At 44.3% G+C, this 71,893-nt stretch overlaps 3 protein-coding genes across 5 annotated transcripts in view; 1 reads left to right on the plus strand and 2 right to left on the minus strand.

The window, feature by feature from the left end:
* The first annotated feature begins 3,692 nt into the window (after window positions 1-3,692).
* Window positions 3,693-43,538, plus strand: ABL2 (ABL proto-oncogene 2, non-receptor tyrosine kinase). Of its 3 annotated transcripts, none has more exons than XM_073643331.1 (11): window positions 3,693-4,193; window positions 32,996-33,166; window positions 34,229-34,524; window positions 34,646-34,918; window positions 35,533-35,617; window positions 35,705-35,882; window positions 35,963-36,147; window positions 36,813-36,965; window positions 37,320-37,409; window positions 38,925-39,092; window positions 39,239-43,538. In XM_073643331.1, the coding sequence occupies exons 1-11, from the start codon at window positions 4,001-4,003 to the stop codon at window positions 40,756-40,758; spliced, it is 3,312 nt and encodes a 1,103-aa protein (XP_073499432.1). In that variant the 5' UTR covers window positions 3,693-4,000; the 3' UTR covers window positions 40,759-43,538. The 3 variants fall into 3 exon arrangements, with proteins under 3 accessions (XP_073499432.1, XP_073499433.1, XP_073499434.1); XM_073643332.1 differs by having other exon boundaries at window positions 32,999-33,166; XM_073643333.1 differs by lacking the exon at window positions 3,693-4,193 and adding an exon at window positions 28,827-29,002.
* A 4,385-nt stretch (window positions 43,539-47,923) lies between these two features.
* On the minus strand, window positions 47,924-54,247 carry TOR3A (torsin family 3 member A). The gene is made up of 6 exons (XM_073642614.1): window positions 53,440-54,247; window positions 52,927-53,025; window positions 52,556-52,821; window positions 52,032-52,195; window positions 49,783-49,907; window positions 47,924-48,691 (listed from the first exon to the last, which is right to left on the minus strand). The coding sequence occupies exons 1-6, from the start codon at window positions 53,678-53,680 to the stop codon at window positions 48,417-48,419; spliced, it is 1,170 nt and encodes a 389-aa protein (XP_073498715.1). The 5' UTR covers window positions 53,681-54,247; the 3' UTR covers window positions 47,924-48,416.
* Window positions 54,248-58,226: 3,979 nt separating this feature from the next.
* The window catches only part of FAM20B (FAM20B glycosaminoglycan xylosylkinase), a 14,317-nt gene continuing 650 nt past the window's right edge, over window positions 58,227-71,893 (minus strand). Inside the window, exons 2-8 of the mRNA XM_073643334.1 lie at window positions 67,290-67,749; window positions 66,144-66,230; window positions 65,884-65,993; window positions 65,596-65,767; window positions 65,327-65,518; window positions 61,506-61,565; window positions 58,227-61,101 (exon numbers count right to left, since the gene is read on the minus strand). Coding sequence (XP_073499435.1) covers window positions 60,870-61,101; window positions 61,506-61,565; window positions 65,327-65,518; window positions 65,596-65,767; window positions 65,884-65,993; window positions 66,144-66,230; window positions 67,290-67,666 — 1,230 coding nt within the window. The 5' untranslated portion in view covers window positions 67,667-67,749 and the 3' untranslated portion in view covers window positions 58,227-60,869. The remainder of the gene's footprint in view (window positions 61,102-61,505; window positions 61,566-65,326; window positions 65,519-65,595; window positions 65,768-65,883; window positions 65,994-66,143; window positions 66,231-67,289; window positions 67,750-71,893) is intronic.

A 71,893-nucleotide genomic window follows, 5' to 3' on the forward strand; every position in this document is an offset into this window, starting at 1 on the left:
CTCCATTTTGGTATGCATGGCACCCCTCATCCTTATCCTGGTATGCATGGCACCCCTCATCCTTATCCTGGTATGCATGGCACCCCTCATTCCTGTCCTGGTATGCATGGCACCCCTCATCCCTATCCTGGTATGAATGGCACCCCTCATCCCTATCCTGGTATGCATGGCACAGCAATCCCCATCCTGGTATGCATGGCACAGCAATCCCTGTCCTGGTATGCATGGCACAGCAATCCCCATCCAGGTATGCATGGCACCCCTCATCCCTGTCCTGGTATGCATGGCACCCCTCATCCCTGTTCTGGTATGCATGGCACCCCTAATCCCCATCCTGGTATGCATGGCACCCCTAATCCCTATCCTGGTATGCATGGCACCCCTCATCTTTATCCTGGTATGTATGGCCCCTCATCCTAATCCTGGTATGTATGGCTCCCTCATCTTTATCCTGTTATGTATGCCCCCCTCAGCGTTATCCTGTTATGTATGGCCCCCTCATCTTTATTCTGTTATGTATGCCCCCCTCAGCGTTATCCTGGTATGTATGGCCCCCTCATCTTTATCTTGTTATGTATGGCCCCCTCATCTTTATCCTGTTATATATGCCCCCCTCAGCGTTACCCTGGTATGTATGGCCCCCTCATCCTTTCCCTGGTATGTATGGCCCCCTCATCCTTATCCTAGTATGCATGGTCCCCCTAATCTCCATCATGCTGCACTTAAAAGAAAAATAAACACTCCTACTCACCTTTCTTCACTCTTCCAGCGCTGCGTCTGTCTGCCCGCACTGATCTCTCCATGTGAGCCGCGCATGATGTCACTGCCATGCGCGGCTCACAAGGAGAGATCAGCTGCTGTGTGCGCAGGGAGCAGTGACTTCATGCTCCTTCATAGCCGGCACACAGCGTAGCCGCGCTGCGGCTCCTGCTGCTGCCGGGTGTTCACGTGTGCCCGCTTATTAAAGGGCATGAATATTCAACCCTCCCCTCGCCCATGGGCGTGGAGAGAGGTTGAATATTCATGCCCTTTAACAGCGGGCACAGGCGATTCCGGCAGCAGGAGACGCGCTGTGGCTACACTGTGTGCTGCTATTAAGGAGCATGAATATTCAGTGCTCCCCATGCCCCATGGGCGTGGGGAGCAGTGAATATTCATTTTCTTTAGCAGCGGGGACAGTGTAGGCTGCAGCGGGCGGCTAAAGCCTCCTGTGCCCCGCTCCTCCACCACTAGCGCTCCCCCCACACCCCACATATATGTACACCCCCCCCCCCCAACATTTGGACTATAAGACGCACCCCCCATTTTCCTCCAAAATTTTGGAGGAAAAAAGTGCGTCTTATAGTCCGAAAAATACAGTATACAAAAAAAAATCTATCCCTCCTTAAAAATAAAAATAATAATAATAATAATAAAATAACCATATCTGATATAGGCACATCCATAAAAGCCCAAAATATTAAAAATATAATATTAACACGTATAGTCAACACTAGAATTGCAATTTTTCAGGCACCATACTTCTCTAAAAAAATACAATAAGAAGCGATCAAAACAATGTATCTACCCCCAAATAGTATCAATAAAACCATCAGCTCAGGGCGCAAAAGATAAGCCCTCACACAGCCCCATTGACAGAAAAATTAAACCGTAACGGGTCTCGCAATGTGATGATAGAATTTTTTTTTTTACAAACTTCTACATTTTTTTCACCATTTAAATAAAAATAACACAGGCAGGGGTCTGCTGAAGACCCCTGTTCCTGTCATTACGATACTCCTGTGAAAGCCAGCGCTTATCTGGCGTTCATAGGAGATCATGACTTTCACTACACTGAAGAATTTCTATGTAGAGAACAAGTGATCAGACGATCGCAGCTTTAAGTCCCCTAAGGGGACTCTTAAATCCAGTAAAAAATGACAAAAAAAAAGTTTTTAAAAATACATAAAAACTACAAAAGTTCAAATCACCCCCCCTTTTGCCCAATTAAAAATAAAACAATAAAAAGTGCACATTTGCTATCACCACATTTAGAAACGTCTGACCCATCAAAATATAAAATGATTCCGATAGGTAAATGGCGTAACGAGAAAAATAATCATAACGGCAGAATTATGTTTTTTTTGACTGCCACAACATTGCAATAAGAGGCGATCAAAACATTGTATCTACCCCAAAATTATATCAGTAAAAACCATTATAGCTTGTGGAAGAAGGGGAGAAAAAAAATGAAGGCGCAAAAAATGTAAAATTACCTGAGCATTAAGGAGTGTAAAGTGTTGTCTTTGTGGCTACAATTGATTTTGAAAATATTTTGCCACTTTTCGAAAAATCACAAATGATGAATTACAGCTAAACATCTGGATGACCAAAACCAAACGCCGGACCCAAAAAATCCCCGAAACCAAAAATCCCCAAAACAAGGCCCTGATCCATTCCTGCGATTGTGTACTCCCAGTATTGATATATATAAATAAAAAAGTGGCGTGCGCCACTGCAAGAAATGTTGCGCCAATTGATTGCTTGGCCACGCCCTCCTGATGAAATGAAGCTCCACCCATTTTTTTAAAAAATGTTGGCGTAGCTAACCGTGACTGGCTGGAAAAAAATGTCAAATTGGCGCAAAATAAAAATGTTGCCAGTATTTTTCTTTTGGTGTGAAGGGGGGGGGGGGGGTTGGCAGATGACAATTCAAAGTTTTACACCTATTTTTGATGTAAAAGAGCATTCTCGACATTTGTGCTGCCTTTAGGGGGTATAAAATCCTCTGTATGAATCTGTTCTGTGCAGTACGGGGGAGGGGGCCCACCAGGAGCTACCGCCACACTTAGGCTATGTTCACACTAGGCGTCTTTTCAGTGTTTTTTTTCTGCAGCAAAACCTGATCTTTTGGGCAGGAAAGATGCAGCGTCATAAATGCAGGTTTTGGTACGTTTTTCAGGATCCCAAAGTTCAGCTTTGCTTCCACCACAGAAGCATGAACACAGGTCACCAATGCAAGACATATGTGACACCATATTAACCAGAATTACAAATGTAACAGTGGGGGGAGGTGAATTGTTCAGGAATAGTTTTTCTAAGACATTGGCAGTGCATTGAGTTTGTAGGACACTATTTACTTTCACACTACGGTCTGTGAGTGACCTGCTCAGTTATTGTTCAATTTCACACCTACATGGGCCACAGGTATTGTTCAATCTCACACCTAGCTCAGCCAATGTTTGCACTTTACACATCACTAATTTAATTAAACTCCCCTAATCCAAACTGCCATCTCAGTGACCAAGACAAGATGGTGAAATCACAAAAGTAAATGAGTTCCTCATACTGCTGTACTTGCTGTTTTTTATTTTTTACTAAAAACACAGAAAAAACTAATAGCTATGTTCACACTAGGCGTTTTTTCACCACCCATTACTTGCTATGAGTGAAAACTGCTGAAAAAAAAAAAAACGCTAAAAGAAGTGACATGCTCTAGTGTGCAAAAAACATGCAAAGCACAAAATACTGAGCTGAGCCCATAGCTACGCCTCTGGTTCTGTGGAAATAGTTGCAGTCTGTCACCCCACATCGGCCGACAGTCATCCTTATGACACAGCTGCGGTCGGTAGGTGAGCAGGAGGACCGCACTGCGGGAGAAGTCAGCGCAGAGCGGCTTCCTCCACAGGGGGGCGCTGTGCGTCGTGCTTGTCAGTGTGCGGGGTCGCTCTGGCGCACAGCTGTCGCTTCTCGCTGGTTAATATGGCGGCGGCCTGGGCTGCGGCGGAGGCGCGGAGCCAGAGCCCGTGAATTCGGGGTTCTACAAGCCGCAGCCTGGCCTGTACCGTGAGAGGGGCTGCGGGCTACGGCGGAGACGCTCCACCGAGGGAGGGCGCTGTCTGGGAGGACTGCACATTGTTAAAGCCACTGGCTGCGGAAGGGATGTGACCGGCTTACCTCGGGCCATCCCTGCGGCTGCAGCAGCGGCGACGGCGGACGAGCAGCTAACGAGAGGCCGGGGATGGGCCAGCAAGTAGGCCGTGTCGGAGGTGAGGCACCGAGTGGACCGCCGCCGCACAGAGGAAGCAGGAGCGCCGGGACCAGGCTGGGGAGCCACCCCGGGGCCGCCGGGACCGCAGCCGGGGGGCGGAGAAGGGAGACCACCGGGAGGAACAACCCCGAGGGCGCCGGATTCAACATCTTCGCCCAGCACGGTAATGGCTAACCCCATAATGTGTACGGGGTGTATGTGTACGCATAGGAGGTCCCCTATATCACTGTATGGGGGTGTGTGTGTGTGTGTGTATGTATATATATATATATATATATATATATATATATATATATATATAATGTGTGAGAGCTGTAAATAGTGACTGTGAGATGTGTATGTATAATATATAAATATATAATGTATGTGCTTTTATACATTACTTACACACACACCTATACAGTGATATAGGTGACCGCCTATACACTATATTTACACATATAATGTATAGTAGGTCACCTATTTCACTGTATAGGTGTGTGTGTAAGTAATGTATAAAAGCACATACGTGCTACCGAGAATGTTGATCTTCTGTACAAGCACACCTCTGTGTGTGTGTATTGTCGTCAATGCTGTCTCTATTATTAGATAAGCTGCGTCCTGTACATTGCAGTGGGGCCTCCTGATATGATGGCGTCTGTACATGTCAGATACGTGGCCTGGGCCAATCTATTTTTTTCTGGGTTTGGATTCTAACTGCTCTCAGATTTGGGAAGGGATCTAAATCAGACAGGCTCATTTATGCCTTAGGCCACGTTCAGTATTTTACATCAGTATTTGTAAGGCAAATCCAGGAGTGGGTGATAAATACAGAAGTGGTGACGTGTTTCTATTATACTTTTCCTCTGATTGTTCCACTCCTGGTTTTGCCTTCAAATACTGACAAAATATTGAACATGGTCTTAAACTCAGTTTATGCCAACATATGGATTAAACGACCGCCAATCATTAAATTTTTGCTGATCGGTGGTTGTTTATTAGCCTGTTTACACAGGCAGACCAACACCAGGAATATCTGTAATCGTTCATTACACATAGGCTGCTGCTGTTCTCGGCAGTACGAGTCCTATTTACACAGTACAATGCACTGGCCAGAACGATGATCTTCTGTGCAGCATAAAAGATCATTTCACCTGATGATCCAGCCGGTTTCGTTGTTGTTCAGGTGATCGGCAACCTGTTTAGCTTCAGGATCATCATAAAACAAGAGTTCGTAGTAAAGCTCGTTCATGATAATCTTGCAGTGTAAATTGACTCCCAGTTTGATGTCAGTGATTGATCAGATTTTCATCAGTGTTATTAGTTTTTAATAATATGCAAAAAAAAAAATAAAACCCTGATGGATGTTTTCTCCTATCAAACAATCAGTGAAAGAAGATGGCATATGAATTCTATCTCTGAGCAGTCCAAGTTTTTTATGGACCCATAGACTTAAATCAGACATGTCTGCAAAATAAAATACAGGCATGTGAACAGCCCCATGGACTACAATGGGTATACGTTCATGATACAATGCTAGGATTTGTGGATATGATTCAGTTAAAGGGGTTTGTCTAAATCTAATCTATAAGTAACTGCTTCAGTGATCAGCTGGAACATGGGAGTTTTAGGAAAAGGGACAACTACATGAGGTCCAACCTGACCTAGTTGGTGTGAATCAATTCAAAGAAACCCGTCCATTAGCCAGTTAGGCAATCTGTGGCTGCTGGACACGAAATGTGAGTGCCCACCTACCTAACAGCATCCACACTACTTATTGCTTAGCCAGCTCGGTGCAAAGTCATTTGTGTGTTGGGCCGGCTAATCAAAAGAACTGCAAATGCAAGTAGGTGAGACGCTGTTCTTACTGATGTGGCCAATGGACCTGGTCATGCCCATCGATTTGCACTTAGGCTGTGTTCCCACGATGTGTTTTTTAAGCGTTTCCGCAGCAGCAAAAACACTTAAAAAACGATGGTAGAAGGCCTGCCATGTTCCCCAATGATAATCCGCATGTGCTGTGCACATGCTGCGGAAATTCCGCTGCGGATTATCATTGCGGAAAAAAACTCAGCACTACCAATTATTTTGCGGAAGTGCTGTGTTTTCGCCGCCATTGACTTGCATTACAACGCATATATTCCGCTTCACTAGATAAGCACATGCGGAATACATGCGTTCAATGTGCGGATGGTACCCGGGTCTAGAGGAGTGGAGACTCTCCTCCGAACCCGGGTACCATAGAAAACTGTAAAAAAAAAAAAAAAAAAAAAAAGAATAAAATAAAAAATATACATTATCCTTCTGATGGCCCCCCGGTGTGCTCGTCCTCCCTTGCCGGCAGATCGCGATGGACTGGAGGACCTGCGCTGACGTCATAGTCATGTGACGGCAGGTCCTTCAGTGTACTGCGATCTACCGGCAGCCAGGACCGAGCAAAGCAAGACTTCGGGGGCCATCAGAAGGTAAGTATAGATTTATTTTTTACCATTCTTTCGGTCACAGTATATAAATCCATGCCGTTTGCATGGATTTATATAGTGTGACCAAGTTGTCAAGCACTTTCCAAGTGATGCTAAAATCGCTTGGAAAGCGCTTGTCAACCCACATGCGAATATGAAGCTTTCTTCACATGCATTTCCGCATGTCCCTGGCAGGAAAAACTTATGTACAATCCGCATGCATTTTTTTCTGCCAGGGAGATGCAGAAACGCTCAGGAAAAATCCGGAGCATTTCTGCATCGTGGGCACATAGCCTAACACTAATGGCCAGTCCACCAAAGTGGGCACTCATGCCAGTTTCACACAAGCGTGAAGCCTGATTCTTTTTTTTTTTAATCTGATTTTCAGTTTTCCAGTTTTTACTATCCATGTGCCTTCCATTTTCTTCATATGCAAAAAAAAAGTTACAAACTTCTACCCTATAAACAGTAAAAAATAGACAGCACTTGATGACGCGCAAATCGTACCCCTGTGCTCTTTGTTTTTTTGTTTTTCACGGACCCATTGATTTGAATGGGCAAGTTTAATTCATAACTCAGCCCAAAATTTGAGATTTGATCAGCTCCACAGACTGTATTAAGTTTATGTTCTATCCATGAAAAACACACAACACGTGCTTGAAAATCAGACATCTAAATGAACCCTAAAAAAAAGGATAATGGAGCAATTTGACAGCGTAGATTTATTATCATGTTGCCAGTTCTGGTCATTGATCTTATAGTCTGGTCAGAACGAACAACGTTTTGGTTTGGTTTTTTCAGGTGGGCAAAAATGAAGAGTTTTTCATGTAGATACCACTTCAGGAAATGCTTGTGTTTTTGTTTTTTTTGTTCTGAAGCAGTTTTATCTCTTTCTGAAGTGTTGTTAGCATTTTTTTGTTGCTGTGAATGGTCTTTCAAGTGTTTTCTAAGTGTTTTTTCAGGTGCTTTTCTGCCCATAAAAAACAAAAACAACGTTATGTGAACATACTTTAAGCCGTAATACAAACTTAAAAATGACTCGCGTGTCATAAAACTTTTCTCACTAAATGAAGCAATAAGCATGCATGCCCTACCAGTCACAGCATACATGTCTAACTTGGCGGCCAGCTTATGAATATGGCCGGCAGCGCTTGTCTTGCTCATGCCTGGGCTACAGGACCGCAGGCAGTTGTGTATATGATTGCCAGGATGACGGATATTGGGGTAGTCGGGAGGATCTCGTATACATTAGGATACGTTTCTAATGCTACTGTGAAAAGGGTGCTATCCGAGCGAGGGTCATTTATCGCTGCAGAATCTCTCCACAGCATGTAGATGAGATTTTTGGGACCTGGTGTGTACAAACCAGAAAATCGAGAAATGGAAGGACGTTCACCATCATCTGCAGCACAGAATATAATGCACATATATTACGGCCTTGTAGAAACCCTCATAGGAGCTGTTTACTTCTCATTCATCAGTGCTGTGTTTGGCTCCTGTGTACAGGAAGGAATCGGCACATCTGGTTTCAATAGAGACAGGTCATAAAATAACACAAGTCCGGAGGATTGGAGGGCGAGAGGCTACACTACATGTACGGGAGCTTTCTCATGTCCTCGGGGCAGGGGAGCCACTTCCTGTCTTAACCTCCCAACCTCTTTACAAGGGTGGATATCTGCTCCTATTGTGTTATGGTGGATTTATGGCCCCACTGCAGCACAGTTATAATAGGATATGGATGTATAGACCGCTATATCTATGATAAATAGTAATTTAAAAACATAACCCCAAATTTCATTGGCTTTCTTTCACTTGTTAATCTGTTGTGTGCCATAAGTGATATCACACTGTCCTTTTTTCCCAGTCCTCTGCCTGGAGCCATTCATCCCGACTTGCCCCACACACATGTACGATTGGTTCAGCTGATCATGTATGTGCTCCTCTGGAAGTGGCTTTTCTACCTAAAAAAGCAAAGGATCAGACCTATAAATTCAGCTTTCCCGATACTTTTCTGATGGTGAGTCAGGATATCCCCGTCCAAAAGCAGTCAGTTCCAATCACTTTGCTCTAATGTGTGTGATGTGATGGGAGATACTATAACAGTGTGGAATGGATGCCATTTAGATACAGTGACGTTCCTGAGCGGTGATTGCTCGGCGTACCTTTATGTTCTTTTCTCCTGGGCTATTCAGGAACCAGAAGGTAAAAATCCACCGTGTGATACTTATTTCATCCAGCATCCAATGTGTTTCTGAGGGGTGTCCCAACTTTCACCCCCCGACAGCAGATATTGGGAAAGGAAAGGGTCAGGCATGTAGAATTTCAGCATGCCTTATTCTTTGTTCTCAAGGCAGATGAGCATACAGGTGTATGTGGTCAGGAGGTCGGGGGGGTTTGAGGTGCCTAAATCTGCCGTGCAGTGTATAGTTTGCCTTTTTTTTTTGTCTGGACTAATTAGGTAGACAGAGGGAAATGGATTGCGATTCGTTCAAACGGAAAGTGGAGCAGCTAACGTTGGCATCCTGTCATAACCTTCATCTTGGGACTCATGCACACGACCCATTTATCTTGGACACGTACTGTTTGTGGTTTTCAGGGATAGCACTTGTGTCCAGCCCCATAGAATATCATGGGCACATGTCCTATTTTTTTTTCTTTTTTTTTTTTTTTTTTCTTTTCTTTCTTTGGTTTGAAGAAAACAGAGACAAGTCTGATTTTGATCCAATTAAAATCGGCAATGCAAATCTATAGGTCCGTGCAAAACATCGGGCTGCACTTGGATGACGTCTTAGTTCAGTCCGATTTTTCACAGACTGTCAGAATGGAGAAGATGGAGAAATTTTTTTTTCTCGCCACGTCTGAGAAAAACTGATGCCACCTAGATCAGAATAATCAGACTGTTGTATTTTTTTCTTTGGAGAAAATGGTGTTTTTTTTTTTTTTTTTAAATATACCCTTATAAAAATGAAAGTTGCAGCTACCACTTTCCTTCTGCACCAGTCTTGATTTATCTTCCCAAATGCTTGTAGAAACTATCTACTGGCAAGTCAGACCGGCACCTTTACTCTTGTGATGACTTGTCGTCAGGTGGTAGAGTTGTGTGATCTGTCCTTCACCAGCGGGCTCCTCTCTGGGCCGTTTCTTCTAATACCGCCATACATTGCACCGTAGGTTTGCGATGCAGGATAACAGGCCGCAGATCGTCTGCAGCTCTCAGCATGGGGTTTTCACGTTAAGTATTTGATTATACAGCGTCCATTATACTAATGAAGCCAGAGATGTTTGTGGAGGAGCCGTTACAGTATTGGTTTCCTGATGATGAAAGCTGAGTATATAACCTGTCACTGGGGACTTGGGAATCCTTTATATATAGTAAGCTGTCCGCACACCTCTGGGATCAAGCTGAGCAATCAGATCATTCATTCAACAGAAATGATCCTCCAAATTCTGGTGATCTTTTCACACCATGAGGCCTTAAAGTGAGCAGTTTTGTATATAGGGATTTTTTTTTCCGGGTGCTTGGAGTTTACAGCCGCACATTGTATATGTCAGAAAGCAGCACGGTTACAGAGTGGAATTGTTTTTGGATGACTTTTTATCTATGTATCTGATGCACTTCCTATCACATTGTTTTACCGTCCCCAGGAAATCTCAACAATTAGCAGTGAAGTAGCAGAAAGTCTTCTGCAGGCAAATGGCCACACAGTGCTTACATGTAATGTGTTAACAGGATGCCACCTCCGAGGATTAGCCACCTCCAGTCATAGGGACTGTGACCAATTAGATCTGCAGAGTGTAATGGATGTGTAGGAAAGCGGCTGTACAGACCAGGTGTGTGCTTCACCATTCACGCTCTCACCTTTTGGCATGACTATATGACACCATAGACGTTCAGTCTGGGGTGATCTACCAGAAGCTCCGCAGTCACTGAACCCAGTCATCTTATCACCTGCTGATGTGTGTTCCTACCTTATAAAATTATGAGACAACGTGTACACGTGGCCTCAAGCGTATCTGTCATCAAGTTTTCGCTACACTGTCTGAGAGTAGCATTTAGTTGGGGAAGAGATCCTGATTCACTTATTGGGTTTCTTGCTGCGCTTTTAATAAAATCACTGTTTTATCTGCTGCAGATCTAGCAGTTCTCTGAATGCTGAGCTCTGTATAACCCCGCCCACAGCACTGATTGGTGGCTTTGTTTGTACACTGCATAGGCAGAAAGCTGACCGTGTTGGGGGCGGGGTTACACACAACTCATTAATGTGGGGGACAACATGGCATCAGGTTTACTAGTCCCCTAGTGATAATCTCCTGATGATAAACCAGTGATTTTATCAAAACTACAACAAGCAGCCCAGTAACTGACTCATCACTGGAATCAGGGTCTCTGTCTCTATATTGTGCTTCTCGCAGATTATATGCCAAAAACTTGGTGACAGATTCACTATGTAATATTTAAAAGGGTCTTTCCAGTTTCCCCTTTTGCCCCCGTCTGCAGTTTGCTTTAAGGAAAAAACAAACCATAGCATTACTCTCCCTCCTCCGTACCAGCGCTGAGTCAACGCTGCTGCTCCCGGTGTCCGTCATTGTCTGCAGCGCTGATGTCATATCAATGGCACTGCAGCCAATAATTGAGTTTAGCGGCCCTGCCTGAGGTGATGACTCAAGCCTCTGTGTGCTCAGTGATTGGCTGCAGTGCTGTCAATGTGACATCTGTACAGCAAACAATAGCAGACACTGGGAATGGCTGCAGAGACTCGCTGCTGGACCAGGGAAGAATGAGCAATGCACAGATTTTTTTCTTTTTAAACAAACTGCAGCCATGGGAAAAGGGGATTTCTGAAACTGGAACACCCCCTTTAAGTGGAGTGAATGAGATGGTGGTGTGTTTTTATGAGAAGCTTCTGTATGTCTATTTGGCATTCACCCTTCACAATTTCAGTTTTGCCTTAAGGAGGTTCTTCATGTTGGCGATGCTCCACATGGCGCTCCTGCGGTGCCATGACAATGTTGCACACACATAGGTGTATAGCGGTAACGTTCTTGTGGCACTGCCATTCTTATATTTGGAGGAGACTCGGGCTGAATCATCAGGGCAGGGTTAGTCCTAATAGCTTCTTGTGGTGCAAAGGCCCCGGTGTACACAAAAGAATGGCTCCTCTTACAACCCGGCGGGGGGGAGATGTGATCCTGGAACGCAATCTGAAAAATGATCATAAATCGCTTACGGGACTTTAGTTTGAAAAATATTTGAGAGATCAGATGATTCATTCCTGGTAACCTTAGATGCCTACCTCACCGGACTGCACTGACTATAAGGTAGGCTAAGTATATCTACAGCACATCTCTCATTAAGCTCCCTGAAGGCCGCACATACTTGGCTCCTCCATAGGTGAAAAGCAACAAAATACTAACGCTGATCTGTAAGATTTATAGAACAGCAGCACGCCTGGTCTCCGGTGTATGTTCCTCTTGGGTGTCGGTGCACCTAGAAATCTGCTGCTTGCACCTATCTCTGGGGCTAAGCTGCAATACCAGACACAGACATGGACAGGAGTGGCGCTGTTAATAAGAAAGGAGACTGATCACTGACTGTTTTAGTAGCTTATTGCTCGTAGTTTAGAAGTTCCTCATGTGAGGTGACAATCAGGTCTTGTACTGCTTGGAAGGAGTCTAGCCCGTCGCTGTGAATTTCTCTCCGCTGACCTAATTTTTTATTCATCTCCTGCCTCCTTACATAACATGGTGCGGGAATCCTCTGCTCCAACGCTCATTATGACGCCTGCCAGGGACCTATCGTTTCTCTGCCTGTTCTGCGGCACTCATCAGGAGTAAAGCTTAGCACGGCCATGTCTGGCTGGTGCCTGCAATGCAGGGATGTTTTTTAGGAAATGCTTCATTTGCATTTCAGTCCTTCTGAATATTTAGGATTTTCCTGCTGTCAGGGAGACAATTTCCTCTAATTCTCTAACTGGTTTTCTATGACCGGAATAACAATTCCTTATGTGCTGGCTGCCAACCACAGCAAATATAGGATATAAATATTACCCTATACCAACTCCCCATACACTGTATTGTATAATTTCTGCATCTTTGTTTTCCTTTTTTGAAAATCTTGACATCCAGTGTAAAATATAAGATTCATGCTTAGACGGGGGTTTTGGTGTTTGTGTGTTTGTGTGTGTGTGTGTGTGTGTGTTTTTTTTAAACTTTGCAAAGTGGATGGATGGTGTAAATATTAAAGTAGTATTGTATTTTTATTTATTATTTTAATTCCCTGCAGGGTGCAGGGTCCCTGCCCCTCTGCAGGTGATGATCAGCATGTGATCACTGGACATATATATGTCCATAATCATATTTTATTTAACCTTGCATTGCTTTACAATTTCCAGAAAAAAACCTTTAATTTTTTCATCTTTTTTAAATAAGGAAACATTTTCAAAATGCTTGTAAAAACAATTTAAGGCTAGACTCACACGACTAATTTCTCTCATCCAAGAAAAGCAGTCCAATTATGCTAATCTTATTATAGAGTGATCCAATTTTTTTTTTTTCCCCATGAAAAGGTGGGGGGAATCAGACTGCACTCAGATGTCATCTGGGCTAGGAGTGCAGTGCTTTCAAGCTCTTTGATTCAGAGGTTATAAGCGCTGCTCTGAAGCTGGTTGGATCTGTCAATGACCAGGAGTACACAGCTCCCCGGCAGCCAGGAAGCTAGTAGGCATGAGGAGCAGTGAGCTCCTGAAGACAGGACATGGTACAACTACCTTTAGCGGGCATCATGTCTAGGTGGCTCTGCAGTATTGAGGCGGTCTTGCGCTGGGCCGTATTGAGGCGGTCTTGCGCTGGGCCGTATTGAGGCGGTCTTGCGCTGGGCCGTATTGAGGCGGTCTTGCGCTGGGCCGAGAGTTATAGTTTCTCATCAGCTGGACTTTGGAGATTACTACTCCTAATAAACGTTGCTTTTTTTTTTTATATGCAACTTGATTCCCGATTCATCACCTCATAGACGTTTATATATGACTCAACTTCCTCAGAGGTGGCTAAGAAATGACAGTCATGGAACTAGAAAAAGTTGTCACTCGCCATGCGGCAGGGTTCTCGGCTCGCGTCCTCAGCGCTCTTGCTGCGGCAGGGTTCTCGGCTCGCATCCTCAGCGCTCTTGCTGTGGCAGGGTTCTCGGCTTGCGTCCTCAGTGCTCTTGCTGCGGCGGGGTTCTCAGCTTGCGTTCTCAGCTCGCGCTCTTGCTGCGGCGGGGTTCTCGGCTTGCTCTCTTGCTGCGGCGGGGTTCTCGGCTCGCGTCCTCAGCGCTCTTGCTGCGGCGGGGTTCTCGGCTCGCGTCCTCGGCGCTCTTGCTTTGCATGTTCAGTGGCCTTTTCTGAGAGAGATTGATTTCTTGTAGCAAGCAGCATGTAATCTATTTCTTGCCAGGGGCTCTTATCTATTTCCTGCAAAGCATCAAAAGAAGATTCATTGTGGAGTTAATGAGTAAATGTGAGGCCGTTTTGCATTATTTTTTTTTGCTAATTACAGGGCATATAAGTCCCCAGATGTGAACATTTTGAAGTTTGGTTTTGGCTTTACATGTGGGTTAAGCAAATAGTTACTTGACACAAAACTTTGCTGTGTGTGGGATTGTCGGGATGGGGGAGAAATAACTGTCATGTGGAGAAATCTGCCTGTACAGAAGGCTTTTATCGTGTATGATGTTACATGCTGATCCTCTATATCTGCTGCCTTCAGCGTGTGATGCATATAATGCTGCGTTCACATTTACACGTGTAAAATGTGTAAATTTTGCTGTGGATTTGCATCACCATCGGTGCTGTTGTGGACTTACCCATTATCCTTTCCCTTTGACTTATATATTCTTCATGAAGAGCAAGTGCGGGTGTATAGAGTGAGCACAGCTCCACACAGGCTAGGTGCCTGCTGTTTTATACAGCCAGCACCTGCTGCTAACAGTAGTGATTAGAGCTAGTGCGATCACTGTATATCATCTTTATAAAACCAGAGCTGTCAATCAAAATAGAGGGGAAGATGCACTGAACCATTTGGCATGCAATGATGCACCGAGCACCTGGGCTTGGCTTGACTTTAGTAAAGATCACAGGTTCGAATCCTCTATGGAAGCAGAAAAACAAAGTGAAAAGTAAAATATATATATAAAAATAAAAACGTTCGCTAGCCACACAAAAAGGAAGTGCTCACACAGCTCCATCGACGGAAAAACAAAAAAAAGTCAGCACAAACCAATTTTTTTTCTTCAATATTTTTTGTTGCTAAAATAATAATAAAAACAGCCATCCAATGTTTGGTATCTCTGTAATCGTACTGACCTGATGAATCACGCTGCCAGGTCATTTTTTAACACAGTGAATGACGTAAAAAAAACTAAGCCCAAAAAAATAAATGGTGTAATTGTGGGTTTTGTTTCACTATTTCACCGCACTTGGAAAGTTGTTCACATTTTAAAGTACATTATGATACAATGAATGGTGTCATTCAAAACTACAAGTCGTCCCACAAAAACAACAACGAGCATTTGTAGTGGTAAGTTGACGGGAAAATAGACAAGTTATGGCTTTTGGGGGAAAAAAATGGATGTAAAAAATAAAGTCAGAAAAATGAACTTTGCCTGTTTAAGCACCTGGGTGCAATATTAGAAAAACCCGGCACTCAAGGAATTTAGAAAAATGGGTATAAAGTTTTTAATGAAGTAGGTACAATCAAATAGACAAACGTTTCGGTCCCTCGGGACCTTCATCAGTGTACAAGGTACGGGTCATGAAGGTGGAAAAAGGAATCCACTAAGATTGCTGAGCAGAGAACTGGAACATATACCAAGGAGTATAGGCCAGGAATGGTACGTCAGTAGAGAAAGCTGGAGGCAGAAGTCCAGAGTGAAGTAAAGATGCGGTATCCACCGCTTGTCAAAGGTGATGCCATCTTTGACAAGCGGTGGATACCGCATCTTTACTTCACTCTGGACTTCTGCCTCCAGCTTTCTCTACTGACGTACCATTCCTGGCCTATACTCCTTGGTATATGTTCCAGTTCTCTGCTCAGCAATCTTAGTGGATTCCTTTTTCCACCTTCATGACCCGTACCTTGTACACTGATGAAGGTCCCGAGGGACCGAAACGTTTGTCTATTTGATTGTACCTACTTCATTAAAAACTTTATACCCATTTTTCTAAATTCCTTGAGTGACGGGTTTTTCTAATATTGTACTTTGGGCTTGGTACCTTACCTGTGCACCAAGAACAAATCAGGAGTGCGGTAGTTTTTGTATCTTTTTAAGCACCTGGGTGATCATGGAACCTGAAGAAAATGTACGTTTTGTGTTACTGTATATAACAATGTAGCTCTTTCCCAAAAAAGAGACTTTCTTGTACTTGTTACATGATGAGATATATTACCTGGTGGCAGTGATTTATGTGGTCATATTAGTGCATTATGTAATGCCGCGATTACAGGGTCACTTTTTTTCCCCTCTCCTCTTGCACAACGTTTGTCTTTGGTTGTTGCCATGGTTACCAGTAAGCTGTCTGGCCGCTCTCCAGTCCCTGGGTGCTGCTCTCACATTCCACGCGGTGCTGCAGCCCGAGTCATTGTGTGCGTCTCACAACGCAATAACTGCTGGGAGAAAGTGGGCACACCCCGGGGCAGGCACAGATGACATTACTTCACATTGTTATTGCATTGTTCATACGAAGTGCGAGATTCTAAAGAAAGAATCCGGGGGAATGCCGTTACTAAATTTACTATACTACTGGCTATATACATTGTGCGGGGGGGGGGGGGGGCGTGCACGCTCCAGTAATTCATCTGATCTGATTGATAAGGGTATGTGAACACGATGACTTTTCAGGCGGAATCGGTCTGAAAAAGCACTAAAAAACATACAAAACAATGAACATGAGCACAGAAATGTCAAAACTACTTGCTGTGCATATCTGGTGTCTTTTGCACGTAAAAAGCAATCGTCCATTCTTCTGTTCTTCTGGCTGACAATGTTGTATATGGAATAATAATAAAAAGAAAAAACGTTGCAAAAGTCGTCTACAAAGACTGTTCAGGGGAAACACCACCGGCGTTTTCTTGAAGCATGTTTTGCATTAAATATGATGCCTGATCACCAGGGCAGTACTTGTGACTGGGGTCTGGCAGAACGCTGTTCTCGTGCTGCGGGGCTGATGTCCTTTGTGTATAGTAGAATGGTGTCCACATTCGGGGGTCGCTGCTGCCTCCCAACCTTTTGAATTTACTCCTAGAACTAGATATTTTTTTGTTTCTGATTTAAAGAACATATGGGGTTTTCTGGTCAAATCCCACACCCTCAACCAGTAACCATCAGGTGCCCTCTGCAGAGTATACACTACATTATCTTCTGTGCCCATTGTCCCCATCAGCAAATGTGACAGCTTGCAAGCAATGAGTATCCCCGAGATCTCACCCATCCCAATGCCCCCTACTATATAAGATCTTCCTGTCATTGTCTGCAAGTGACATATGATAAATACATTGCTGGAGCCAGTGCTTAAGGATTCCACTTATTGGCGTCAGTACAGGAGCAATTCTGTCACTTTTTGCCCGTTTTGTCACCTTTTTGCAATATCCTTCCTTTTGGGAGTGCATGATGGATATGGACAGTTGCAGCTTCTTCTTTCCTAGCATTATGTAATTGTGCGATGCCTAAAAAAAAAAAGAATCCTTACAGAGCGTGCTGTGACAGTGCGCTGGTTGTGCCATAGCAGATTGTTGTGGGCGCCTCGGGCTCATAATGTATATTCAGATTTCTGCCTGTCGTGAACTGCAGGATGAGAGGTTGGTATCGCATACGTCACTGCTCCATTTATGACAATATATTCTTATACCTCATCCAAACTAAATGTCGGTGAATAAATGGTACACCAGTAAATGGCTATTTTCGGTTTTAATTCATCACGACACAATATCCTGGTAAGGCCCTGTTTTTATTTGACTCGTCCGTCAAGGATTTGGGCAGGAAGGACAGTATTACATGCCAGCTTTAAAAAGTCATAGTTTGGTTGTACAGCGCCACAACAGGAAAAATGAAGCATTGCACAGTTTTAATTGAAATCTGTCTATTTTATACACACAGGCTTTTGACTTAAAGGGGTTTTTGTCCTCTTGGCAAAGGGTTTAAAATTGCTAAGTGCTTGTCAATGCAAGTTACTTCTTTTTTTTTTTTTTTTTTTTTTTTAAACAATACAATTTTTTATTGAAGTTTTTAAATATAACATGAGAGGGGTATCGGGTACATCACATGTGATATAAAGTACAATAAAGTATCTAAAAGAAAATAACAAGAAACTTCTAGTGACATGAACCTGGGGGAAGAGAGAGGAAAGGCAGCAAAATATACGCCAACCTCTCAGTAAAGGAGGAGGAAAAGGGGGAAACCAGGAAAAAAGGGTGTATTCTCCAAAATGACTACCTCTAAGATTTTTTGGCTATGAAAAAGTGCTTTAATTTCCGGCCATGCACACCAGCGTTGTTGGGTCTTATCTTTTTTCGATCCGTCCCATGAGAGAATCATTTCATAAGAGATATATGATTCCATTCTCCACCAGATGTCGTCCATTGATGGAGCAGATTGGGATTTCCACTTAGAGGCCAGGGCTTGTCTGGCCGCGGTTAATATAAAGGAACAGAGCCAACTGTTCTTGTATGGGAGATGGGTAATGCCTATGTTCAATAGGGCCAATGCTGGATTCATTGGGACGTCCTTTCCCGCAATGCAAGTTACTTCTCAAGAACAGAGGCCCTCTAGATGTTATTGTTACTTGTGCAATGAGCAGTAAACGACCACCGCTGCCAGTGATTTGGAATAGACCTTTGGCTGGTCGAAACGTCGCATCTAAGGCAGAATAAATGGAGTTTTGAAGTTTTTTTTTCCACCTGAACGTTGCCACGGTCCTTCATTACAATGCACAGACTGTCTGCGGGTCGGGAGACCAGAACTCGTGCATTCTGGTCTGAGCTCAGATCAAGTTTTCAAAGACATTTGCATGAGACCTTGGCGTTTTGGAGGTTATGAATGAAGGACTTTGTATCTCAGAATTTCCTAATAGTCATTAATAGGTTTCCTACACCAGATCATTCTCTTGAGCCACGTTCACACCTTCAGTATTTGTAAGCCAAAATCAGGAGTGGAACAATCAGAGGAAAAGTATAATAGAAACACGTCACCATTTCTTCATTTTTCACCCACTCCTGGTTTTGGCTTATAAATACTGATGTAAAATACTGACCAAATACTGAACATGGCCTTAATCATGTGCTCACGTTTGCCATTTCTTTTCTGTGCACAGTGTTTGACTGTATAGAGCTGCAGTTTGAGCTCTGTACATACTTTATCCCATGAATCATTTCCTACTAAAAATCCCAGTATTATGTTAATAGCTGTATGGCAGTAAGTCCCAGGGTTTTTTTCTAGCATAATATCCTTTTTTTTCATTTGCTATTATTATATTGTGCTGATGTTACTAGTTTGTACTGTGGAGGACGGGCACCAGACCATATTGGTTTCCTTCCCCTTCTGGCAGCTGACCATATAGTAGTTCTTGCATTTTCTTCAGAGCAATCTTCTTGGCTATTCTCCCATGTTACTGCACAGGCTCTGCGCCTTTCCTGACAAGCAGGCAGAAAGCGATTTCTATTGGTTTCTGTGCAGTGATCAGATCAGTATGCAGAGACCTGGGAGTAACTGGGCATGTGTGAGCAGTAGAACGTGCACAGTGCTATACAATCTGAACACCAGGGGGCAATCTACTGTGGATGTACAGTACAGACCAAAAGTTTGGACACACCTTCTTATTTAAAGATTTTTCTGTATTTTCATGACTATGAAAATTGTACATTCACACTGAAGGCATCAAAACTATGAATTAACACATGTGGAATTATATACTTAACAAAAAAGTGTGAAACAACTGAAAATATGTCTTATATTCTAGGTTCTTCAAAGTAGCCACCTTTTGCTTTGATGACTGCTTTGCACACTCTTGGCATTCTCTTCATGAGCTTCAAGAGGTAGTCACCGGAAATGGTTTTCACTTCACAGGTGTGTCCTGTCAGGTTTCATAAGTGGGATTTCTTGCCTTATAAATGGGGTTGGGACCATCAGTTGTGTTGTGCTGAAGTCTGGTGGATACACGCTGATAGTCCTACTGAATAGACTGTTAGCTGCTTTTTTCTTGCCATAATACAAATTCTAAGTGCAGAAAAACGAGTGGCCATCATTACTTTAAGAAATGAAGGTCAGTCATTGCGAAAAATTGGGAAAACGTTGAAAGTGTCCCCAAATGCAGTTGCAAAAACCATCAAGCGCTACAAAGAAACTGGCTCACATGAGGACCACCCCAGGAAAGGAAGACCAAGAGTCACCTCTGCTTCTGAGGATAAGTTTATCCGAGTCACCAACCTCCGAAATCGCAGGTTAACAGCAGCTCAGATTAGAGACCACACAATGCCACACAGAGTTCTAGCAGCAGACACATCTCTACAACAACTGTTAAGAGGAGTCTTTGTGCAGCAGGCCTTCATGGTAAAATAGCTGCTAGGAAACCACTGCTAAGGACAGGCAACAAGCCAAAGAGACTTGTTTGGGCTAAAGAACACAAGGAATGGACATTAGACCAGTGGAAATCTGTGCTTTGGTCTGAGGAGTCCAAATTTGAGATCTTTGGTTCCAGCCACCGTGTCTTTGTGCGACGCAGAAAAGGTGAACGGATGGACTCTACATGCCTGGTTCCCACTGTGAAGCGTGGAGGAGGAGGTGTAATGGTGTGGGGGTGCTTTGCTGGTGACACTGTTGGGGATTTATTCAAAATTGAAGGCATACTGAACCAGCATGGCTACCACAGCATCTTGCAGCGGCATGCTATTCCATCCGGTTTGCGTTTAGTTGGACCATCATTTATTTTTCAACAGGACAATGACACCAAACACACCTCCAGGCTGTGTAAGGGCTATTTGACCAAGAAGGAGAGTGATGGGGTGCTACGCCAGATGACCTGGCCTCCACAGTCACCAGACCTGAACCCAATCGAGATGGTTTGGGGCGAGCTGGACCGCAGAGTGAAGGCAAAAGGGCCAACAAGTGCTAAGCATCTCTGGGAACTCCTTCAAGATTGTTGGAAGACCATTTCCGGTGACTACCTCTTGAAGCTCATCAAGAGAATGCCAAGAGTGTGCAAAGCAGTCATCAAAGCAAAAGGTGGCTACTTTGAAGAACCTAGAATATAAGACATATTTTCAGTTGTTTCACACTTTTTTGTTAAGTATATCATTCCACATGTGTTAATTCATAGTTTTGATGCCTTCAGTGTGAATGTACAATTTTCAAAGTCATGAAAATACAGAAAAATCTTTAAATGAGAAGGTGTGTCCAAACTTTTGGTCTGTACTGTAAATGTCAACTCTTTACTGGATCAGTTTTTAACAGCAAATGCATTATCAATATTGTGTAATTTTATGTTCTATACAGTAAATAATGGCGGGAAACCCCTTTCACGTATGGACATCGAGTTGACGCTGTTGTCAGCAATTTTGAAAGATTGAATATAATACTGAGCTCGGACACACTGCCCCTCAGATCTGCAGTTATTTACACTGCAATGCATGTGGATAGGGATCAAGTATCTCCGCTACATGAGTAATATCCCCGCAATGCAGATTTTATTTTTTTTAAGGGCGGTGTCATGTTTATTTTCTGGAAAAACTGCATATTTTACTGTATAGAGTAAAATCCATGGTAAGTCTGCATCAAAATCCACATTGAACATCTGTTCTTTGCTTGCATTGAGATCCGTTGTGTAATTTTCCTTCCATTAAGGATTTTCTTTCTAAGGCTATGATTGCAGAGAGTTTCTGTATATGCATCTCAGTAAAAAACAGGGCGTCGAAGTCGGTGTCCATCTTGGTGGAGTCGGAATCTGTCGGTATAAAATGGACCAACTCCGACTCCTAAAATATATAATAAATTGGGTACAGTAGTTCAATGCAGTTTGTGGGGAATATTTTTTCATAAGAGTTTGGGAACTGATATGACCCTGATCTAAGGGTCTAGACTTTTAGCTGAGATGAATCTGTGCTACAGTAAATTTATCTCTTAAACATGAGCCATGTATGAAGGAGTCGGAGTCATGGAAATTGAGGAGTTGGAGGTTTAGCTTACTGACTCCACAGCCCTGGAATTTGGAATGGATTCTGCTTCAAATTCTGTTTCCTACTCATTTGAATGTGATAACATGCATGTGGCGTACACAGTGCTGTTTTTCTATTGCTCCACACGCACATTATTATTATTATTGAACGGCCTTCAGCTCGATCTTGAGCCATGACAACTTGATGGATGAACGCTCTTGTAGGAAGATTGATCTTGCGCAAGCCTAGATAGGTCCACCAGGGTCTTCTCACCAGGGTCTTGTTTCTTTATCGTCCCAAGTTTCACTTCTGTATGTTACCACAGAAAAGACTAGACTATGTACGAGCCGTGTCTTTGTCACCAGTGAAATGTTCCTCGATTTTTGAAGACCTTGTCCAGTGACTTCATTGTAATTTCCTATTGACTTCCAGTGTCGTTGCAGCATCTTGAGTGATCATTGATCCTAGTAGGTTGAAGTCCTTTACAACTTCCAGTTCGTTACCGTCCTTCTCAAATGTGTCCCTGTCGTACTTGGCAGTAGTCAATATCTTTGTCTTCCTTGTGTTGAGTAGCAGTCCCATGTTCGAGCTTTCCATCTTGACACTCCGTAATAAGTCCTTCATTCCATTTACTCTTATTGCTTTCAATTATGTATCGTTGCTGATTCGTATAGCAATTTTGATTCCTTCTTTTTGGGGGAAGTCCAGCCTTCTTTAAAATAGCTTCTGCATATAAATTGAAAGAGAAATGGTGACAGGATGCAGCCTTGTCTGACACCTCGTTCTACTTTGAACCATGCTGTGTCGCCGTGGTCCGATCGGACTCTTGCCTCTTGGTCCATGTAAAGGTTCCTAATGATGCTGACCAGATGGTTCTGCACACCCATACCCTTCATCGCTTTCCAAAGTTACTGGTGATCAACACAGTCGAAGGTTTTTCTGTAGTCGATGAAGCAAAAATAGATCTCCTTGTTGTATTCTTTGGCCTTTTCCATTATCCATCTAATGTTAGCAATCACATCTCCTGTTCCTCTAACAGATCTTTGTCAAAGTAAGGTTGTAGCCATCTTTGTAGGCTCTTCAGTAGTATTTTGCTGGCACAAGATATGAGCGCAATAGTCCGATTAGTTTCCACAGTCGTTTATTCCTATTCCGAAGAAGGAAGACGCTAACACCGATCTTGTCCAGTCTTTGGGCCGTTTACCAGTTGTCCATATCTGCTGACCCAGGTGTGTGATGACATCAACTGCTGCTTCAGAAGACTTCATTAGCGCTATTGGAATATTGTTACATCTAGTCGCTTTGTTTGTCAGAAGCTTTATCTCAGCAATGACTTCGTCTTTCAGGATGTTCGACTCTATCATATCCAGTATCCGTTTCTTCCCGTATCACCGAGTCGTTCTTCTAGAGGTGCTCCGTGTACTCTTTCCAGTTTTCCTTGATCTGTTCTGGCTCCGTTATATTGTTCCCAATGAACCATATGAAAAACGTAACATAAAATAAAACCATACACAAAATCATAACCTAAAATAAAACCATACAGAAAAACAATTACAAATTTTTTTTTTATTTTTTAAAAACCCTCAAGGTGAACATACCCTCTCATGCATTTAATGTTTCAAGGTCCGATTTCATTGGAAAGGTGGCATCATTTTCCATTGAGAAATATCTGTAAGAGGACAGGTAGACATACTAGCACGTTTATTTCAGATTTGCGATGGAAAATTCACCACCATTTCCAAGAACCTGACAGAATTTTATGGTGGATAATCTTGAAATAAAAAGAACAAAATCGAGTATAAATAGGATTATGCAGATCGAAGTAGTGATTTCTCAGTTAACAAGAGATTGGGAAGCCTGGAGACACAGGGCTGCAAACTAATTCCACCTCCGTGTAATTCAGGATATCAGGTAGGAAATTTTTCTTGAAATTTAGGCCACAACATGCCCCATAGCAATTATGTGTAAATTCAGGGAAAATAGTGTGTAAGATTGTTTTAATGTAAATGGTTTTGGCTCAGAGAAGCCTTTCCGGATGTGCACTTGACATGTTCTTCTCTAATTTCCTCTATAGGATGCCTTGGAGCATTTCTGTGTCATTTCCATGGAAAGACGGAGCTGTTTGTGTAGGTGTATTTTAAGACTTTCAAAAATAAGGCAATCATCCCGATCTTTTACAAGTGGCCAGCATGGGACCACTGCAGTCAGTCAGTGCCGCTCACATGCTGTAGTGCTGACAGCATGACTCTAATGAGCTGTGGTCCCAGGGAAGCTTGGCATCCAGCCTCTGCAGTCACTGATTGTCTGCAGCAGTCACTCACTTGACCCCATGTTGGATAACCCCTTTCGGAGGGTTTTCACATAAGCATTGTTTTTGGAAAAATTCTGCTTTTTGCAACTTTTTTTGTAGCATGAAACAAGAGACTCATTTAAAAAAAAAAAAAAAAAAAAAAGTGTGAATGGGGCTTTGGAGTATGTTCACATGTAGTTTTTTTTTGCAAGCTATGGCAAAAAAAAAACCCATTGTAAATGATGCGCATTTTGATGCGTTTGAGATGTGTTTGGTGCTAAGCCATTTTCATCTAGATGGGGGAAAACTACAGTAAGGACTTGTGCACACACTGCATTTTTTCAGTGGAAAAAGCACAGCATTTTACAGTAGCAGCAAAGTGAATGAGATGTCTGAAATCTCATTCACATCTTTTTTTTTTTTCGTTTCCTGGCAGATTTGAATCATCAAAGCATTTTTGCAAATCTGCAGCATTTCCATGCTTTCAGCGTCTTTCACCCTTTCAAATGAATGAGGAAAAAAATGCAAGTAAAAACGCGCACAAAAAAACCCTACATCAGAAACTCACGTATTTTAAACAGCGTTTTTCCTGCCAACACTCTTGAGTTTTGATGCAAATTTATATCCCTGAGAAAGCAATGGTAGGATGGCGTAACACGTAGGGTTAAAAATCTTTCGGTCTTTTCCCTCCTTGTGGACACCTGTGGTCTGTATAATACAGTATGTTTCCCTTTATTCTCTTCAGGGATTGTCCGGCTTGAAACTACATTATTTTTTAGGTTATGTTGTGAATACGGCTAAGGGACTTCCCTGGGAAATTACGATTATATGTATTCATTTGGTTATATTTAATATTTATTTATTATTCTGTTTAGATCACATTGTGATAATTCAGACCTACTGGGTCTATCTGTATGTGCCCACCCATATTTATGATGATATACACATTGTAGTTATTATGATATATACATGTGTTTTTTTCTAGGGGATCCTTGTCTTTTTAAATCATGTTTTTACCTATGGTGTCTGTTTGGTGAATCTAATAAAATGTATACCTTTTTCTTGCATATTGGTATTTGATATATATTTTTCACATTTAAGATGTTTGGTGCCTTTCTTGTACCCCTTGTCCTCTTTTTGCTCTCCACTTTAGTTTTTTGGGGACTTTGGCACAACATCTTATGATTTATACCTGGTGTCTGATCAATCTCTTGCATAACAGAAATGGTGACAAGACGCCGCCTTGTCTGACACCTCGTTCTACTTTGAACCATGCCATGTCGCCGTGGTCCGTTCACACTGTTGCTTCTTGGTCGATGTAAAGGTTCCTAATGAGGCTGATAGTTCGGCACACCCATATCCTTCATGGCTTTCCAAAGTTACTGGTGATCAACACAGGCGAAGGTTTTTGTGTAGTCATTGAAGCAAATCTAGATCTCCTTGTTGTATTCTTTGGCTTTTTCCATTATCCGTCTAATGTTAGCAATCACACCTCTTGTTTCTCTGCCTTTTAATGAATCCTGCTTGTTTTTCTGGCAGCTCTTTGTCAAAGTAAGGCAGTAGCCTTCTTTGTAGGATCTTCAGTAGTATTTTGCTGGCATGAGGTGCGAATGCAATAATCAGATAGTTTCCACAGTCGGTAGCATCTTCCTTCTTCAGAATAGGAATTAACACCGATCTTGTCCAGTCTTTGGGCCATTTACCAGTTGTCCATATCTGCTGACCCAGGCGTCTGATGACCACAACTGCTGCTTCAGTAGACTTCATTAGCTATATTGGAATATTGTTACATCCAGTCTTTGTTTGTCAGAAGCTTTATCTCAGCAATGACTTTGTCTTTCAGGATGTTCGACTCTATCATATCCAGTGTCAGTATCTTCCCGTATCACCGAGTCGTTCTTCTAGAGGTGCTCCTTGTACTCTTTCCAGTTTTCCTTGATGTGTTCTGGCTCCGTTATATTGTTCCCGATGAAACCATATGAAAAATATAGCATAAAATAAAACCATACACAAAAACAATTAAAAACATATATTTTTTTAGAAACCCTCAAGGTGAACATACCCTCTGATGCATTTAATAATGTTTCAAGGTCCTATTTCATTGGAAAGCTGGCATCATTTTCCATTGAGAAGTATGGAGAAATATCTGTAAGAGGACAGGTAGACCTACTAGCACGTTTATTTCAGATTTGCGATGGAAAATTCACCACCATTTCCAAGAACCTGACAGAATTTTATGGTGGATAATCTTGAAATAAAAATAATAAAATCGAGTATAAATGGGATTATGCAGATCGAAGTAGTGATTTCTCAGCTAGCAAGAGATTGGAAAGCCTGGAGACACAGGGCTACAAACTAATTCCACCTCCGTGTAATTCAGGATATGAGGTAGGAAATTTTTCTTGAATTTTTGGCCACGACATGCCCCATAGCAATTCTGTGTAAATTCAGGGAAAATAGTGTGTAAGATTGTTTTAATGTAAATGGTTTTGGCTCAGAGAAGCCTTTCCGGATGTGCACTTGACATGTCGTCTCTAATTTCCTCTATAGGATGCCTTGGAGCATTTCTGTGTCATTTCCCTGGAAAGACGGAGCTGTTTGTGTGTAGGTGTATTTTAAGACTTCCAAAATCAGGCAATCATCCCGATCTTTTAGAAGCTTCCAACATGGGACCACTGCAGTCAGTCAGTGCCGCTCACATCCTGTAGTGCTGACAGCATGACTCTGCTGAGCTGTGGTCCCAGGGAAGCTTGGCATCCAGCCTCTGCAGCCACTGATTGTCTGCAGCAGTCACACACTGACCCCATGTTGGGTTTTCACATACAGCATTGTTTTGGAAAAATTCTGCTTTTTGCAACATTTTTTTTTTGTAGCATGAAACCAGAGGCTGATTAAAAAAAAATAAAATAAAAAAATAAAATGTGTGAATAGGGTTTTAAATTATGTTCACATGTAGTGTTTTTTTTTGTTAGCTATGGCAAAAAAAATCCATTGTGAATTAGGCACATTTTGATGTTGTTTTTGATGCTTTTGAGACTTGTTTGGTGCTAAGCCATTTTCATCTCAAGGGGGAAAACTACAGTAAGGACTTGTGCCCACGCTGCTTTTTTTCAGTGGAAAAAGCACAGCATTTTACAGTAGCATTAAAGTGAATGAGATGTCTGAAACCCTATACCCACAACTGTTCTATATCTGAAAAACAAAGTTCCAGGAAAAAGTATCATAATTCACCTAGGTTATGATTTTTGGAGCCTGTAGATCACCTTGCAGACAAACAAGTACATGTTTGTTTGTTTTTTTCTCTCTTTCCTGCTTTGTAAGTTCAGTGCTCCTTTAATTGCTGGTGGTGTTTGGCCAGTCATGGTGGCTTTGTCTGAGCCAGCTGCTGCATGCCTGTAGCATGGGTGTATCAGAGCAACAGCTGCGGTAGAGAAGCCGTGCACCAGAGAGACATCGGGCCGACACACATGCAGCTTCCCTATCCCCTGTGCCCACCCAGCTGCCGTCTGCTCCTCTCGGAAGTGTGCGCCTCTTCTGCCTTATTGGAAAATGTATTAGTCCTGCCGTGCACATGACATTTACTGAGTGGTCTGGAAGTCACGACTGCACTTTATAAAAGACGATCCTCTCACTGATGAGGCTTTTTACTCACAAGAGGTGCTAAATTCTAAAAGTTTGGGGGCTGCAACCCAGAATAAGTAAAAAGATGAATTTGGCGGTCCAAAGATTGATGCAACAAATAATCTTTGGAGTGCCAAATTCATCCTTTTACTTATTTTGGAGTGGAATCCTATTTGTGCACCCGCATCAGGAGTGCCCGCAGCCCTTATTTCTGCAACCCAGAATAATACAGGTGCAAAGTTTCAGATCTGCCATATATATATATATATATATATATATATATATATATATATATATATATATATATATATATATATATATATATATATATATATATATATATATATATTCACATGGCAGATCCTTAGTTCTCCCCAACATCTGGAAATATCAGGGTGTTCTAATATTTATAGTGGCTGATTCATCAAGATTTTTTAACAGAAATCTACCATAGGAAAGTTTTAATTTTTATTTTCATTGCTCACTACTTTTGTGACTCTTGGCGTGTTTTTTTTTTTTATGCCAGCTCCATCCACTTTTTTGGGTGATGCTTAGCAGATGGTGGAAGGGTCTAGTTCAACCCGACAAAATCACTTTCTAATTTATGCAACAAAAGTGGCCTAAATTATAATAGGGATTACTGGACTGCTTTTTTGACTTTGGCACACGGCCGCTGAAAGATGTGAACCCCGGATCTATTCTTTTCCCCTCCGTTACACCCATAGATTGTCATGGTAATCCATACATATGTGTTTAAATGCTTGTAGGACATGGGATGGGATGATGGACTCCAGACCTGATAATTTGCCTTTTTATCAATTATTCTTCAATTATTTGATTAGGAAATGTAGACATTTCTGAGAATTGCAGGAAGAGCTGATCTCGAGCAGGTGTTACATGTTTTGGACAGTTTTCCATGAACCTAGTATTAGGCAGGAGTGTGGTCCTGTGTCCTAGATTTTACCGTGTATGTATCTTTGTATATAGTACCTAGTAGAGGGTCCGGCTTTAAGTGAACCTTGTGTTAACTGCTGTAAATGATAGTTTATGTGTATACCCCCCTTGCCCTCTGTTGGTTTCCCATCCATCCCTTGTAGTTATAAGAAATACTTAGGACATTTTTTCCGTCACATTTCCCATCCACACTCCCAATAAATGGAGCAACTGGTGCAGCAAGCCAGAGCTTGTAACCGGACCCCGTCCTCCTCCATCTGTCTCCACCCGTCCCTCCCAGCTCTTCACATTCCTCTGCCGCCGTGCCAGTGTGCTCACACTTGCAAAGTGGGTACAGACAGCATCTATGTCACGCTGCTAGCCGCCTCTCCAGTCTGTCGGTCATGATACTTGTCCCGGTCTCTCCTGGTGTCTTGGATGGAAAAGGACACATGATTAGCGCAGCATTTTGGGAAAAGGCCGTCCGGCAAAATAAGCTCCATCCACAGGGTAAGATTTCATGTCTTCATCATAATCACTATTTTCTAGTAGACTTGGGCTAGGATGGGTTAGTTACACTTTATTACGTTGCTGTTGTTTTCCCAGCCCGCAGTGTGATGATATACAGTGTTAGTGTTTCCCTATAGGCTGCCATTGTGTTTTCTTATCTGATGCATCCTGGTTCTACATAGGATGATGTTGCATCGTATTATATATATTTATTTTTTCATTTTGTAATTTGATTTTCTTCCTTCCATGACATATATGTTAATTGCTACACTTTATAATGTTATTTTAGTCCTTGTTTTCCATATTGCAGTTTTAGTAGTGGATTTTTCAATCTGTATATTAGAAATCTGACCAGGTGTGGTGCAGACGGGGCCGAACATTCAGAGGATATTGTTCAGTGTTCACTATACAGACACTGTCCAATACTTCAACTGTAGTTTATAAGGATTAGTAGTAGTTACTAGATAATTTAGGCTATCATTTACGGTATTTGTTTTTCTTCAGGGGTTATTTATATTTTATTTTACTCGCTTATATAGCACCATTAATTTCCACAACGCTTTACGGACATCATCATTATCACTGTCCCCATTGGGGATCACAATCTAGATTCCCTATCTGTATGTCTTTGGAGTGTGGGAGGAAACTGGAAAACCCGGAGGAAACCCACACAAAAACAGGGAGAACATACAAACTCCTTGCAGATGTTGGCCTTGGTGGGATTTGACTCCTGGACCCAAGCGATGCAAAGCAACAGTGCTAACCACTGAGCCACCATACTGCCCTAGTTTTGGTATATGATGGTAAAAATAGCGTAATCTGCTATTAAAGGTCTTGTAAACCTGAACAATCTCTTAGATGTCAATGGGATCTGTCAGGCATCTTTTAACAAATGGATCTGTCTTAGATGTGAGATGTAAGTGATGACACTAGAGTGAATCAAGCCCCTTTTTATGGCCATATATTTATTGATCATATAGTCAATTAATTGCTGGAATGTATAATGCACCTTGAGGAAACGAGTGCACTGTGTGGCTGATGGTCTGGAATATATAATGCACCTTGAGGAAACGAGTGCACTGTGTGGCTAATAGGCTGGAATATATAGTGCACCTTGAGAAAACAAGTGCACTGTATGGCTGATGTAACACAAACTTGAGATTTTTGACTCTGTATGAGACTTACCAGCTGCTGCGATCATTGTGAGCCGTTTGAGCTGTAATATCGTGTGACTTGCCTGATACGATTGTAATGCTCATCACTTGTTGCCCAGTTCTCTCTAGATACAAAGGTTTTCATAACAACCCATCCTTGATGGATGATCGGAAACTAGAATCGTGACTTTTATGGTAATGACCTGCTCGGGAACAGTCGTTTGATGATCATTTGAGAGCAGCTACAACAAAATATATAAAATATATTGTGTTTATCATGTGCCACTACTGTTAGGTACATTATATATAGTTTGAGCTGACAGTCTACTTGCTTGCATTGTTATGATTTTCTTTTATGGGACAGACGGCTATTTTTAACCCGTTCTTGCTGATCTATTGCTCCCAGAGCTAAGTATTGCCTTTTGGTATGCGCTTTTTATGTTGTCTGCTCAGTCAGTTATAATGAATCCAGAAAATGAATCCTCTAATTCTTCTGTGCCCAGGGAAATGTGTGTACACTGCCTGATGTATGACACACGAGAGCTGAGACCACGCTGGGTTTATGCTCACCATACACATTAGATATCTGTCGTTCAGCCGACGGCTAACTCTCCCATACTCAGGAACAATCAGCTCAGCGTCCCTGTGTTCTCTATGACAGAGCCACTGCCAGACTCCTCCCCGCGGCATCTTATCTCCACACCAAATAAAAGGTTTGGGCGATTGAATTCCAACCACCCGATCCTAACATAATCTGTTTGGGGACCCCACACACATTGGATGGTCAGCTTATCCTATAAAAATCCTGGGCTTCAGCCAGCTTTTACCTTATGTATAGACGCCCTTAGATACAGCTCTTTTATCTTGCATGGGATCTTCTCATAATGTTTATTACCTGACCACAGGATGGAGTCCGCCGGGGGACCCTGATCTGTGACCCCACATCCATCACTGTTAGTCTCATAGATTTTGTATGAAGTGCCCTAACTGCTCATGCTAAACCACCTCTCCACTTGGGGGCTTAGGGCTTCCATTCTAAAAATTTGGAGTTCCCAGCAATTTGATATTTATTAATGTTCATTGTGGGAAAGCAGTAGAGCAAGAAAAAATTTGTGGCTGAGTAATTGTTACGGTTAGGAACTGTCACTAGGACGCTGCAGCTGGTCCGGTCCGCGGCTGGGGGTGCTTGCGCCGTCCTCTCCCGCGGCTGGGGGTGCTTGCGCCGTCCTCTCCCGCGGCTGGGGGTGCTTGCGCCGTCCTCTCCCGCGGCTGGGGGTGCTTGCGCCGTCCTCTCCCGCGGCTGGGGGTGCTTGCGCCGTCCTCTCCCGCGGCTGGGGGTGCTTGCGCCGTCCTCTCCCGCGGCTGGGGGTGCTTGCGCCGTCCTCTCCCGCGGCTGGGGGTGCTTGCGCCGTCCTCTCCCGCGGCTGGGGGTGCTTGCGCCGTCCTCTCCCGCGGCTGGGGGTGCTTGCGCCGTCCTCTCCCGCGGCTGGGGGTGCTTGCGCCGTCCTCTCCCGCGGCTGGGGGTGCTTGCGCCGTCCTCTCCCGCGGCTGGCCTTACTGTAAATACGCGGTGATTCTGTCATCCGTCTACTTTGATTTTGCAATGTGGGAATGTACATTTAGGGTCTGGATTTCCACAGTAAAGCGTCTCCAGTGTCTTGTTTGTGTGCAGGCAGCGTTATATGAAGTGTTGCGCTCCTGTAATAGATCTTGTAAATCCCGTATTTTGAGTTTGTGTAAACTATTTTCATCATGCAGAATGCACATAAACGATTCCTGTAGTCGGGGAATGGTCTGGCTGGGTGAAATGGTGCAGGTCCTGGTTATTTTGGGAGATGACACACGTCCAGCCTATAACTGGCGCACGATGCGGGTGATGTCATGGTAGAAATAAACGCTGTCTAGTGGTCGGCGGAGGAGCCTGGAAACCTGCCCTCTTGTTTTTCGTCTTTCTGTGTCATTTATTTTTATCATGGTGTCTGTGTCCCGGATTCTCCGGTGTCTGGCTCTTCTCACAAAACATTGCTGCCCTTCTTTTAGCACGGAGACTGCTGGACTTGGGGGTTTACATTGGGGAATTCCCTAAATGACAGCGCTATAAAGTCACTAGGAATGGAGACCTCGCATGGCCATGACCCGGCTCTGGTGGTGAGGACTTTATCTGACCTAACATTCGGTCAGAGATGAAAGTGACCCGTGCTCAGAAGAAGCTTTTCGGTCTCTCTGGCTTCCATATATCAAACACTGAGGTGTAAATGACCTTGACAAAGTTCCGCAGCCTTTTATCTTTCTCAAGTGTTGTGTAATTAGAGATGGTTTTTGTTCTTTTTTTATACCCCGTGGGTAAGGGAGGGTTAAAATATGCCTAAAAATGCAGAAAAGTACTAAAGTATTAACGCTGTCCCCAAAGGCAGTGTGTGGGTTACTGGTGATAAATATATGGGGGGTCAATGTTCATGAAAATGGTCCTAAAGTGGTGGAAAGAGAATAAAAAAAAAAATTGGTCTTATTTATTTTTCTATATATGAAAATGACTTGTGTATAAGAGGACGGGACCTAAGTTGAAGAAAACTTTTTTTTTTCTTGTACAACAGTTAAGTCTTGTTAGAAATGGGAGTTCATTTTCTTGTGATGCATAATCTGTTCCCTCTCGTTGATAGGACATTTGCGTTCTTATTACTCATTTTATACATTTTTAACACTTGCGGTGCGTTTAGTTATCGCTTAGGAATGTTGTGCTGACTCAGTACATAATGTGTATTACTGAACCACAAAGAGCAATAACTGAGATAATAACGGTGAATCGCCAGGTGTCTTATCTTTCCACTCTTCTTCCTAGAAGCATTGCACCGTCCTTATGGCAGTGACTCCGAACCACAATCGCTCAACGACGCCATCCGCTGGAGCTCCAAGGAGAACTTGCTGGGAGCAGCAGAGAGCGACCCCAACCTCTTCCTTGCACTCTATGATTTTGTAGCCAGCGGAGACAACACCCTGAGCATCACCAAAGGTTCGATCTTCTGTGTCCTTTGTGTTATTTTCCCAGTCTACTAGTTCTCCCAAGATAGCGGTAAACTTAATCTCACCAGTAAAGTCTGCAGTCCCCTAATATTTTTTTTATTTTATTTTTCTCCAATTTAAAAATTTAAATTAGGAGAATTTTTATTCCTGACTCTCACCGTGCTGAAGGGGTTGTCCAGGTTTGGCACAAAAGACTGCGAACAGTGCGTGCAGTCACGATTCTCCTGTGCTGGCAGCGAGAGCAGGCGATCTTGTGACTGCAAGTATGTGATATGCATACTCCCGGCCACATTCAGACTAGATGTGTAGAAGTTCATTGAGAAAGGTCACGCACGTCTGATTGGATTGTGGCCGGGAGTATGCATATCACATACTTGAAGTCACATGACCGCCCAGTCTCGGCTCCAGAGAATCATGACAGTGCGCACTATTCGCAATGTGAGGATTCACACTTCTGCAGTCACATAAAGAGACTGCAGACTTTCGTGATAAACCTGGACAACCGCTTTAAAATAACTTTCCAGGCAAAACCGACTTATCGTGTTATGCAGAGAATCTGAAGGGGTGATGAATGACATTTAAAGGGGAAGGTGTCATCAGAAAATGATCTAATGTTTAGATCATTTTTTTTTTAATTTATTAATATTGTTTTTAATTTTTCTATCTATATATAAAATAAAAAACCGAAATCGTGCAGCTTCCCAACTGACCACTAAGACTGTGTAGACCACTTTTTAGCAGCCACATGGGCATAACGCAGAAATTTGCCTCTTATAACTCTCTGGCCCGGATCTGGAGGCGGAGGAGGTGAGCTGTGACATCACCTATTATGAATGCTGGATCTTTGGTTATCTTCTGTATATAGCGGTGTTGCCTGTTATTGTAATTCTGTCTGTTATGATAGTGAGACTGCTGAAAAGTCTTCTGCACAGACCACTGTAGAAGTACGAGTCTAGTATTGGATTTATCGTTCAGTGCATAAAAGATTTGACGTTTTTTATTTTTATTTTTTTTAACTCTAAAATATTAATATGCTTTTATTTTATTGCAGGAGAAAAGCTGCGCGTGCTGTGCTATAACCAGAATGGAGAATGGTGCGAGGTGCTGTCTAAGAACGGCCAGGGCTGGGTGCCCAGTAATTACATCACTCCTGTCAACAGCCTTGAGAAACACTCCTGGTACCACGGCCCGGTGTCTCGGAGTGCGGCGGAGTATCTGCTCAGTAGTCTTATTAATGGCAGCTTCCTGGTGCGAGAGAGCGAGAGCAGCCCGGGTCAGCTCTCCATTTCTCTACGTTACGAGGGTCGCGTCTACCACTACCGCATAAACACTGCCTCTGATGGCAAGGTGAGACTGACATGGGAACATAGGGACAGGGTGTAACGGATGTTATTTCAGCACATAGTTATCTTTATAGAGACCCGTACACACAGAGCACATGTCATGCGGAGAGTTGTCTGTCTTCTAGGTCTACGTCACTGCAGAGAGCCGTTTCAACACACTGGCTGAACTGGTCCACCATCACTCCACCGTGGCCGATGGCCTGGTCACTATCCTACACTACCCTGCACCTAAGTGCAACAAGCCCACCGTTTATGGAGTGTCCCCCATTCACGATAAGTGGGAGATGGAACGCACAGACATCACCATGAAGCACAAGCTGGGAGGGGGGCAATATGGAGAAGTTTATGTTGGGGTCTGGAAGAAATATAGCCTCACCGTAGCTGTAAAAACGCTCAAGGTAAGAATAGCAGCGGCTTCGAGCGTGCTCGCCGCTTGGGTACGCATAGAGTATCGCTGGTGCAACTTGTCTCCCCCTCTAAATTCTGTCTTTTTGCTTAAGACCCTGGTTTCGCTAAATGTCCTGCCATGTGGCAAGACTTGTAAAGGGTCAGACATTGACTTATAGGTTATCTACCTCCCAATATATGACACTGAAGACCCTGCTATAACACTGCTGGGACTAAGTCTGGATTCACACATCCGTGTTTCACTGTCAGAGAACAGACCCGGCCGCCGGTCTCCTGACCCGAACCCCAAAGCTCATATATGCTTAGGCTATGGCGTTTCAGTCAGGAGAACCCGCAGCTGGTCCATGGCTCAGACCGCGAGACATGGATGTGTGAATCCCGTCCTGGTCCCAGCAGTTTATATCTGAAGTGTGACTTGAATACCAGCAATAACTTATCCATTCATGGTAATATAGATTATTTGTCCGTGCACTGAAAGCTAATGGTGTTCTCCTTCTAGGTGGTTGCAGAACTGGCAGACATTTTTTTATAGATCATTTTTATTTAGTTCTATTTCTACTAAAACTGGTTATTGCTCCTCATTACCTGTGACGTTCATCCATAGGAAGACACTATGGAGGTAGAAGAGTTTCTGAAGGAGGCTGCTGTCATGAAAGAGATCAAACATCCCAACCTGGTGCAACTCTTAGGTCAGTACAGAAAGGGAGTGGATTTGAAGGGATGTCTAATCTATTGGGTATGAAATGTTCCCCTCCTCACGTCTCCTGTCCCGTTAGGTGTCTGCACACTGGAGCCCCCGTTTTATATAGTCACAGAATACATGCACTTTGGGAACCTGCTAGACTATCTCCGGGAATGTAACCGGGAGGAAGTGACTGCTGTCGTTCTGCTTTATATGGCCACACAGATCTCTTCCGCCATGGAATATCTGGAGAGGAAAAACTTCATCCACCGGTGAGCGGCATACACCACCTCATTGAATTGATCATATTGCAATTTTTTTTCCTGACTAATATACTATTCCTTCTTTGTAGGGATCTTGCTGCAAGGAATTGCTTGGTTGGGGAAAATCATGTGGTGAAAGTGGCTGACTTTGGTCTGTCTCGTCTTATGACTGGAGACACATACACAGCTCATGCCGGTGCCAAATTTCCTATAAAATGGACCGCTCCTGAAAGTCTGGCATACAACACTTTCTCCATAAAATCAGATGTCTGGGGTAAGGACTTGTGTCTGTTACTTCATATAACAATATGCAGCTGTATATGATGATGGAGTTTGTGAGCCCAAACTGACAGTATAAACTAAGCACACAGCAATGTAGAGGATATGAGCCCTATAAAAATCACACCTTCAGTGTCCTAATTGCTGCCTTCGTCCTGCAAAGACTGAAGTTTAATCAGATATGCTAATTATGGTGCTTAGTGCACCCTTGGTCCACACACTGGTTTTGCATGTTCCCGACTCCCTCCCGGGTGATTGACCACGCTGGCTTGCCTAAGCTTTCTCTGCAGACAATACTCTAGACAATCCAGCGGTATCAATCACCCGTAAGAAAGGCGGGGACGTGTGAAACTAGTGGGCGGAGCGATGCACAAAGCCTCTTGGCCACACCAAGGGTGCACGGAGCGTCATACTTGGGATGTTTGCTAGATGTCCTCTCATCTGAATTGACTCCAGTTACCAAAGAGGAAATGCTTGATCAGATGCAGGTTCTTCATTTGACAATAACAATTGACTGGGAGCTAGGAAAAAACAACAACTTCGATCGTCTGTTTGGCGCACTGGCTTCACTTTGTTGAGACTATTATACTTCACAGAAAAACTTTGTTTTCCCAAAGCTGTGTTTTCTTCTAATCGATAACTGTACCATCTCTTGTGTAGCGTTTGGCGTATTACTATGGGAGATCGCTACCTATGGCATGTCCCCCTACCCTGGCATCGACCTGTCCCAGGTTTATGACTTGCTGGAGAAAGGGTATCGCATGGAGCAGCCAGAAGGATGCCCCCCGAAGGTCTATGAGCTAATGAGAGCTTGTGAGTAACTTTGTCTTGCTTCAAGAGCTGAGTGGTGTCCCTGATATTGAATGCATACGTTTATTATTATTATTATTATTATTAGGGCTTTCCACACCTTTTACAAAACTGGCCACAGGGCCAGGGATCATTGTAAAATAAAGAAGTGTAACTCACTAGTCTGAGCGGTGACGCTGGCGCTCTCTGAGTTCGGATTGGGCTGTCTCTATTTCATAATGATTTATACACTCAGTTTCAAAAAGTGTAAAGGCCCTTTAACTCTTTGTACATTTAGGCTTTTAAAAGCTAAGTGGCATGATATGGGATTTAATTTCTGTAAACCATTTTCTCAGTACGTGCTGTTCGCTCCCTTAGGTTGGCAGTGGAATCCCACCGAGAGACCTTCCTTTGCCGAGACGCACCAAGCCTTCGAAACAATGTTCCATGACTCCAATATAAATGAGGGTAGGTTCATATTGAAGAGGCTGTCTGCTACTTTTTCATTGGTGGCCTATATTTAGGGTAGGTCATCAATGTCTGATCTGCCGGGTTCTGTCATCAGGCGGCCACTGCTCTGAAGTACTCGCTTGTGGAGCTGGCCATCTTCTGGTATATGCGAGGCTTGGTACTGCACATCCGCCTCCTATTCAAATTAATAGGTGGATGTGTAGTACCCTGCGGCGGCCACTATCAGAAGATAAAGCAGCTTCACAAGTAAGCACTTCCAGCTGATCAGGAAGTAAGCTGATCGGCGGGGGTGCCTGGTGACGGACCCCGGCCAATCAGACATTCATGCGCTATCCTAAGGATGGGTCATCATTGTAAAAGTAGTGGACAACCTCTTTAACCTAACAAAATGGGAATGGAGATTTGAGTAGTCCTTGTGACTTGTTAAAGGGGTTTTTCCATCATGGCTTATGATTTGTCATCACTTCTTCATTGTAGCCCTCGTTGATCCATTTTGCTAGTTTAGCTCTGTGGTTTCTTCATAGATTTTCCTTGCACAGCAGAACTGCTGTATAGCGAAATATGATGCAGCCCCCTTTACCGTGGACTGGGCGGTGTTGCAGTTTATCTATAAAGCAGAGCAGCCAGGAGTGTCGCTTTGTCGAAAAAATAAAAAAAAATAATTTGGTCCCTTCGTTCTTATGATATTTCGGATCCATAAGTCATGCACTCGCGTGTCATAAAATTATGGGGTAACCTAGCAATATACCCTAACATTTCAGGGGTCGATTCACACTGCGTTCATCAGAGGTACTGATATATTTCCCTGACACATGCCTTCTGGATGTATGAATGTCTATAAAGTGGAATATGTGATAGGCTAAGGACGTTTTACTGAAATTCTCTGTATGACAAAATCATGGTTATGATGCTGTAGACAGACGTATATGGGCCAGAAGAGGCCAAAAAGACACTGTTTTTGCCCTCAGTCAAGTGAATAAGTGCCGATATGTGTTTGACCTTTGTCTCAGGAGCTTTTCCAGCGTAAACACTTCAAGATTATAAAAATTTGATTAACTATAATAAAGGAGTTGTTTCCTTTCATCTCCGTTAGTGGTAAAAAAGAAACAAAACATTATGCTTTACTCACCCTCACTGGGTCCAGCACTTAGTCCACCGCTGCTCCCAATGTCTGATATTGGCAGCAGCGCAGACGTCATGTCGACAGTGAGCTCAGCGGCTGTGAGCGACCCGTGTCATCTCGGAAGATCCCCTGAGCTCACTGATTGGCTGCAGTGCTATCGACAAAAGACACCAGGAGTAACCGCACTGGACCTGGGGAGGGTGGATAAAATCCTTTTTGTTGCTTTTTTTTTTTTAAATATACTAATAACAAAGCTTATAGTGAAAACTTTACTTACATCCCCTTTAAACCAATATAAATGAGAAGTAATCTAGCTGAAGGCTTCTTGGTGGTCAGTATAACCACTTAGTGTATTCCCGATGTGATCTGACTTGTTTTTCCACTTGCAGAGGTCGCTGAAGAGCTGGGGCGCACCGCTTCCTCCACGACGTCTTATCAGAGCCGTCTTCCCCTGCTGCCCTCTAAATCCCGTACCCTGAAGAAGAAAGCGGAGAATAAGGAGAACATTGAAGGCACCGGCGATTCGTCAGATAACTCCACCTCAAGCACAACGCCAGGTAATAGAGATGCAGATATGTTGCGTTATTTGTCTTCGGAGACTTTCTCGTGTCTATTCCACGTTTGTGATGAGCTGCCATGTTGGCAAGAATCTGTTTTTTACATGCGACCGATATTTTTGAGATTTATTTGCCCTTTTTCTTAGGAGTTCTTCGTGGATCTCCTGTAGCAAGTGGCTCCCCGGCTCTTCCACGCAAACAGAGGGACAAATCTCCGAGCAGCTTACTGGGAGACTCCAAAGAAACCACATTTACACGTGACCGAAAGGGAGGATTCTTTAGCTCTTTCATGAAGAAAAAGAGTGCCCCCCAGCCGCCAAAACGCAGCAGCTCCTTTCGGGAAATGGAGAACCAGCCTCACAAAAGGCCAGAGCTAACTGGAGAGCTGGCGGCTTTCCAGGCACTCGATGGTCTAGACGCTCCTGCTTCTCCAGCCTCCCATAAGTGCTATGGGGGAACATCTCAACGGGGTTTTGCAGAAGAAGCCGTAGGGGGGGTTAGTGGAGGGTGGACAGGAATATCTGGCTTCTTCACTCCCCGTCTCATAAAAAAGACATTTGGATTGCGGACAGGAAAACCAGGAAACACAGAGGATCAGTCCAAACCTTTCCCTAGGTCAAATTCCACATCGTCCATGTCTCCTGTCGTTTCAGAGCAAGACAGGATGTCCATGACACTCCCCAGAAACTGCCATCGGACTAAGGTGCAGTTGGACCGTGCTGCCTCAGTGTCTTCACAGCCGGAGGAGAACCAGCAGGAACCTCCGAGAACTGCATTAGATATGGCGCCCCAACAGCCACATAGAGATAGAGGAAAGCCCAAATTGCTTCCACGGACTGGAGGTGGCGAGCGAAATGGTGGTCTGCGCACGGGGGCAGACGAGAGGTCATCGCCCAGCAAGCATGTCGGAGGTGGTGCCTCTTCGTCTTTCCATTCGGCCACTCACAACCACAAAGTGCCGGTTCTCATTTCGCCATCCCCGAGGAACGTGTCTACAGATATTCAGCTGGTTGGCATGGATTCTTTAGGTCACACCTTCAAATTGCTCCAGGAACACGTGCCAGCTGGTTCTGAGAAAGACCGCCCATCTCATCGCCGGCTGAAACCTAAATGTGCTCCCCCTCCTCCTCCAAATGTAAGATTCCTGCAACCTGCAGATGAGACGGCCTCCACCGCACCTACACAGCCGCCCGTCACTGACAGGGCAGCCAAGCCTTCCCGGCCCATGCTGCCACCACCACCTCCCGTTACCCAAGTAGGGAAGCTTTCCAATGGGGCAGCAGTGGGTGGTAGGGGAGCGTTACGGAAGTCAAAGCAACCTGCAGAGAAGGTTCCTGCAGAAAAAATAAGCAAAGAAGCTCTTTTGCAGTGTGCGGGAATCCTGTCCAGTGCACTGACCGTTCCCCAACCCAACAGCCAACTGGTTGACACCGGACACCAGCTTCTGGACTATTGCACTGGATACGTTGACTCCATTCCCCAAACTCGGAACAAATTTGCCTTTCGTGAGGCCGTCAGTCGATTAGAGGTCAGTTTGCAGGAGCTGCAGGTGTCTTCCGCGGGTGCTGGGGCAGGAAATGCATCGTCTGCTTCCCAGGGCTCCAACCCCGTACTTAATAACTTACTGTCCTGCGTGCAGGAGATCAGCGATGTGGTGCAGAGGTAGCTATGGATGCAGAACACCGTACAGTGACTGTCACCAATCTCATGCACTGGCGAGATGCTGGTAACCTCATGTGCAGAGGACACCGAGGACGGGTCCAGCCTCTGTTTTACTAATGGAAGAAATCATACTACGCTGGTTTCAACCGATTAACTACAAATCCAGCAGAACATATTTTAACACTAAGACGCCAGACCTTTTACTTTTTTTTTTTTAATCATGTTTGCTTTGCTTTTTTGTCCTTTTTTTTACATCTCAGGTTTAATATATTTCTCTCCAATTGGAGCCTTTTTTTTTTCGTGGGTCCAAAAAAAATACAGTTATGGAAGTTGGGTCTGTGAGTTGTCTCATGATGGTGCGTGAATCATGGTGTGGTTTACCTCCGGGTAAAGAGTTCTGTGTATATATGTGGAGCCAAGAAAGAAGTTGTTAGGGAGAAGTCATTTGTGGATTTGACAGTGCCTCCTCCAATGGAGGTCAGATGAGGTAGGGGGTGTTGTATTCTTCATGCCTTTTATACTGTAGGTGGCGACTGGTTCGGAGAAGGTCTCTGCAGAGGTCCTGACAGGTTGGTAAAGTGTCTCCATGGTCTATGCACCATCCTAAATACCCAACTTATGATTTCACCGGGGCGACATGGTCCCTGAGCTCCTATTTCCTGGTAGGTGCCATTCCCATAAATATTCCTGCTGCTTCCATTGTATGTACCCAATGGGAACACTAGTCCTGAACGTATAGGTCATGAAATATGACATGTTGGGGAATTTGTGCTTTTTTTGGGGATATTCAGGTTTTCCATTTTCTGTACCATCATAGCATGTTTTTCTATGCATTCTCCGAAGCACCGCGCTGTGTGACTGCTTTGCCCACCGTTGGCATTAGTGTACACTTGGCCCACATTTTGTACGTGAACCTGATGGATGCCACTTAATAATCGAGTTCTGATCTATCGTACCTCACCCACCTGGGGTGCGCCCTCACTTTCTGTAAACCATAATCTGCAAAAATGTGTATGTGGGAGTCTTTGTGATCACGGTTAATGCTGTCTGTACACACATAGCTAATGAGCGCAATGGTCTGATACGCTGTTTCTGGGCAGTACTGGAAAACGGTCATAACTGGAGTCTCAATTATTGCTGGTTAGAGGTATAGGGGGTGCATTTACTTGTGCAAACATCTAGCCTGATATTCATTGTAAGCACGATGCCGTCAGAAGCGATGGGTGCGCTCGCTGGATGTATAGGGGAGATATCGACTTCAGTCATTTTTCTGAAGGTAATGAACAAATTCTGATACATTGGCTTCAGTGGCATTGAAGTCTGCTTACTCCCTCCGTACCCCAAGTTTTCCTTCCATGGTATAGTGACGAGCCCAAAAGAGTAAGAGGTCATTTCCATTTTTATTCCATCCATAAAATGAAAATTTAAGACCATGATTTCCTAATAGTAGATGATTGCGAAAGGCAAATTTTATAATTGTCGATTGTAAATGTCAGCTCAGGTCAACTGCAGAAGATTGGGGTTATAAGTGGATGGTGAGCATTGTAAACTTAAATCGCATCCCACCAAGGGCAAATAGAGCACAGTGATTGCACCTTTTAGCATAGACATGTCAGCGCAAGTGAACACAGCCCGTAACATTTTAGTCACCTGAATGTAGTATGTCTTGATTTTTTGGGGGTATTGGAAACTATGCTGCATGTACTAATAGTGGCCTGCTGTTCTTCCTTTACCTGCACCCCTCGCTGGGTCACAGAGGCAACCTCTCCCCCCATCCCTTGATGTACAACAGTACTGTCATTTCTGCACAAAGCAGAATATGTGCACTTAATGAATGTCTGTCTCCACATTTGCCTGCAAAACCAAACACTTGGGCCAGTAATCACCAGTAAAAAGGGTGCTACAGTGACTCACGCGGAGAGGCCGTGCAAGACACAAACACTAAAGCGTAGGGGGGTTGTATGAGACTACAAAGGCTATAACGCCCCTCTTGTTCATGGGCAGCATTTGGTATTGCAGCTCAATCAAGGCTGAACTGCAATGCCAGGCACCACACATGGGCAAAAGTGTCGCTGTTTCTTATTCCATGCAACTGCTGTAAAGTCTGAATTATGGCCAAAATCTGATTCTTCACCTTCCTGGGGTTTAGGAAGCTGAGATATTGGGACTTGTTCGACAGAATTCTGCTTTAAGTAGCACAGAGATTATCTTTTCATGGAAGCACAAACTTCTAATTTCTTGGCTTCCTGGGCCCCAATAAATAAGATTCTGTATTTGAGAGGGTGCTTTATACAACACTAAGACCTTATAATGTCCTTCATTTCTATGTCTTTGTCACCAAGCTCCTCAGTTTGTCTTCCTTCCCAAAAGTCTACCCCTCGGCAGGTTACCTTTGGTTCTGCTTCCTGCACCACATACTTGGGATCACTACCAATCCAAAAAGCATTGCGGGAGAACACGACGTCGGGCGTTCTCTGGATAGCTGGCGCTGCACACCTCCGCCTCGCTCCCTACAATCCACCAGTGTTTTTCTTTTCTTTGTTATATATATATATATATATAGTTCTTGTAATATATTTTGTTGGTGTTTTTTTTTTTTTTTTTATTTAATTCTCACTGGTTTATTTTCTGACTGTGAACAGCTAACAGTGTTAAATGTGACGTGAATGTGACTTTTGAATGGATGACATGTTATATATCTTTTTTTTTTTTTGTTATTTTTAAGAAAAAGAACAAAAAAAAGAGAAAAGGATGTTGCAATATTTTAAAGCAAATAAACTTGAAGCCTCTACTCTTACGTGTCTTGAAATCATCTTTTACATATGTTTTTGTTGTAGTCTATGAAGGTAGTAGTGTTCCCGGCATCTTGTGGTGCCGGACAGGCTCTGATGCACCAGATCAATGTTAGAATAGAAATTCATAAAAAAATACAAAAAATATACTAAATGCCCTGTACAGGTATGTGAAAAATATGTGATTGAGTTCTGGGGATCGGGCGGCCACTTCATAACATCAATCTTGTTGGTCTGGAACTGGGATGTTGCCACTTGTTGGCGTGTTTGGAGTCGTTGTCCTTCTGAAACAAGGGCATTTCTTTTTCAGCATAAGGCAACATGACCCCACCACGCTGTTCGGGAGACGCCATTCCCTTCCTTTATTCATATATAATCATATGTATTCACATCTTTCAGACGCGAATACATTTGAACACTGCGTTGCCTGGACTGGTGCAGAGCAGCACGAGTCAGTCCCGGCACTCAACGTGCAGTAGCGTGATGAGGTCAGCACGCTGGTGATGTCATCATACTGCTGCTGGGGCCGCACTGGCTGAGGAGACGTCGGGCTGGTAAGCGCTCCTCGGAAAAACTGAAGAAATGTACTTTTATTTTAGACGAGGGAGTTGGAGGGGAGGTCACATAAAGGGGCACTTGGCACATTGTGTTTAAGAGGGCATAGTATAGCGAGGGTCAGTCTGGACAATATGCAGAGAGGCAATGTGGGGGAGATAGGGAAATTTGCAGTTTGGGGTCATAGAGGGGGATGGGGGGATATTATAGAGCGGAGCAGTGTGTGGGGGATATTTTGTGCAGGAAGCAATTATTTATTCAGGGGTGCAGAATAGGAGATATTTATACTCTGCTCAAAAAAATAAAGGGAACACTCAAATAACACATCCTAGATCTGAATGAATGAAATATTCTCATTGAATACTTTGTTCTGTACAAAGTTGAATGTGCTGACAACAAAATCACACAAAAATCATCAATGGAAATCAAATTTATTAACCAATGGAGGCCTGGATTTGGAGTCACCCCTAAAATTAAAGTGGAAAAACACACTACAGGCTGATCCAACTTTGATGTAATGTCCTTAAAACAAGTCAAAATGAGGCTCAGTATTGTGTGTGGCCTCCACGTGCCTGTATGACCTCCCTACAATGCCTGGGCATGCTCCTGATGAGGTTGCGGATGGTCTCCTGTGGGATCTCCTCCCAGACCTGGACTAAAGCATCCGCCAACTCCTGGACAGTCTGTGGTGTAACGTGACATTGGTGGATGGAGCGAGACATGATGTCCCAGATGTGCTCAATCGGATTCAGGTCTGGGGAACGGGCGGGCCAGTCCATAGCTTCAATGCCTTCATCTTGCAGGAACTGCTGACACACTCCAGCCACATGAGGTCTGGCATTGTCCTGCATTAGGAGGAACCCAGGGCCAACCGCACCAGCATATGGTCTCACAAGGGGTCTGAGGATCTCATCTCGGTACCTAATGGCAGTCAGGCTACCTCTGGCGAGCACATGGAGGGCTGTGTGGCCCTCCAAAGAAAAGCCACCCCACTCCATTACTGACCCACTGCCAAACCGGTCATGCTGAAGGATGTTGCAGGCAGCAGATCACTCTCCACGGCGTCTCCAGACTCTGTCACGTCTGTCACATGTGCTCAGTGTGACCCTGCTTTCATCTGTGAAGAGCACAGGGCGCCAGTGGCGACTTTGCCAATCCTGGTGTTCTGTGGCAAATGCCAAGCGCCCTGCACGGTGTTGGGCTGTGAGCACAACCCCCATCTGTGGACGTCGGGCGCTCATACCACCCTCATGGAGTCGGTTTCTAACCGTTCGTGCAGACACATGCACATTTGTGGCCTGCTGGAGGTCATTTTGCAGGGCTCTGGCAGTGCTCCTCCTGTTCCTCCTTGCACAAAGGCGGAGGTAGCGGTCCTGCTGCTGGGTTGTTGCCCTCCTACGGCCCCCTCCACGTCTCCTGGTGTACTGGCCTGTCTCCTAGTAGCGCCTCCAGCCTCTGGACACTATGCCGACAGACACAGCAAACCTTCTTGCCAAAGCTTGCATTGATGTGCCATCCTGGAGGAGATCCCAAAGGAGACCATCCGCAACCTCATCAGGAGCATGCCCCGGCGTTGTAGGGAGGTCATACAGGCACGTGGAGGCCACACACAATACTGAGCCTCATTTTGACTTGTTTTAAGGACATTACATCAAAGTTGGATCAGCCTGTAGTGTGTTTTTCCACTTTAATTTTGGGGGTGACTCCAAATCCAGGCCTCCATTGGTTAATAAATTTGATTTCCATTGATGATTTTTGTGTGATTTTGTTGTCAGCACATTCAACTTTGTACAGAACAAAGTATTCAATGAGAATATTTCATTCATTCAGATCTAGGATGTTATTTGAGTGTTCGCTTTATTTTTTTGAGCAGTGTATTTATGGGGCAGTATAATGATAATTTTATTTTTAAGGTCACTGTGTCGAGATTTGCTGCTGAAGACAGAAAAGGGAAGTCTGCAGAGACGAGCTTTGGGGATGAACTCATCATGGCATCTGGACAAAATGGAGAAGAAAACAAGAACGACTTCAATCAGAACAGATGTCACCTATAACCTGGATGTAAATGTGATACTGCCTGCATCTCATCAGTACTGTGTTTCCTGTATTGTGAGGAGGATTTGGTGAGTTTCTGCTTCAAAAACTCAGTTTAAGTTAGCATGTGTTTCACGCTGATTTTTTTTTTTAAGCAGAAACTCTCAAAATCTATCTTAAATACTGAAAAGTTTGGTTCTGTGGATGTGTTAATGTACTAACGGTTGTTCTGGTGATGTATTCATGTAATCACACCTTTAAAAAATTTTTGCGGAGCTTGGACTTTGTTCATTGTGGCAATTTGGCTCTTGGACCAAAAAAAATGTGTACCCCTGCTTTAGACCCAATCAGAACAATCCTGCTCTCATCTGGCTATAGAATGTTGCACTACTTATCAAGTCAATGTGTTCTTTGACAAACTGTAACCTTTTCAACACATCTACAAATGTTTCTCGCAAATAGTTTGGCTTCATCTAAGTGTCTTCTCATGCTTGCAGGACTTCACAGGTAACTGAAGATCCTCTTTGATTAATCATTGGGTGCTTCTTTGCAGCTCACACATCCCAGCATAACTTCTCATCACTCTTGACTCTAAATTAGCTTTATCACCGATTATCCCCCTCCGCTGTCTACTTCTATTATGCAATCCTCCTGATAAAGCTCAGTCTATAAATATATTTTGCTGAATGTTAAATACACACGGTAGTGGGGAGGCAGCCAACTCGTTCTTCACGCGGTCATTCCCCCTTCCTGCAAGGACACTGTGCAAATAGACAGGGGTCATTGTATGGGTTTTTTCCCCCTACAGTGTAATATTTTATTGATATGAGTGCATTTACTGTAGATTGGGGGGTGGGATCATGACCATCGCTACCAGGGGTTGAGTGAAATTCCGTAATCAATCATTGCAGAAGATGGCTTTTGCTTAGGGCGAACATTACAGGGGATAAGGTGGGCGCTGACACTCACCCACACCCCCCATCATTATTGCAGAATTAAAAAAGTCAATGTAAATTTGAGAATATTGTACATGTTGTAAAAGTTGTGTGTTCAACATGCACAAAACGATGCACCGAAAAAAATAACTTCTCAGTATAACCTATTTTTCTAAGCACTCCAAAGTATCAATGTAAAAAAAAAGGTGGCATATCTATTGCTATAATATAACTGATCCCACAATGGGGCAGATGTAGTAACGTAAAATAACTGTATAATGTCTTTTGAGATTTTCATGCAGATCTTCCTCCATAAACTTTCATAAAAGGTTTCTATATCTTTAAATAAATTCAAGAGTTTGGTTTGGAGCATATCAGATTACAACAGCTGGAGTCTGGATCAATAAATCAGCTCCCATGTTGTATGTGACCCTCTAATATGCACTAGTACCTGGTTATACCTGGGAAAGGATGGTGAAAGTTGCAATTTCACAACGGCCAGCGATGATAGGTCGCCGACCACTGGTGTAGAATTTGGAACAGAAAAAAAAAAATTGTGATTGATGTTGTAATTCTTGTACAATCAGAGTCAATATAACCCACCTCTGACACGACGAGCATACACGTTCATGTGTACACGGCCTAGACAACAGATACTGAGGTCTTTGCACTAGACACGGACATGCGGATCTTGCATAATCATCATCATCAGCGGTTGTTATCACAGTTAAAGAGATATCTCCAATTACAGGATGACCTTGTCTGTGACTGGAACGTGAACCCGGTGATAGCGTAGAGGACTGAATGAACTTATGTGCAGACACTACATGAGGAATCTCATTGACTACAGGCAGGAATTGGATAAATTATTTATTTAAAAGCTTTACACAAATGTAAATTTAAATAAATAGCAAATTATTATTATAAAAATAGATGTAACATGTTCAGGCGTAGCTGCTGAATGCCCTGTAACCCAGTCCATAGTCTGCCACTATTGAAGTGTCCTTCATCAGTCTTGGCAGAAGTTCTACTCTTGAGGAGTCTTCCCTTCTGGTCAGTTTTAGCTATGCGCCTTGAGCCCACCCCTACACATTAGATTAAGGCCAGGGGGCATCAGCCAATATTGATGGGTTCAGCTGACTGTCTAATACTAAACGGCTGACAGCCATCTCATGCTCAGGGGTAGAGGCCGATCACGCGTGTCTGATTTCAGACTGTCGATGGTATTGTCCTCCAGAGATAAGCCATAGATGCTGGACAAGTCTGGCAATGGCTTCCTCCCAGAGAATAGAGGAGCACTCCTGTGCATGGCTGCAGTTTGCCAATCGTTCACCGGCAGCAATCTATTATATATGGCCGGCTTTAGAGTCTTTAGCCACCGAGTTAAAGCTGATTCTTTGGACCACTTGTTTGCATCCTTGAGCTGAGAAAATCTTTTCGTCCTTTGGCACAAACAGGAGTTCTTGGATAACAGATTCCACGTCGCTCTCGTTGTAGGCCAGGCCTCGAGCCTCCATGACATCTCGAGCACACAGCTTCACGTGTTGCCGCTCCAAGGGCAGAAATGCCACAAACTCATCAATGAGATCTTGTGTCCTCAGCTGATGTGTCAGGAACTGATCTGTGAGGAACAATCGAGAAAATACATATAGTGATGGAAGATTGGACTTATTGCAGGAGAAATGTGAACTTTACAAACTGAAGATATCTACATTTTCAATCTAGTTGGTGTATGCCAGGAAAGCTCCCGATGTAACCTTATGGACATGTTTAGCTTGTACATGGCCCAGACTGACGCCAAGACTGTCCTTTTGGTTTCAGTCTGGCTGATACATCACCAAAAAGGTATGAAATTGCATAGTAGATGTTACGGTAGGATATGGAATAGTGCAATCAATTTATCCATTTGTCAGAGACACACGCCTCATAAACACATCCTGGTGTATACATGAAACCAAGGTCCTAAATGCCCGCAGAGCCCTATATATTTTGGGCTGTGCTTTACCATTACATTAAAGGATTAGTATTGCAGCTCAATCCTATTTCCTTGACTGCAGTACCCAACGTGACCTATAGATAAGAGTGGCACTAATGGAAACAAAAAGTAGACCCCTCATAATTTGTCATATATGTCCCCACAGTTTTACAAACTGCAGAAAAACATTAATAGTGGAGACCACTGAGCAGTGGTGTCATGAGCCACTTGGGGCCAAGTCATTGGTCCCCTCTGCTGCCAGATGAGTCTTACCCCATTAGGGTTCTCCAAAGGGACCATAACAACCAGTCACAGCCCCAGTGCTGTTCCTCATGTTAGGTGGTTTTCCAAAATTGAAACGTCTCAAGGATGGAGCCAGAGACGCAGCAACGGGCCCCAATAAGAATTCTGCAACAGTGCTCCATCTACCATGTTCCTTCTCTTCACCTTGTATACAGAGTATGGGGGACTATCTTGGTGACTCCTCCAGAGAGTATTGCCACATCTTTCTGGAGAAGAGCTACTTTACATACAGCTGTGGCGACCATTGCAGAGGTCAAATTATAAACTACTTCTGATCATTAAGCAGATCAGGAGATCACGCAATCAGAGCTTGAGGAACACGTTACGATGAAGTGTCACAGAGGTGTCCGCCCGGCAGTAAACTCGCAGGCACCAAGACTGCGCTATGAACTGCTGCTTGTGCAATGTGCCATAATTCAGATCATTATCTGTACCTTTGCTCTGGTGTAGTGCCACTCTCAATGGACGATCTAAATCATCCAGTGTGATCTCCTCACGATGACGCCCGGCTCTCCAGAAGTTAAGCGCTACTTCATTGATCATGCTGGCACCGACTCCACTGTACAAGAGGTAAAAAGGAGATAAACCCTCATTTACATGTCCATGGTTTTTCTCATATAAACAAATAAAGGAGCAATTTTCATCAATGTTTTGGATCACATGTGACAGTTTCTTGAACCTTCAAGGGTTCTTGAACTTCTACCAAATAGTCAATGAAAAAGGACAAGTGCTAGCATGCAGCTTGGACGCCAAGAGTCCGAGTCCTTCACAGTCCCATAGACTGATATTGGTGCGTTTGATCCGTGACTCAGATGAATAATACCGTACATGATTTTTTTTGGTGAGGAGTGGAGGGGATTTGCAGACTGTTCACAAGAAAATGTTAACAGCCCCATAGACTAGATAGATGTGTGTGCTAAAACAGACGCCTAAATGATACCCAAGGTGTATATCATATATTATATACAGCGCTCAGCATAAATGAGTACACCCCCTTTTGAAAGGTAAGATTTTACCAATATTTCACTGAATACAAAAGCAATTTCTAAAAATTTGACCAAACTGTTCATAGAACATTTTTTTAACCCATAATATAAGGTCAATAATAAAACTTTTACTACAAAATCGTCAGTTTCACTCAAATTCGTTGATGGAAAAATGAGTACACTCCACGTCAAAAACTACTACACCTAGTATTTTCTATGACCGCCATGATTTTTAAGGACGGCACCAAGTTTCCTAGGCTTAGAATGAATAAGTTGGAGACATCTATCTTTTTCCATTCTTCAAGAACGACCTCTTTTAGAGCCTGAATGCTGGATGGAGAGTGATGACAACTTGTCTCCTCATAATTCCCCATAGGTGTTCGGTTGGGTTCAGATCAGGAGACACTTGGCCACTGAATTACTTTCACCCTGTTCTCCAGAAATGCAACAGATGTGCGTTTTGGATCATTGACATGTTGGAAAAGTGCACGTCTACCAAGGGCATGGAGTGATGGTAGCATCTTGTCTTTCAATATAGAGCAGTACATCTGTGAATTAATGATACCATCAATGAAATGTAGCACCCAGACACAAGCAGCGCTCATGCAGCCCCACATAAGCACCCGGCCACCACCATGTTTCACTGTAGGCATCATGCATTTTTCTAAATGCATAGTGCCTACAGTGATACCTGTTGGTGTTAGTGTCCTTATGTGGAGTGCTGCTGGTGTCAGGAGGTACATTTTACTGATGGTATCATGAATTCACAGATGTACTGTTCTATATCGAATGAGAAGATGCTACCAACACTCCAAGCCCTTGGTAGACGTGCACTTTTCCAACATGACAATGATCCAAAACACACATCTGTTGCATTGCTGGAGAACAGGGTGAAATTGATTCAGTGGCCTAGTGTCTCCTGATCTGAACCCAACCGAACACCTATGGGGAATTCTGAAGAGACAAGTTGGCATCACTCTCCATCCAGCATCCAGGCTCTAAAAGAGGTCGTTCTTGAAGAATGCAAAAAGATAGATATTGCAACATATCGCCAACTTGTTAATTCCATGCCTAGAAGACTTGTTGCTGTCCTTAAAAATCATGGCGCTCATACAAAATACTAAATGTAGTAGGTTTTCATGTGGGGTGTACTTATAGTTGCATCAACTATTTTGAATACAACTGAAGATTTTGTAATGAAAGTTATATTATTAATCTATGAAACCAAGTCTTGTCAAAATTTTGGAAATTGTCTTTGTGTTCAGTCATACTTTCCAAAAGGAGTGTACTCATTTATGCTGAGCGCTGCACATATAGGATGCATGACATATTATAGCATCGTCTTTTAAAAAAAAACTCATTGCTAACATACATCCCTATATCTTCTCTCCGTCATGGTTTTATAGGATAAATGCTAAATTTGCTTTCCTAAAATGAGTATTACAAAGGTCTCATTCACACTACTATGGCCACAAACTCTGGTGCATGAGCAGGTTCAATGACCAACTATAAAGCATCATGAATCCCACACTGGGAACATGGCACTTTGTGCAGCTGACCCTTCACAGCTTGGCAGCAGGGCTGATTTATCTATAGACTATACATTAGGGAATGGCTCACTGCGCATTTTCCTAATGTAGTGGACGAGGTACCTTTACGACATTAGTATGGGAACACAAATTTTGGCAACTTCATACCTGAGGAATATAAAGATGCTCTTCGTGTTCTGCATCTCCTCCGGGTTCAAAAGAGGGAAGAGAGACTGGAGAAGACCTGCCGGCAGCTTGTCTGTCTCATCGAACACAAACAAGGGCTGAGCACAGTGTGCCGACACCGTCTGGATCTGCTTTCTCAACTGGACCTGGAGCGAAATAAAATCTATGAGCAATTTTGAGCAAAAATTCACAATGTTCTGTATCTCTGCTGTAAAGCTTGAGAGTTGTGTGCTATTGAATAGCTGAGGCATTATAGCTGGGGCGCCTTCTTGCACCAGATGAAGACAGAGGTCTTATCAAGAACCATTGATTATGCCAAATGCACAAAGTGGTAGTCAATCTAGATGGAAAGTGATGGTGTTGCGAATGGGTGAAGGGGTCAGGTCCAACCATTGCACCTCGGCATTGGGGCTTCCAGCATTATCTCTGGTGTAATGGCTACTCCATATAGATATATTTAGGTGAAGGCTGAAGGTGTGAGATAAGGCAGCGTGGGATAACGTTACCTTGTAGGCTTCCACATGTGACAGATGAGGAAAGTGCAGCTGTGGGATGAACACTCTGGTACACCGACTCCGCTGACCATCCCGGTATAGATTCTCTGCAATGATCCGGGCAGCCAAGTTCTTACCGGTTCCAGTCCAACCTTGGAATGACAGAGCCAATGTCTTTTTTGTGCCATCTTCTTGGAGAAACCTCTCCAGTGAAGTTAGTATCTGCTTCACAGCCAGGTGCTGACCATGAACTCTCCGGTCCAAGTCCCACTGGAGACCTAGAGAGGAAGTTAAGAGGAAAAGCTCAATATAAGAGAAATATCTGATTTCACCCGTTTGCCAAATTTAGTTATGCAACGTTCTTGTCATGTTTTTTCTCTCACCTGTGAGATTGTTAGTAATTGGCTTCCCGGCAAAATCTGAGCCATCCAATACTTTGGCATACCAGTCCGTCAAGAGGTGTAGGGGGTCCCAGCTCCACTCTGCAATACAAAATGTATGAATATCATCAGAGGAGGACTAATAACTGGTCGCCAAGGCAAAATAACACCATCCTGGCTCCACATCTAGTGGACCAAAGTAATATGGCATCTATGGATTGTGTGCTTAGACCAGGGGTGCTCATTGAGTTGTCCACCATGTTTGGACGGATGCTGTCTGAGAATTTAGTCCTCGAACCATAAAAAAAAGTAGTGCACCTTTGACTTAGATCATGCATGGCTTTGATATGGCTATGATAATTATCAAAGCCATGCATGATCTAAGTCAAAGGTGCACAATCATAATCTTTCCAATTCTGGCACACTTGTACAAAAATATCCCTGGGCATTGATGCCATCACATGTAAGGAGTGATGTGATATTGGTGAGAGCAGATATGGCACACGGCACACTCACCCATATGGCTCTGCTTATCGTCACACTTGTCAGGCCACAACCAGCACTGGAGGTCCTGCATGTACTCCCAGGAAAGTTGGGCCAGGTCTTGCATCTCTTGGGCACCGGATAGCCAAAGACCATCTTTCTTCTCTTCTCCGTCTTCTCCATCCAGTCCTGCTGGGCTCACAACATCCTCACTGCTGATCACTGTAGGGTGGATCAGCAGAATAAGTAATAGGAGTGGAGTAGCCCTGATCATCCCTGGTGTCTGATCTGTAACTAGTGGGATCCACTGGAATCCTGTGGAGTGAATTTCTGAACTGATGGGTTACTCGGTGCTGCTCTTAGTTTCCATGTCCTGTTTTTGTGGACTTCTGTTTCTATAGCAGTGCATCCTCGCTGCGGATCCGTCTCTGTGTTATATAGTGTCCTCACTCCCATTGCTTCTCCCCTCCCTTCGTCAGGCCATCAGTTTCTCCTCCCTTTCCATTAGGTGTCACACTTTCCTTCTCCGTCAGTTTGTGTTGCTTTCCGTGTTAGTGACCCTCCCCTTCGTAGTGTCACTTTCTCTGCCTTTCCTGAGTGGGGCTGAGCCTGTGGGTGACTTGTGCCGGCCACCTTCTACTGTGGAGGAATGACTCACCATCGGAGCTGAGCCGCCACGGGAAAGGGATTTTTAGGGATTGCGTAAAAGCAAAATCAGGGAAGACGTTCTTCATAATCTCGACTTGTTTCCGTAACAGTTCTTATGTTTTAATAGTGACAGCGTGTCTACTTAATACTTTGCAACACATGTATATCGATGCAGTTAATTGATCCTTTAGCTTGAAAAGTAACCAGCGCCCCCCCCCCCCCCCAAAAAAAAAAATAAATAAATAAAAAATCAATACTTCACATGACTATAAAGAAGCTTTGTAATATATCTTATCAGAGAAATCTTCTTCTTTCTCCTCCTGGGCTAATCATTCATTATCAAAAATCTCAATTCATGGGTAAAATCTGTCTCCAGTGAACACAGACTTTCCCGTAAAGTTCTATGGAGACCTGTAACTGTTGTTTCTGCAGAATATCTGTCTGCCTCGAGCTCCTCCTCCCCTCTCCATAGAACTTTATAAGCACCAATTGTCATCTCCTATCTCAGTAATATGAAGGTCTGTCTGCACTGAATACAGATTGTACTTATGAACCGAGAATGTAAGATTAGTCCAAGAGGAGGCAAAAACAAGATTTCTCCTGATAAGAGTTGCTTATTGTCACGTGTACTATTAATTTATGAAACAAAAATTAAAATGATGGTTATGGTTACTCTTTAATGCTCCTGGGCACGTATGCTACATTTGTAAAATGGTCCTTCATCCATTGACACCTCAGCCCAGGTCAGTGCAACTGTTACCTCTGCTCATAGGTCTATATTACAGATCACAACTTAAAGGGGTTGTCCGTTCTAAATTGTTATGCCTGCAGTCCCTCTGCAGGGGTGCAGCCTCGCTCAATACAAGTGTATGGAGCAAGGCCGTGGTCACTAATTGGGTTCTGCCCAGAAATATGCATGATGCATACGTACCTGACGGTCCTGGCTCAGAAACTGGCAAATCCCCGCAGCACACAGAGCGTGTGTTGGGGGGATTCATAAGTCTGCAGTCACACAGAGTGACTGCAGACTTATCATTTTGGACCGGACAACCCCTTTAATCCTCTGGATGGTGCCTTTATGACATACTGTCGAAGAAAAAAAAAAAAAAAGGACAATATGGCATAAAATGATAGGAAATACACTGCTCAAAAAAATAAAGGGAACACTTAAACAACAGAATATAACTCCAAGTAAATCAAACTTCTGTGAAATCAAACTGTCCACTTAGGAAGCAACACTGATTGACAATCAATTTCACATGCTGCTGTGCAAATGGAATAGACAATAGATGGAAATTATTGGCAATTATCAAGACACCCTCAATAAAGGAGTGGTCCTGCAGGTGGGGACCACAGACCACATCTCAGTACCAATGCTTTCTGGCTGATGTTTTGGTCACTTTTGAATGTTGGTTGCGCTTTCACACTCGTGGTAGCATGAGATGGACTCTACAACCCACAGAAGTTGCTCAGGTAGTGCAGCTCATCCAAGATGGCACATCAATGCGAGCTGTGGCAAGAAGGTTTGCTGTGTCTGTCAGCGTAGTGTCCAGAGGCTGGAGGCGCTACCAGGAGACAGGCCTGTACACCAGGAAACGTGCAGGGGGCCGTAGGAGGGCAACAACCCAGCAGCAGGACCGCTACCTCTGCCTTTGTGCAAGGAGGAACAGGAGGAGCACTGCCAGAGCCCTGCAAAATGACCTCCAGCAGGCCACAAATGTGCATGTGTCTGCACAAACGGTTAGAAACCGACTCCATGAGGGTGGTATGAGGCCTCGACATCCACAGATGGGGGTTGTGCTCACAGCCCAACACCGTGCAGGACGCTTGGCATTTGCCACAGAACAGCAGGATTGGTAAAGTCGCCACTGGCGCCCTGTGCTCTTCACAGATGAAAGCAGGTTCACACTGAGCACATGTGACTGATGTGACAGAGTCTGGAGACGCCGTGGAGAGCGATCTGCTGCCTGCAACATCCTTCAGCATGACCGGTTTGGCAGTGGGTCAGTAATGGTGTGAAGGCATTGAAGCTATGGACTGGCCCGCCCGTTCCCCAGTCCTGAATCCGATTGAGCACATCTGGGACATCATGTCTCGTTCCATCCACCAACGTCACCTTGCACCATAGACTGTCCAGGAGTTGGCGGATGCTTTAGTCCAGGTCTGGGAGGAGACCCCACAGACCATCCGCAACCTCATCAGGAGCATGCTCAGGCGTTGTAGGGAGGTCATACAGGCACGTGGAGGCCACACACAATACTGAGACTCATTTTGACTTGTTTTAAGGACATTACATCAAAGTTGGATCAGCCTGTAGTGTGTTTTCCCACTTTAATTTTGGGAGTGACTCCAAATCCAGGCCTCCATTAGTTAATAAATTTGATTTCCATTGATGATTTTTGTGTGATTTTGTTGTCAGCACATTCAACTTTGTACAGAACAAAGTATTCAATGAGAATATTTCATTCATTCAGATCTAGGATGTGTTATTTGAGTGTTCCCTTTTTGAGCAGTGTATATTGCAGGCTTTCGGCATGAAATCATAAATACATGGAGGTACAACGTCGGCCCCTAACAGACTATGAGCACTGTAAATAAAGTCCATGTTGTGCACATATATACAATTTGACAACCAGGTTATTTTTATCACATGGATCTGAACTGGAGGGAAAAAATGATTTTGAAATTAGGCTTTAAAATGTTCCTATCATTTTCCACACCTAAATGTCTCCATGGCAACAGACTACAAACTGTGTAGTCAGATTTTGCAATCATGCTCTTCAATCTCCACCTACTTTTAACCAGCTTGCATTTGGTATGTTGGAAAGCAGTGGTGGTCTAATGGGAAGTATTTGACTGTAAATCCAGATTACACAGGATGTGTTAGCATCCCATTAAAATGGAGGTGTACAGGTCTACATAGGCTGCTCTTAGATTAATTTCTTTAGCGAGTAACATTATTAAGGCACCACAGCATGCCAGAGATATGTGCATGGAGTCGGTACACATAATGCTGTGGCAGCTCACTCATTGGACTTGGTCTACCTTCAGAATACAGGATTTGATGTGGCACAATTTTTCATTCTGCCTTTTTTTTTTTTTTTCCCTGTACAACTATGTCTGAGCGATTATAGTCTGGAAACCGTTCCAACAAATAAGTGTTATTCTTTTTATAATAAAAAGTTATACAGGTTTACAATATACTTCCTTTGTCAATTCCTAACATCTTAACCTTAAAGGGGTTGGCTCATGTTGAATTTTTCAGGAGCACACCGCTCCTCTGCCTCCCGGCATGCCAGAGGGGAGACGCGCTTCTGATTGGCAGCTCAAACTAATAAATAACTGCATCGTGGATAGGGATGAGCGGACCCGTAGAAGTTCCAGGTCCTGGTACCCGACCTTTAGTCAAAGAACTGTACCCGAACCCCATTGAAAACAATGGGCACCCAAACTGGAAAATCTCCCTCTAATCGCGGACCCGAACTGTGCACTCGCAGATGCTGCAGAGAAAGCTTTCTCTGGAGCATCGGAGGCGGGCAGGGGGGCTGTAGTTGGTTAGATCCAGTGATCTGGCCTGCTTCAGCAAGCTCTATTGAAAAAGAGCAGACCGGCCATAGCGGCAAAGGTGGTTGGTAATCAAGGAAACAAGCAGTAAGGACTAGAATTAAAAATCCTTGCGTTCTTGAGACCAAAGAGGATTTTTAATAAGAGGTAAAATGCAAAGGTGCATGATTTTTTACAAGCACTTTGTAATTTTACTTATTACAGAACTTGAGAATAACCCTTTAATTTTTACTTCCAATGAATATAAATCAGTCCTGGACTCGAAAGTATATGATTGATTGCAGCATGTGAAGCACATCTGTGCATTAGGCCTATATCCTTGACTGACTTTTCTATGTCACGGCTTATTTAGGCCACAGACGTTTGATTTGCCCGGGGGGCGCTCCGACCGCACACTATGCTATTCCATTGGTGCACCTGTACTTTCTATGCCTCACACACAAAACTCAAGAATTAAAAGGGAAACTAACTTTACACTGTACAAACTATTTTCCCAATTGTACCTATGACGTATCCAAATACCCTTCCGACCGGTTTCACGCCCCTTCAGGATAAATGTTCCTTCAGCACTGAATAAGAGAACACACTACATGGAGGAAGCAACAAGATCATGTAGATAACATTTTATTTTAAAGTCTGTCCTTCTTGTTCGCTCCTTCCAGTCTGGAGAACAAGTCATAGAAATCCTCTTATACTGAACTTTGTAAGAACGTAGCAGCTTTTTTTTTTCATTCACAATAACAGAACCGTTAGCGAGTCGTGATACGTACTGGACCACACGTGACATGTAAACGTCTGCACACAAGGAGACACAGAGCAATATGGCCGAAGTGGCACAAGGCTGGAGAGGCGGCCAGCGACAAGAGCAATAGTGCAATTGCTGGAATGGTAGGCAATAAACCTGATGAAGCTGGACAGGTCAGTCAGGATGTGATTTGTAGGTCTGAGTTGTAATACTAGACACAGCCTGTGATCAAAAGTGGAGTTGTTCCAGGTAAAAAAAAAAAAAAAAAAAAACTTTACAAACTGATCATACAATTATCTTTTGATGCAGTTGAGTGAAACACACGAGTGGATACAAAAGAAAGGAGAAGTTTCACTCTTTCCTTTATACTTTTCCTTCTTTTTGGATCTATTCGTAGCTATAGAACATGCGAGATATATTACCAGGCACAAATCCATTACCGTGGACTACACAAAATAAAAAAATAAAATTACACCAGGCAGGTGGCAGATAGTTGTGCTGAAAGTCTGTGCAGTGAAATTACATTGTATCTTTTTTTTCTTTTCCTTTTTTTTACAACAGTTTGTAATATTTTTTTTTAATTAACAGGACTAAATACCCTAATTTAAAGAGGGTGAAAACTTTAAAAGCAGAAATGTGCACATAATAAGAAAAAAAAAAATATATATATATATATCTTTTTTTCCCCAGATTTATGCTGAAGGATGTGGTGCAGATTGGACATTCACCACAATTTAGAAAACATAGGACACACACACACACACACGAGATTTAGGACTGGTAGGGACACGGACACACACGCCAGCAAAGGAAAGACTAAAATATGGCTAACAAAACAGAGGCTGTTGTCATGCTCCACTTCATCCAGGAGTAGAACTATTCTACACTGTGGGACCGGTCGGACCTGTTCTCACCTGGGACAGTCACCCATTATGCCTACACCCTTTATGCACATCTGAGCTATTTTTTTTGCTTTTAGCCAAGTAAACAGCGAGTGCCGTAAGCCAACCATACACATTAGACTTATATCGGACGAACCTGTCGATATTGACGGGTTCAGTCGGCAGTCTAAATGTGTATGGGGGCGCCACCAAATGATGGTGTAACATGATGTCGATCAGTCAAGTCTGATTTAAGACTGCGATCGCACTGTTCTCCCGGAGATGAGCCGCCGGCTGATGCGTCGGTCGGCGGCTTTCTCATAGAGGACACAGGATCGGCAGCCGAGATGGCTGTCAGTCAAACGAGCTTTCAGCTAACGGCTATCTAATGTGTACAGCCGGCCTTACGTCCACTGATCAGCAGATGGTCCCAAATTACTGACCTATCTGATGGATTTACCCACCATGTAGACCAGAAGTCATAAAACACCCTAGAGTCCAATTATCTTACTATAAGACTAGATATAATAATTCTTACATTTAACCCTATCCTCACTCCGTTATCAGTGGATGATCTGCAGATTTCATTTGCAAGTAAATTAGAGCATATGCATCTAATTCATGCATTGGAGATTAGTTTCCATATATAACCCAGGAATAATAAAATACCGTACATCGGAATAGTCAGAACCAACCTGTGCCATCTCGTACGAGAAGGGTTAAAATGCACCAGAAAGATCCAGCTGCAAAAATAACTGGGACTACGCCCGAACCGATAGCACAGAAATGGACAAGTTCTACATTTATGTCCTCGGGTCGGCACCGGTGTTCATGAGTTTTGGTTTTAGGATCCAGGGTCTCATTCTTTTCCTCTATCTAGCGACAGAACTGAAACCAGAGGGAAGGGCGGACGTCTACCCTGAACATATTGCTCTGTGTCCATCTCGTCCTATATGACAAAGGGAAGAGCAATCTGGGCTGCGTACAGAAATAGTGATCATTCAGAGGGACCTGCGCAATCGCTGTGAACGGATCAGGAAAGGAGCAGACTGTCCTGAATACAGTAAATCAATGTGCTGCCGTACACTAATGTAAGGAGAGGGTTAATCGATCATTTCTGCAGCTGCCATTTAAAAACCAAAGACCGGGGTTAAAACAATGTCCCGGGGGTTCAATAAAGTGAATGTCTAATCATTTGTGGAGTTAGCAGGAGCTCAGCAACACAGACGACCTGCTATAAAGACTTTGCATCACGTTTCCTGTAAAACGTAAGCAGCGCCACCATGTGGACTGTTGGCAAACTGGAAAAAAAAAAAAAAGGTTATTAAAAAAAAAAAACGTCAAGAAAGAAAGACAAGATTTGCAATCGAATAAATTAGATTCTGAAAACATTTCTTTCTCGGTCACACGTTCCGCACCGTAATCTTTAGTTAAAGTCATTAACTGGAGGTTCAGATGCAGCAGAGAAGGTCGGAGCCCCTCCGCTGATACGAGTTACAGTCTGTTGGGGGAGGGGGTCACTGTGCTGTTTTACACCAGTTTTTTTTTTCTTTAGGTGTATGGTAAAAAAATATTCACACCATCTGGACGTGTTTGTAGTAATACAGTCTGTGGTAATGCCACTGCTACACGTGAGAAAGAGTCATCCGGTCCTCCACCATCACTACGTCCGTGCCAAACTGATCTATACACTGCTGGACGGTTCCTATAATGCCCTGCAGACGGCGCTCCAAGGCTTCTAAATGAGCGTCAGACAGGAAGGGGTAGATCGGGTCATGACTTGTGGCTGAATGCAGAGCGGAGCGCAGGGTGCCATGCTTCAGGTGCGAGAGGCGATTCCAGGTGGAAACCCGAACGCTGCAAACAGAGAACAATGTTAGGACGAAGGTAGATGATAAAAGAACGGCCCCAATAACAATAATCATCATCATCTCTCCAAGCAAAAACATGCATAGGACCCTCGTCAGCAGGGTGGGGGGGGGGGGGGTCCTAGGAATCACAAAAGGCTCCTCGGTTGTCAGTATTTGGGTGCAGGCTGGGGAAGGGCACAGTGCCTGGTCTGGCTGACATGGAGTACGGATGTGAACACCGCATCATGGTCCTGCAAAGGTTTTTGCTCATATCGACTAGATAATAAATCTATGAGAATGAAGAAGTAATGAGCATGTGTGACCACCACTCCAATAGAGTAAATGGAGCAGAGGTCTCACATGCTCAGTACAGATAGGGGAGTAAGGAGACATAATGACTCATTGCCTTACATGCAGCACTGGTACAGGGGGGCCAGGATGCTACGCTCGTCCATCGATGGGTTGCCGAAACTGAAAGACAAAAATAATACATGATTCAATCACAATTTTTCTGACCCTTCTTCCAATGTAGTAATGTTAGAGACCACCCATCGCTTTCAGCAGATCAGTCAGCTCTCCAATAGCCGTCCATTGTATGGCGCATAGTGTGAGCGGGCGGAAGACGCGACGCAGCAGATTAATCATCTCATCGTCACTGCGGCATGAACCCACGTAACCTTCCTCACACATTCCTTCATAGACCTCACCCCATGGACTTGGGTCACGAGCAGCAATCACCCGGGATCAGACGCTCGTATGACTACAGCCCTGGAAGTAATGAGCCTTGTGCAGATCCTCAGTCACGGCCGCACACTTATCTGACAGTTGTAAAAAAAAAAAAAAAAAAAAATTCTGGTGAACGGCAGATTATTGCAAAAGTGAAAAACTATTTATCTGCACGTGTTGGAATTGTATCGGCCGCTTAGACGGTGATTGGATCAGTCTGGTAAAATGACAAAGCCGGCGGTTCCCACTATGGTCAATGGGTACTACTTTAGGTGCAGGATCTGACACTCATCATTCAAGTAACGTATGGCAGCAGCAGAACCAAAATAAACGACGCAGGTGTGAACTGAGCCCAGAAGATACATTAAACCTTGTTGTATGCACAGACCTTTGTGGAGCTTCAGCTACAGGAGATCTCACCTATTCAGCCTCATTACCGTTACTGGCCATAAGGAGTCACAATGCAGCTTTGCAATTTTAATTAAAAGGATTATTCCCAGAATCGCATTATTTTCACCAAGTATACTAATTGTTAATATACAGATTAGGCCTATTGTAAAGTTTATTTCTTGCAGATTTCTGTTTTTAATTATCGCTATCAGCCCCTCAGTACACCCAGCCTCACACAGCAGAATGGACGGTCCTATTACACTTCTCAGCAGTACTTGCTTCTCCGCAGTGCTGCAGACCCCTTCCCCTCACCGATAAGAGTCATCATCAAGCTAATCTAGAGCCTTCATACACAGACTAATGTCGGCTGCATTTACTGATATCGACAGGTTCAGCCAACAGTCTATGTATAGGCAGCCAATTGATTGATTGTTGGAATCTATCAGAAGACTTTTGCTATTTAATCTGAGAGAATCATAATGTAGGGGCTGAGAGCCTGATTCTAGGGATGTGTCACTTGCTCAGAAGCTTGCTATAGTTTCAATACAATCCATGTTTTATCAGCAAAAGATCACTAGAGGACTAGGTGAAGTGTGCAAGCCACTCCAGCTAATTTGTGTAACCCCGCCCCCAGCAATGATTGGCAGTTTCATGTGTAAACTGTCAGCAAGCTGTCAATCAGTGACGTGGGCGGGGTTATACAGAGCTCAGCATTCGAGCTCTGCTAGATCTGCAGCAGAGAAAACAGCGATTCTATCAAAATTGCATCAAACAGCCCAGTAATCAGGGAATCAGGGTATCGGCCCCTACATCATGCTGCTATCAGATACCTGACAGATTCCCTTTAAGTGCAGAATTCACCTTGTACTTCTGTGCACTCTTTGCTGTTGTCCATTACCCTATCTGACTTTTTATTTTCCGCCATCAACACCATTACAGCAGCAGTGTGGTTTTACATCATTAGCTGGTTCTAGTCTAGTAGAGCTCAACTGAGTTTATTTATGCTTACTTATATAGCACCATCATATGCCATAGCGCCTTACAGGCTTCATCATCGCTGACCCCATTGGACAGTGGGAGGAAACTGGAGAACCCGGAGGAAACCCACAAAAACACGGAGAGAACATACAAACTCCATATAGATGTTGTCCTTTGTGGGATGTGAACCAAGGACCCCAGCGATGCAAAGCAACAGTACTAATTACTGAGCCACTGTGCTGCCCTTGTTGCCTGCTGTAGGCAAATCAGTGATGTGAAACTGCTGCAGATGCATATGGCAGAAGATAATCCTCTGTTCTATGCATCAACAGAGACATTTGCAGTTTTACATCAATAAACGCTCGGCAGCAGACAAAGACAGGTCAACTGATCACAACCCTCTTCCTTCTGTCCCCTCTAGTTACAGCCCATTGTACAGTATATCTACTTTCTGTCCCCTCTGTATAGAGCCCATTTAACAGTATATCTCTCCTCTCAGCACTTCTATACAGCCCATCCTGCAGTATGTCACTTTTCAGTTACCAGCACAACTGCCGCTTTCTGATACGATGCCAGCTTTATAATAAAGGAGGCTCCATCCCCTTCCATGACCCCATCCCTCACAGGAGGAGCTCCGCTCTAGACAGATCAGCTATGCTGACAGGAAGCCATCAGAGAGCCTGCACATTATAGACCATGAGCACTGGGACTACAGGACAGTTCTAATGGCAACTGAAGGGCAAATTGAGCCTGTAGGGTCTTTTCTTAAGGGGGTGATATGTACAAATTGGGACAGGTTCAAAAATGAGTTATATTGGCACAAGTGAACAAATGTGTGTGTACATTATTATAAGACTGCATTGTGAATTTGGGAATACCCCTTTCAATAAACGTCTTCCCTCCCCCAGGATGTAAAAGTAAGTTCTAGGGATGGTGCTAAATATAAAAAAAAAAAAAAAAAAAAATGTACACGCACACGAACAGCACCTATACAAGGTTGGTATAGACTTGTCCATACAGACTTGAAAATAACAAAAAAAAAATCTTAAAAAGGCAAAAATTGTGTTTCGCTCCCCTTACACACCCCCCCCCCAATTTGGATTTTTTTTCCAGAACATTATATGTAGATAGAAACTTAAAAAAGTTATGGCTTTTGGAAGAAGAGTGAACAAAAAACGAGAGCTGGCTTTGTCATTATGGAGTTAATAAACGTCAAAAAGTCACATCATTCATTCTTTGTCCTTAGTTTCCTGTCTGATCCCATTGGTATTCCCTGTGATAAGCAGCAGCGGTATCTGGCAGCAGCTTATCTCCTGCTCTGCTGGTCAATGATCGTCTGACTGACAATAACCCTACTTTATAGTTTTCCAGGAGCTGCAGGGCCCAGTCCTTGATTATAATCTATAGGAGATAAAGCCACAGCACTGAACAAACTCAATTTTTTCTGTATCTCTAAGAGACAATAATGGAGAATTGTCCCTTTCTATGGAAGAAGAAAGGGGGCAAAGTTAAATAGCTGATTGAACGCCACCCCTTTATTCCAGAAGAGTTTAGGGAAGCCCCCCATACATACACACTAGCTGCCATATTCAGGCCAGGTTTGCAGAATTTAAAAAAAAAAAAAACACCCAAGAGCTCAAAAATATGCACCGTGTGAATGAAATTTTTGAAGTCTAATTTACATTGCTGGTACTGTAAAATGCAGCATTTTCTTCACTAAAAAATACCACAAGAAAACCATGTGTGAACAAACCGCAACATCGACATCAGCCTCAATCTAGGCATTATGAGACAGAGCATCCTGCATCCAGTAGGGGACCCCACAGTGGCGCTGGCTGCAACGTGACCCCACAGTGGCGCTGGCTGCAACGTGACCCCACAGTGGCGCATTAGGCAAGCTAGGAGAGGGCAGAACGATGTCCCCTGGTGCACATCATAGTAAAGAAAACGCCACATCACGCTGCGATTTAGACACTGCTTTATAACTGCTATAACGATTATAACTGTATAGCTATAATGATTATAACTTTATAACTGTTATAACGATTTAGAACTGCTCTGCTCTGGTGAGGATTATCATCTATGATGACTATTTAGTGGAGTGGCGGAGAAGATCAGAGATGGCGGTGCACACTGACCTCTTGGCATTGTCCAGTAATATAAGCATGCTGGCTCCCTCATCATCCTGGAAACTCTCATAGTGATGGCGATCTGCGTTTCCAATCAGGTAATCAAAGATGGCGGTATCAATAATATCGAGGAGTCGGGGCCCAGCATCGTAGGGAGGAGTCTTCTTCACAGCGTCGCAGTAACTTTCATCATATTCCCACCTGCCAGAAATATATACGTCCATAACAGAAGACCGGATGGGAGCGATTCCTTTCCTTACATTTCTCCAAAGTCTTACCTTGCCAACTTGCCTTCCCGATAGGTTCTTCCCCAGGGGTGTCTGTGCTTCTGGAGGGGCCACACATCAGGAAGCCAGAGAGTAACTGAACCCTCCATCACTTCCCTCTCGGCACAGGCGGGCTCCGTTTCTCGGCAGTAGTAACACTTCCCATAGAAGCAGGTGTTGTTCCCTGTGGAAAAAAAAAAGAATCACAAATCCATGGGGACAAATTCTTCGGTGCCACTAGCAGTAACCATTTTTCTTTTGTGAGCAGTGGTGTTCTGTACGACTCTTCTTCATACTCACCTTGCTTTAGAAAAGTGCTCAGCAGCTGCTCGGTAGCCACAGGTTTAATCTCAGTGATCAGATTCACGTATCGGCCGACGACTAAGGGCGCCCGTCTGAAGCCGAGAATCCTATAAAATGTGAGCACACAGGGGGTCATTGATAAAAGGTTTTGGGTTGTAGAGCCACAAACCTGCGTTTAGTCAAATTTTCTCACGGCGTTTACTGAGGGGGACGTGTCCACCCTAGACGCAGAAACGGAGTAAATCGCACACACTTACCGATCTAGGTGGAAGGCGGCCACTTCTGCGTTGTGCCGATCGTAGCCAGCATACGGTTCTCCCTCTACCACATAGTCTCTGCTGTATCTGTAATCCAAAAACCACACACGTCAACAGCATGTATGAGACTGCGAAATGCAGCATAATATACACTATGTACTGTACACATAAATGCCATAATAGTCAGATAAGACAGCTTCCTTCTATATGCTCAGCCTGACCAGAGTAAAGGGGTTGTTGACTACTTGGGCAACTCCTTCTGAATCCCCTGATTCCCCCCTAGTAAAATGATTACACTTATTCTCGCCTCTGGTGCCGTTCCAGTGGTGCCAGCACTGGCTTTCCCGGGGTTCACATGACATTATGTCACGCAATCCCTGTGACCCATCAGAGTTGGTTTCACACTCCTCTACCACGGACGTAATTGACATCCGGAAGAAGCGAGAGCTGCGGCTGCCCTTCACTTCCTCCAGATGTATCGATTTGTCCAAAGGTGAGTGAAACCAGTGTTGGACTTTCTACAGGGATTGTGTGACATAGTCATGCAAGCCCTGGGAGAGCCTGTGCCGGCACTGATGGAATGGCTATGACACCAGAGGTAAGTATAAGAGGAGGAAACAGGGATTCAAACGGGGTTGTCCGAGTAGTAGACAACTCTTTTAAGATACATACGTACAATATCGACAATCTACCGTGTATGGGGTCCCTGACAGATGATGCTGCTCTGTAGAGAAAAGTCACCGCCAGATGTCTGGCATCAGCTTTCGAGTAGAGTACAGGAGCAATGGGCAGAGCGAGTGCTCGTGTGTATAGAGGAGTTGGGAGAGATCTCTACCGGTCAAACAATGGTTCGGCTGACCGCTATCTAAAGTGTTTGAGGGGCTTCATGCTCTGTCTGAGATAGTATCTGGCTGCGTATGTAATAAGCATCTATGGATCCAGAGAAATGTCAGTGGCAGGCGACGTCTATAGGTGATTCCATATAGTCACGGTGGGCTGTTGTTTTCCTGCATTAGCGAATTATGTCCCTGCTCTTTACTTCACTAGGGTCAAGAATTAGTTACAGCAGTTATGGAGTAATGCTACCATAAGTTTCTCATAAGAATGGATCCCGCTCTTTGCTCCATCCTCCTCACTGTTCCCTACCTTTTCGGTTTGAAGACCACCTTCTGCCCCCCATCCAGCACTAACAAGGCTTTGAGCTGTGTGCCTTTATAGCCCACGTCCGCTCTTATGATCTTCTTCGTGGCCATGGCATGCAGGACGGCTCCCATTTCGGGAGTATCTTCAGGATAGACTTCTCTTGGGACGACCCACTGAGACGCAATTTCCCAGGGAGACTGTAATGTGTGCTCCAGCCGCGAGTCCATGGTCAGCCGCAGGCCAGACATCATCCGCTGGAAGGACAGCTGGTCTTGTCTTTGAGCCGCAGAGGTCTCCAGTCTGTCCAGCAGCAGTAGTTTAGTAAGGACTAAAATGACCAGCAGCAGAGCCAGGACCACGACCCGTTGCTTCAGCTTCATGATGGCCCAAAAACAAGGGGTTAACAGTGGGAAAAGCCGATTATACACAGACAGGACATCCCAGTGCTGGACCTCAGGGGAACCTACAGAGAAGAAGAAGATAAAAACCTTAGAAAAAAAAACCACACAATCTTCCGCCACAATATTCTGACATTATAGAGTAAGAAACATTTGCACCTGAATGATAATTTTTGGAGGACCCTTCTAAAATGTTTTCCCCTTTTTTTAACAACTATTTCAGACATATTTGGTTAAATTCGGGTCAATCTGCCCTTTCAGACATTTTCAGGTCAGTTGTCTGAACACTGCCATAAGGTCCTAACCGGCAGAACTAAACGACCGCCGATTGGTAAACCTTTACCATCCAGCGGTTCTTTAATATCCTGTTTACACAAGCACACCGCGGTAGACGATGCACGCTGAGCGATCTGTAGTAGATTGTTCTGTGCTGATAAGCTGCCACTGTTCTCGGCAGCACAGGTACTGGTTACTTGCGCTGCCGAGAACAGTGATCTTTTACTCTGCACAAAACATCACGGCATCCATTAAATGAGGGTTTTGTTCGTTTATGGGGTGATCGGCAGCCTGTTTACACGGAAAGATTATCACAGAATGATAGTTGGTAAAAATGATCATTCTACGGCTATGTGCCCACAATGCAGAAATGAAGCAGAAAATTTCTGCATCTCCCTGGCAGAAAAAAACGCATGCAGATTGTGCATGCGTTTTTCCTGCAGAATACATGCGGATCCACATGCGGATTCACATGCGTTTCCGCATGCAGATTGACAAGCACTTTCCAGGCGATAGCATCACTTGGAAAGTGCTTGACAACTAGGTCACACTGTATAAATCCATGCAAACAGCATATACAGTGTGAACCGTAAAAATTAAAACAAATAAAGCTATACTCACCCCCGAGGCCCCGGCGCGGCTGCAGCGCTGCTTCCTAGCTGGTTCCCGGCTGCCGGCATATCGCGAGACAGAGCGGTGAAGGGCCTGCGGTCACATGACTGTGACATCACCGAAGGTCCTTCAGCGCTGCTGGCATTCAGAGAGAAGCCTTCGGACAGGTGAATATAACTTTATTTGTTATTTTATTCTTTTTTTACAGGTACAATGGTACCCAGGTCTGGATGAGAGTCTCCTCTCCTCCAGAACTGGGTACCATCCACACATAGAGACGCATAGAAGCCGCTTGTAAAAATGTACAGTCGCGGTTTCTATGCGTTTCAATGCAAGTCAATGGCGGGAGTTCCGCTGCGCTTCCGCAAAATTAAATGACATGCTGCGGATTTTTGTACGCAACATAAACGCTGCGGAAAAATCCGCAGCATGTGCATAGAACATGCGGAATCCCCTTGGGGACCATGGGGTGCGGATTACCTAGCGTTTTACAAGCGTTTCCGCTGCGGAAATTCCGCAGCATAAACGCTTGAAAAACGCTACGTGGGCACCCAGCCTACCAGTGTAAATGCAGCTCAACTTCTCTTGACAAAAGCCGAGCGTAGCCTAGGGGCCAGTGTCTGGCATAGCGCTTCAGCACCTATCGGCTGCACAATATAGTAATGTCCTATTATATTAGCAGGATCATCAGTCTTGTACACAGCACCGCTGCGGGGCAGGAGGGCTTACAAGTTCCTCTCCGAGGGCAGCATCTGCATGTAGGGGCATATCCACGAGCGGCAGAGCCCTACAGCAAATTCCTCCATTCCGCTGTAATATTCTACATCATTTTCTCATTTTTGTTAATATAGAGGGTTTTCTTCCCATCCTTCATGTGAAATTAACTAAATATCATGAATTTTACACTAAAAGAGCAGATCACAGATCAGAAGTGGCCGAGGGGACGGTGTAGCCCCCGCAGGGAGTCATCCAGAACATTCAGGTTATTAGACGTCCATCGTTACAGGGACGGATCGTTATTCCCTGCAGGTAAGAGAACGGCCCCCCCACTGCTAGGACGGGCACAGCATTTTCTGTTACCTTTGCCCCTGTTGCAGTGGAGAGACCACTTATCACCTGAGCCGCCTCATTATACAGTGCCACATGTACACACGTTATCCCGTTTTATCTTGGGTAGCCCTCTGATGGGTCTCGTTAGCCCAGCGCTCTTGCTGTGCAGCCATTTGCCCTACAGTTAGGCAAGCACGGTGACCTATATCCGGCTTATTGTGACCGGTGGGCAATACAACTGAACTACATGTTTAATGGGGGTAATGCCCAAGTGAGCGACAGGATTCCCCATGGGACATTAATCAGCCACTGACTCGCGTATAGTTTACTCTGAAACGTTCCAGTGTCACAGAACACATAATATAATAAGCCGCCGGGGACTGTGCGTCTTGCATGACTAGTCCAATGTATGTCATCAGAGGCTTCTCCCTCTCATCTACCTAGTGGCATCCAGAGAACATAAAGGTTCCTGTGTTCTACCAGTGGGAAGGAGAGCGGAGGAAGCCAGCAGTGCCCGCAGCATAGATAGCTAGTAGTGGGGGTGAGTAGCACTACTCCTATATGGTGCACTACCCCTGGGCTATAGAGAGGACCAAAGCAAGAAGTTCCAGCCTGTTCTGCTATCAGAGTAGTCTACCCATGGAGGAGACCAGCCTATTTATATGAAATATGGGAGTGCAAAGAGGCCAACTCTTGTAAGTGAACAAAGAATCCACCAAAGATGAGAGGTCCGGTTACCCACGAGGGGCAAGGAGATGCCCCACCACAGGGAGACCGTGTGATATCTGACCGTGAAGACGTCTGCCAGGTCAGAGATGGCTGGAGGCTTATATTTACGTACTGATACCTGGTAACTGTGTGAACAGGCTGTAGGAGAGAACAAGATTCCCAAAGGAAGAGAAGCGACCAAAGGAGGAGCAGCGACAGAGCACTGTGCAGTATCAGAGCAAGAGACTGTGCTGGGTGAAGGTGAAGCTGCTGAAGAGATTGCCAGCAGGCTAAATAAAGTGTCACAAGTACAAGCCCTATATGAGTATAAGAAGGGGCAGAAAACAACCGCCTAAACAATGCAGGTTACCAGCTAGCATGTACATAGAAATCCTGAGGTCCATAGCAAAGGTCCTCCGTCTCCATGGTACCAACTGATATCGCTGGAGTCCAAAAGAGGGAACCCTCCCCCTCCTGTGGAACCACTTAGGTTCCGTGGTCACTGTTCACCACAGTATTCAATGGGTTAAACTGATGCAATCAGAGCCAACTCCAGTAGCTACAATTACCACAGTGTCTGCTGCGTAAAATAGCCAAACATCGGCCAGTATGGAGAGCGCTATGCCATATATATTACAGGGGATGTCAGGGGCAGTGTGCTGGGGTGGGAAGGGGGGGGGGTGATAAGTCAGGGGCAGCGTGCAGAGGGGGGGGGGATGATAAGTCAGGGGCAGCGTGCAGAGGGGGGGGATGATAAGTCAGGGGCAGCGTGCAGAGGGGGGGGGTGATAAGTCAGGAGCAGCGTGCAGAGGGGGGGGGATGATAAGTCAGGGGCAGCGTGCAGAGGGGGGGGGATGATAAGTCAGGGGCAGCGTGCAGAGGGGGGGGGGTGATAAGTCAGGAGCAGCGTGCAGAGGGGGGGGGATGATAAGTCAGGGGCAGCGTGCAGAGGGGGGGATGATAAGTCAGGGGCAGCGTGCAGAGGGGGGGGGTGATAAGTCAGGAGCAGCGTGCAGAGGGGGGGGGGATGATAAGTCAGGGGCAGCGTGCAGAGGGGGGGGGGTGATAAGTCAGGAGCAGCGTGCAGAGGGGGGGGGGTGATAAGTCAGGAGCAGCGTGCAGAGGGGGGGATGATAAGTCAGGGGCAGCGTGCAGAGGGGGGGGATGATAAGTCAGGGGCAGCGTGCAGAGGGGGGGGATGATAAGTCAGGGGCAGCGTGCAGAGGGGGGGGATGATAAGTCAGGGGCAGCGTGCAGAGGGGGGGGATGATAAGTCAGGGGCAGCGTGCAGAGGGGGGGGGGTGATAAGTCAGGGGCAGCGTGCAGAGGGGGGGGATGATAAGTCAGGGGCAGCGTGCAGAGGGGGGGGTGATAAGTCAGGGGCAGCGTGCAGAGGGGGGGGATGATATGTCAGGGGCATCGTGCAGAGGGGGGGGATGATATGTCAGGGGCATCGTGCAGAGGGGGGGGATGATATGTCAGGGGCATCGTGCAGAGGGGGGGGATGATATGTCAGGGGCAGCGTGCTGGACCATTCAGCACAGACCCATCACCCCCCCCATC

Source organism: Phyllobates terribilis, unplaced genomic scaffold, assembly GCF_046119375.1.
Source record: "Phyllobates terribilis strain yellow unplaced genomic scaffold, ASM4611937v1 Scaffold_8__6_contigs__length_399053987, whole genome shotgun sequence".
NCBI classification, from domain to species: domain Eukaryota; kingdom Metazoa; phylum Chordata; class Amphibia; order Anura; family Dendrobatidae; genus Phyllobates; species Phyllobates terribilis.

Coding starts and splice junctions, on each gene's coding strand:
- ABL2 (XM_073643331.1), top strand. CDS start 4,001: ATGGGCCAGCAAGTAGGCCGTGTCGGAGGTGAGGCACCGAGTGGACCG. Junction 4,194..32,995: donor CAACATCTTCGCCCAGCACG/GTAATGGCTAAC, acceptor TCTTCTTCCTAG/AAGCATTGCACCGTCCTTAT. Junction 35,618..35,704: donor CAACCTGGTGCAACTCTTAG/GTCAGTACAGAA, acceptor CTGTCCCGTTAG/GTGTCTGCACACTGGAGCCC.
- TOR3A (XM_073642614.1), bottom strand. CDS start 53,680: ATGATCAGGGCTACTCCACTCCTATTACTTATTCTGCTGATCCACCCT. Junction 53,026..53,439: donor CGATAAGCAGAGCCATATGG/GTGAGTGTGCCG, acceptor TTTGTATTGCAG/AGTGGAGCTGGGACCCCCTA. Junction 52,822..52,926: donor AATTACTAACAATCTCACAG/GTGAGAGAAAAA, acceptor CTTCCTCTCTAG/GTCTCCAGTGGGACTTGGAC.